Genomic DNA, 70,092 nt, shown 5'->3' with positions numbered 1-70,092 from the left:
TGCTGGCTTAGACTATTAAGGGATGCAGGAGTGGACGCAGCTGCAGCTGAGTTCGACTCCTGGATTTCTGATTGCTAGTGGGCCGCCAACTGATGCGCCGCTACTGCCGAGGATTGCATATTCTGTGGGCTCAGCATGGGCGGACTATGGGAGTGGGAATGGGTGCCCATTGGACTGCCATGCATATCGTGATGCGGATGATAGCCACCATGATGCATATGACCCGGCGGCATGCCGTCCATCATATCACCGCCCAACGTATTTGGCGGCGTCATTCGCTTCTCCTTTTGCCGCCGATTGCAGAACCAAACGCGCACCACTTCCTTCTCCAGTTGCAAGGAGTCGGCCAGCGAGGTGATCTCCTGGGCCGATGGCTTCGGCTGCTTGTGGAAATGCTGTTCCAGTGCCCCCTTAACGCTCACCTCGATGCTGGTGCGTTTCTTGCGCTTACGCCCCTGGGCGGCAATCTTGTCAATGGACGTCGGTGAGCCCGTTGTGGAATCCGCCTCCTCCAGCCATTTCTGCAACAGTGGCTTCAGCTTGCACATGTTCTTGAAGCTCAATTGCAGGGCCTCGAATCGGCAAATGGTTGTCTGAGAGAATACGTTGCCGTAGAGGGTGCCCAATGCCAGGCCCACATCGGCCTGGGTGAAGCCCAACTTGATCCTTCGCTGCTTAAACTGCTTGGCAAAGGCCTCCAGATCATCGGATGTGGGGGTGTCCTCCTCTCCGCCGCTGATAGCATCCCGATCGCCACCGCCCATATGATGGTGTATGTGCAACTGTGGCGACTCGCCGCGCAATGCATGATGCAGTGGAGCCACACTCTGATGATGGGCCGCTGCAGCCGCATGTGCCGGATGATGCAGCATCCCGTTCATGGCATGATGGTACTGCAACGGTGAACCGCCCGTTGACGCATAGTGTCCGGCGTGTGGAGCATGCCAGGCAGCATGGGGCGAGGCCATGCCCTGTTGGATGCGCGTTTGCTGGGAGAGATGTGACATCTCTTGCTTCACAGTATCCGCAGCAACGGCAGCGGCGGCGGGATGATGGTGAGTATGATGGCTTTGCAGTGACCATGGATCCGGATGTAGGGCACTCCATGAGCCCAATCCTGAACCGGGACCCAATCCGAGACCGGTGCCATTACCCTGACCATTTGGCGATGGCGACGAGGGCAACTGATGATGGGCAGCTGCTGCGGCGGCGGCATGATGATGATGATGATGTTGCATATACTTCATCTCACCGGCATCTGCGGCGGAACGCGGCGACGAGGTGTGATAGCCACCGCCACCGAGGGCCATGTCCAGATCACCGCTCGGCGGTGTCATGTACGAGGTCGCGGCCATCCCCACCGCTCTGGGGCTGTTCAGGCCCTCCACGCTGGCGGGGTAGGGCTCCAAGTTGGGGCTCAGTTTAACGACTTTGTACACCGATCGATCGAAAGGAAGACCAGGGTCCCTATGCTCATTCCACTCGAACCGTGAGGCAACCGTCTTGACGTCTTTTACGGGCAACGTGGCAGGCGCAAAAATATATTCTATATTGGGTTTGTTTTTTCCCTTTTTTTTTTTTGGTTTTTTAACTTATTTTATTTTGTTTTTTTTTGGGGGGGCGTGGCCCTCTATCGCGCTCAACAAGTTTTTTTTTTCAGCGTTTCAATAAGAAAATCCGACGGCAAATTTGCTTGGTTTGAGTTTCACGTTTATCTTGGCTTGACTAGCGTTTGGCTAATTATTTGTTTTATTTGGTTATGAAATTTCTCTTCTTTTTATTTTAAGAACTTCGTTTAGCACTCTTAACACTTGGCACTTGATTTTTTTTTTCTTCTTTTTTTTATGACGAATTTCGAGGGAAATTTCGCTTTAACTCTGATTGAGATTCAGATTCGGTTAGAGATGTGTTTGTTTTCTTCTATAACGTAGCTGACCGATTCGACCGAAGCGCCGATATGAGATTATGTTGTTTGAGTTTTGAGATTGAGAAGTCAAGACAGACAGCCGAGTGTAGAGCCCAGGAAAAATTCACGTGCAGACTCGTAGAGCTATCGAAGTGAACTAACGTCATGTCTCGCACGGCAGCTCTACGTTGAGCGCTCTCGACGCTCGTCGTTCTGTCACACGTATACGTTTACGCACACATCTAAGCCGTTTCGTTAGCACACACACCCCTGCGAGCGTAACCAGTTTGTATGCTGGCCTTCCAGCCTTCTATTGGTGTGAAGAGTACGGCCAGTTGGGTAGCCAAGAGCGAGATAGCCTGAACAACGAATAACTGGAAGTGAGACTTGCGCTCTATTGGGTTCGCTATATTCCAGCGTTACGCCCCCAAAAAGCAGAAGCAGAAGAAGCAACAAAAAAAAAAAAAAAAAAAAAAAAAGAAGAGTAGGAAAAAAAAAAAGAAGAGCCGGCACGACGAGGAGTAGTTTCCTCAATGCATTCCCATGCAGAGTGACATTTTTAATTGCCCTCCCAAACAGTGCGAGTGAGAAAGAGCGAGAGCTGAGGCAACGGCGCATCTCTCTGGGTTTTTTCGTCCCTTTTAATCGGGAATAAGGATGGATCCCTGTTTTCCTTTGGAGCTTTTGCCATCCAGGACTGCTCTCTCCCTCATTTTGGGGGGAGCTTTGTTTCAGTTCCTTGCTGCTCCTTGGCCAGACAACTTTTCCTTTCGTTTTTTGTGTTCTGTGAGTGCGTTTGGGGGGGAAAATTGAGGGAAATTTTCTGTTTCTTTTTTAGAAACATATTAGTAAGAACTCGTGACAAAGGCTAAGGAATTAAACAAATAAATAGAACAAATATTTAAGCTTTTACCGATGTGATTTTAACAAGAACAAGTCTGTGTTTAGATACAACTTTATGGCCAAGTTAACATTTGTTTAGCATTAAACGGTTATAACAAGTTATTAACATTTAATATGAGTTGAGAGAGTGGAAAGTGGTTTTTTAGTTAATTAATATTATATAATTAGTCTGGTTAGGCAGCTCTTTGGCAGCTCTTTTGAAGGAATTTGTTTATAAACTTAAAGAAAAATAAGTTTAAATGTTAAAAGATTAAAAAATACTAAGTAAATTAAGTTATAAACTTTAATATTCCGTATTAACATTTACAATTTCCTTAATTTTGTTAATAAACATAACTTTAACTTAACTCTTAAACCATAAAGCAGCCTTAGCAATCTCTTATATTTTTCCTTTTCTTATGCCTAACAGTTTTCTTTGTTTTCCTACCCAAAAAAGTGCCTTTCTTTTACACCTTAACATCTCTTTCTTTCTGGGCTTTGTGCTTTTTGACTTTGTTTTGACCAGTTTACTGTTAAATTATAACCCCCTGACAATAGCCTTTGATTTACTTTATCTGTCAACTTCATTGATTCTACGAACAGTTTTGCGAAATTGCCAGCCAATTTGCATGGCTAAAGAAATGGCCAGCTTTTATAGTTTTTAGCCACTTTTGTCTTTCAGTGTAAAGTTTTTTGAGTTTTTTGAGTTTTTTGATTTAGTGGAGCGTTGGGGGACAATGGCAAGAATCGAACGGAAAACATATAAAATCTAAGCTGAGACAATGAATGAATGAAAACAAAGATAAACAAAAGATTTTAAAGTATTTTTCGGTTTTTTAAGAAGTTTTTTTATTAATTTGTTATACAATTTTTGAAGTTTATTTAAGAGAAATTTCTACTTAAACTATTTACTACGTTACGTTAAAAGTTGCCCCTTTTAAGTACTTAATGTATATCTGCTTATCTGCTTTACCCTTCATATTTTCTCTTAATAAACCCTAAGTCTTTTCCCCTATTAATATATTTACGCCACCCTTCCACCCCCACTAGCATTCTTAACATAGTTTTAAACCTCTTCTTTGAGGCAGGTCAAGAGCTCAATCAAAAAATTATGCAAACTAAGGTCATCCAACCGAGCAGACGCAAGCCAGACAAGTTCAAACGTATTTGCATGAAATTTGTTTACGTTTTCTGTTTTTTTTTTTGTTTTTTTTTTTTTTGGTACCATGACCATATCCTTTGGCCACGCACTTGGGCATAATTAATAAGCCAACACAGAACGAGCGCTTCCAACCCGAGTGACAAAATAAAGTCACAGTCACTCTCCTGCGCTCATTGTCAGTCCTTAGACAAAAATTTACATGATAATTAGGTGGCGGCGCTAAATAACAATAACAACAACAGTAGAAAAAAAAGATGCTATTTAAATTTCAAATGTCGAAGGAGAAAATCCTGTTTCCTCTGCTGCTGCTGTTGCTGGCCATCCTCCCTCTGTGAGTCTGTTTTTTCCTTCCATATGCTAAATGCGCACGCGCCGCGTTTTTGGTTTTTGTGGCCAGGAAAGGACTTGTTGCATAATTAAGCGCCGCATGCGAGTGAAAATATAAAAAAAAAAATGGTAAAAAAAAGGGAAAAAAATATAACTAAACGCTGCGTTTATGAATGGAGGAGATCTCGTGGCGGACGCGAACGCGGCTGCGACCACGGCGCCGTTGATTTGGATGATAATGAGCCCGATTAGCATTTTGGCTGCATTTTTATATGGCCATCTACCTTAAGTTTATGCCAGGTTCCCCCCCCCTCTGATATCACACCTCGTTTCGGCACAGCACTTGTTGCTTATAATTATTAGCATAATTTTACTTCTTATTTTGCATTAATTTGTTGCCAATGTCTGGCTAGCAAAAAATAAAAATCTGCTTTGGTAATTAAAGTGCCATAATTTCCGAATCAAGACATATAAACTGGTCTGCTTTTGATCGCCTTGTTTATCGCGCAATACGGTTAATGTTTTTATATATAAACTCACTAAATATGCCAATCTATATATATGTATTAAGTAATTTGTGGCAAATGCAAAGCAATTTTATACGTTTAAGCTGTTTCTGATGCCTTTGGAGAGGATTTTTGGTAGGAGAAACATTACTTTATGGGCTTTGCCAGAAGCGGAATTAAGTCTGTCAGTGGGAGTGAGTTTATTTTAGTTTAAAGTTATAGTAACTTGGTTTTAACTTTAACAAATTAAGTTAATTTTACAACAATGAGTAGTTTTTAAAGAGAGTTTGTGGACTTTTCAACTTTAACTTTCTCTTTTAGCAAGACAAAAAGCTGCCTCATCTTCTAGATGCCAGCTTCCTTCTAACCATAAACATGATCTCCTTAGAGAAAACCCCCTTTGATTTCTTAGGTAACCCCGAGAAGAATCGATTAAGAACCTTTCGCATACAATTAATCCTTACTCTCTTTCCTACCTACATCATCTTCAAATTAAATTTCATGCAAATAATCCTTGCAACCTTCCACCCAACCCCTTCTTACACCCCAACCCCTTCTTACACCCCAACCCCTATCTCCCTGCTCATTTGCAAGCAAAGTTTTCAGTTTTCATTAGGAAGACACATCATGATCATCCTCAGCTGCATCATCCTCATAAGAAACCTCGGACAACTCCTTACCATATGCCCAAACTCTCGATGATTTTTTTTGCGCGCCAAAAGAAGGACGAAAAAAAAAGAACACTTAAGAAAACAACAGGATAGAAGGAAGTCCTGAGGACAACCCTTAAGCCAACCCTTCTTCTTTTTTGGCAAGGTCAACTATCTATCTATCTGTCTGTCTTTCTATCTATCCTTCCTTGTAGGCAAATTGCATATAGGCAAATGCCAATCTCTCCCCCTGTGGATGCAACCCGGTCATTTATCATCTTTTTTTTTTCTTTTTCCCTCCTGCAAATTTTCAATTTTTGCGATTTTGCATGCAGCGACCGTTAAAACCGTCTCTGGTATGCAATCAGGGCATTTATCCTTTTGCGAATCCTTTCACTTTCGCTACCTACCAAGCTCTGCCAGCTCAGCCCAGCAAAGAGTTTGCCAAAAATTCCTTCACAAACACACACACACACACACGCATAGGGAAACATCCTTGCATATCCTTGTCATATGCAAATTAGCCCAGCCAAAAATCGAAAATTTCTGCGTCCCGCCAAAAAATACAACAACAGAAGGTTAGGGAGAAAAAACTGAAAAACTGAAAATGGCAATTGTAGTCGCTTTAGAGAAGAGAAGAGAAGAGAGGAGAGAGAGGGGATAAAGGGTAGTAGAGCCACCCAGCGCCCCGTTTTCGGTTTAAATGCATTTTTAGTCCGCCTCATTGGCTTTTGGCATTGAGGCCGCGTATTCCGCGTAGCCCAACTGTCAATGAGCACCGCTCAAAGGGCAAATATGCAAATTAGTTGGCATTTTTGTTCCCTTTTTTTTATTTTTTATTTATTAACTAATTTATCTCTGCGGCGCTGTGACACGTCCCATAGGCAGAGCGAACCCGTCAGGGTCGTGAATTATTGGCGAACGCCATAGAGGTGGTACGAAAAAAAGCGTTGCAACACCTGGACACATATTTTTTTGTATGCCTCTCTCTGTGGTAAGCGTTGCTTTCAACGCGGGCTAAGTAGTTAAGTGGGTTAGGGCTAGGAGGATTATTAGAGGTTAATATGGGGATAATAATCGTGAAGATAGTTAGGATGGTAATGGGTATGGTAAAAAACTAAATCAGGACTAAAACTTGCTTAAGAACTTTGCGAATATCTTTTACTTTTATAGTAGGATCATGTTGTATCATTTAGGGTTCAGTTTAATCTCACTAATAACTTCCCTCTCCTAAAAAAGACATTAATGTAATTATCTTTAAAGTTTGCTCAGCCATAAAATAGACTTAAGATAGTCTTAAGATGACAGATACCCATAATTTCTGCACTTTTTCACGCAAGAAAACTCACATTTTACCCATACCCTCTCACTTATACTACAAAATATTTATTTTCTAACCACCTAAACGCTTTCTTAACTACAAAAACCTTACTTTTACCTTCCCAAAAACTAGTTCCATAAAAAAATTAAAAGTTATAAACAATATAACCCCTCATAAATGCACTATAAAATCAGCCATCATCTGCATTTAAGCTTACAAAACATGCATTTGCTTAACTCACTTTCCTGATCTGAGTTTAATCGTTTTTGATTTTGGTTTCATTTTGGTTTTCTTTGGGGGGGGGGGTAACTTCCAGGCCCACAAAGAGAAAAACTAGAAAAATAAATAATTCATTAAGGCATGAAATCTCCATAAACTTCACTTTTGTGTAGTGGCCTGCTGGCCTCTCACTTTCAATCGCCTCGAAATGCAATCAAAAGCACTCTGACTCTGTCACAAGGAAAAATGAAGTACAAAAAATGTAAAAAGAAAAGAAGGAAAACCAACCCAACCCAACCCAAGAAGTGCTTGTTCGGGAAAATGTATGAAAATTAAAACTCTGTTCACACCCACCGAAGTGGCGACAGGAAATTCAACGAAAATACATAGCAGGCCAGCCAGCCAGCCAGCAAAGGGAAAAACATATGTCAATAAAAATCTCTTTTCAAGGGACATTTGCATAATGCAGTCAAAAGGGCAACAACGCGTTCTCCGACTCCGACTCCGACTCTCTTCCTGTGCCCAGGTGACTCTGCGACTTCAAACAGAAAACCCAAACTTGCAAACACAAACTATGGCCTAACTACGGCACGCATATTCCTTTCCTTCGAAAAAAAAAACAAAAAGAAAACAGAAACTGAGTAAAAAAAAAAAAACGATTGCGTCAAACGATATCCATCGCATTTCAGGGGTCGCGGCCTTTGTAGGACCCTGGGGTGCATATCATTAGCGGCCAAAAACAGTGGCACACATTTTCCGACTGACACTTTTTTCCTGGCCTCACCAATATGCATATGCCTCCTGGCACATCAAAGGCCAATCAACTCTTCCAATTGTTTTTATTCGTCGGGTTCTTAGTGTTTTAGTCGAGTCTTATAGGAAGCGGAAGTGAACCCTTCTAACCCTTGAGTTAGCCTGTTCACGAACCATCTGCCTGTATCAGGGGGGGTGAGTATTTCTGAGAAGCGTGGTGAGTTTCCCTTGACCTTGCCATAAAATTTGCAAATTGGAAAGTTTTATTCGAGAAAAATCAAAAATGCTAAGAAGTTTCTTTATGGTTAAATATTTTAAAATATTTATTAAATTTATTAAACTATTTCTATTAAATTTTAAAGGATATTTTGTAAAAATTAAATAATTTGATTAATTATTATTTTAAAATTGTTGTTAAGGCAGCAATCTAAAAATGTAATTTAAATATAAAGTGTATGTAAGCAAGGAAAATAAAGTATAAACCTTAAAAAAAAACCATTTGTTGTTACAGAAATTTACCCATAAAACCCCTCAAAACCCTCTCCTTTCTTACATAATTTCTGTATTTACCTAAAATGTTGGCTAAATGAATTTTAATTGAAACATAAAAGCCATTTTTATTGCATAAATCGCACGCGCCAAGCGAGAGAGACTAAAAACTTGATGGCGCAAATTGCGCAGAAATTGCAAATCGGCCATAAGGCATAAATGAAATTTTTATAATCGAAAACGATTGCCGAAAAAATGGCCCGAAAAGTTGGGCATGCCTCGAATACTGGCTGCCTCTGTCGCTGAAATTGCTTATATACTGTTACTGTTATTGTTATTAACTTTTGCTGGCTGTTGTTGTGACAGTGACAGGATGGCAAAACCAAAAAAAAAAGAAGCAAAACTTTGTGCCGACAAAGACTGGAAAGCTGGACGCCCTGACGTGACATGGTCAAGTTTTATACTTTTTTTTTTGAGTTTTTTGAGTCAAGAGTTGCTAAAAGAAGATCTTTGATCTGCGGGCGGCTGACAACGGGGGTGTATATAGCACGTGCAGAAAAATCTGATGATATCAGCACAGACCCACTATCCTCCAGAGATGTGGCTCAAATCAAAAGACTTCGGACACAAACGCGTTTTCATTGAAACCGCTTTGAGCGCGATGCTTTACACCTGATAACCATACCAAAAAACAAAAGAAGAAGACGTAGTAGAAGCATCCATTGAGGCCGCCACAGGACTGTGATGTAATCAGAGTCTGAAATTCCCGCTGCCCCGGCGATCTGCCGTACGTGATATTGTTAAAAGCTTTTAATTGAAGTCATCTTCTTGCTCAAAACAGGTAGCTGCCCCCAAAGTGCTGTTGTGTCTTGGTGGTTGTCTGCTGCCTTTCGATGTCGAGCATTTTTATGATTAAACTAATTTTTCCTTTACCCATAGCAGGTGATGGTACCCCGTTCTGGCTTCTCCCTACCAATGATCCTCTCACCATTCCTGTGCGTCCCTCTAGCCAAGTTATTTTAATAAACTGCGCGACGTGCCGAGCATTCTGAAATGCGATCAGTTTCAATTTTATTATTGCTCTTTGCGCTTTGGTTGCTTCTGCTTTTTCTGTGCTTTTTCTCTCTGTTTTTAGATTATGTAGCAGGCACTTGTAAGTGTTGTTAGAAGGCAGCCCCAAAGGGGAGTGCCCCGGACACACGGCTGACCAGGCCCAACGTGCTTATTTAACAGTAGCCAGCTAACGTTCATATTTCCCTGTTGTTTGTACCTCTTTGTATAATAATTTAAAGCGGCGTAAAAATATTTTAATGATAAGATATAATGACCGCTTGGGCTGGCGGCAGGCGCTACATCGCTTTTCCAACGGCTCAAGGCAAACAAAGCGTTTAGATGAGGCTTTTGGAAGTTGAAGACTGAAGCGGGCTAGGAATTTTTAAGTTCCATTTGGGTAATAACATAATAATAAGTCAAGAAATATGATAACTAGGCGGTTTATTAGGATTTTAGTTAAGATTTCTAAGCAAGGGTTTTGGTTACTCAAATTGCTTGCATACTTCAAGGCGCAGGAATGTTTGGGAAATTAAAAGGAAAAGTTTTAAGATCTTTTAATGGTTAATTTTATGCTAAAATAGTTTTAAATTTTAATAAATATATATCTAAGAGACATCTGCAAACCATTTTAAAGCTAGAAAAGGTATCTTTTCTGCTTTTCTCTACTCCCAAATCTCCTCTCCCCCTTGAAAAACACCCATCTATTATCCCCACTTTTTCATAAGTCTCCACTTTGTTTGAGGGCAACCTGTACATCGTTTATTTATTTACCAAACCTTACCCCTTGCTATAATTTATGCGCTGCAATGACACTTGCTCATGACCTTATCGACGTCGTCATCGTCGTCGTCATTGCAGCAGTTCGGGGCCCCGGACTTTGGCAACAACTTTGGCCAGAGGCACACTTACTTCGGTTTTTTGTTTTGGCCAGACCTAAACGAAAAACCAATAACAACAATTAAGCACCTATACACGACCAGGGACAACAACAATGAGCCACAGAGAGTTTGCCATGAATTGTATTGTTGCCATTTTTCTTTATGGTTTTATGCGTTTTGGCATAGAGTTCCAGCCAGAGGTGAGTCCAAGGAGAGTTCGATATTGAGCAAATAAATCAATTTATTTCAATTATAATTATAGGCTCGAGTGCAGCAGGCCCAAGCAGAGACTCCACTCTACTCGCTGCATCCTTCTGCCTTGGCCTAAGGGTAATGTTTTCTTTTTTTCTCCCCTCTTTTGAGCGCGCGTGGCCAACTGCTCATTACTTTTGTGGCAGCACACGCCCCGTTTTGGTTATTGAGGCGTAGTTTTGGCCAATTGTTGAAAAATGAAATGGCCTGGCACATAGTTATGGCCCCGCTATCGCATCGGCATCTCCCTCGCTTCTGGCTAGGCTTCATATGTTACATGGAGATGTATAAATTTCTTAACTTTTTGTTGCTTTTCTTTTGATTTTAATCAATAGAATCCTGCCTGTTATTTATAAGCCAGCGCTACTTCACAACTTTATTTGACTGCCTCAAGGTTTGTGCTCTTTGAGCCTTAAGTTTGCTGGGTTTCTTTCTTTGGTTTTTTGTCTTGATTCAGTAAGGCCTGCAAATTATATGCATTACGCATACGCAGCAAGGGAAGACCTCCTTTGGCTTCCAACTTTTGTAAATTAACTTATAAGTGGAGGCCAGCAGAAGTGGCTGCAGCGATGAGTGAGCGATAAGTAAGAGGAATTACAGAGGATTTTAGTTTACATTTTAGTGAAGTTGTGGTGGGTTTTTAATGTTAACTTGAAGGGTAAGTTTAGGAAATCTACAAAAAGTTTGAGGCAAAGAAACTGAAGTTTTAAAATCTAAAAAAATAGCAAAAATAAAGCAATATTTAAAAATTACATCAAAAACTAATCAGCAATACAGGCTAGTCATCTCAATAGTCCTCTGTTAAGTCGTACAACTTACACCCTTTACCCCCACTTGCAGCCTCTAACCTTTAGAAAGAAACTCAAAGTAAATCTTAAATCTTAATCTCGAAACTGTACTGCACCTGCTATCCCCCAGTTGTCAACGCCAGTAGCTGGGGACGGGTAGCCACTCTTCAGAAATAGATGTGTCCGTTCCAAGCCTAAATATACATACCCATACCCAGTGATACCGGCTGCGATGCCTTTGCCAACCTGTCTCACATTTCAAAATACATAATTAAGTATGCACAGCGAGTTTGTTAGATAAAAATCTTAAAAACCCTTAAAAAGCTTTAAGCGCCTAAGACACACAGACACACACACACACTCATATATACACCTGTGTATGAGAGGCAATACTTGATGGATAACTTGATGGGTATCAGAAGAGTTTTTCTCTTCTGTTGGTGACTTTTTTTTTCCAGCTAGAAATACAACAACTATCACGTATTCGATGTATGATACGAAAACACTTTGGCGACAATCATGGGAACGATTTTAGTTTTTTGTTTTTTTGAGATTTGTATGTGTGCGTGGCTAGCTGAGACCATTAAAATGACCAAACCCAAAAGAAGAGGTCAGACCGATAACGAGCGAAAGCTAAAAAGGCAGTTAAGAGGGTCTGGCACCTGATGGTCGGTTTTTAGCCGATTTGTAACAGAAAGCTTTCACATATATATATGTGTCTCCAAAAAAACAAAAACCAAAGCGGTCTTCGGCTGACCAATCAACGACTGAAATCGATAAAGTTTCCCAATGCCACAGAAAGAGAAGAAACTTAATTAAAAGGTCTCTGTTAATGTTGTTAATTTGAAAATATTGTCGAAGGAAACGACCTGACATACCAGGCGAGGCTCTCGAAATCAGACAAAAGAGGCTGCGTTATAAAATCGTAGAAGAAACGCCATAAAAAACGGCAGCCAACAGCATCAACTAATTTTATGGCCCCCGCATTTTGCGTCTGGCGTTGACAGACATCTCGGCGGGATCGTATCGGATCCCCTCCAGTTTACCGCCACCTGGCTAATCAGGCCGCTGTTAATGCAAGTTGATCAACAATTTTTAGCCTGCTGATACAACAAGTTCGTTGCCCAACAACATTTGCTCTAAATATTCCTCAAAGCAAAGCTTGGACAAGCCACAAAACAACATCAAAAACCTTTTAATATCAATAACAAGTTCGTTGCCTAAGTCTTTTGTTTTTGAATTTAAATGAATTACTGGAAATGTGAGAGAATAGTTTAGAAGTAGGTTGGGGGGTTTTATTTTGGTTTAGTATATGTATTAATATAACGGAAAATGCAATGGTATATGGTAAAGATATAGTTCAGGTAGTTCTTAGAGTAAATTCTTAGACATTTTTCACATTTTTTCTAAGATTTTTGTTACCTCAGCTACCTGTCCAACCTAACCCTAACCCTAGTCTTGCCCTCTTACCACCTCAATTAAGGCTTAAATATATGATATCTATGCACTCCCTGCATACAAATCACGCCCATTTGGCCTTAACCAAAATGAAAATTTCACTGAATTTTCAATGCGACAACCGATTTCCTCAATCAAAACGAAGGCATTGAAAATCAAGTCCACCCCGCCCACTCTCAGCTCACCTGTATTCACCTCTAATAATGTTAATAATCAGGCAATATAGACGAAGTTGCAACAGCAACAACAACAACAACAACAACAAAAATAATAATAATAACAAAGCCTGATGCAGTTGGCTTTTTGGGGTGGGTGAACGGATGGGTGGATGGGGCCAATTGCCGCGATTGCTGCGTGGCCTCCGTTTCAAAAAAAAAAAAATATATATATATCTTTAGTTGGGTATATAATTGAAGTTTGTTGGTACGCCCGAATGGCGTTGCACGCACACATGGACAGATGGTTACACACGCACTGGCAATGTAACTTCAACCTTCAATTGTTGTTGGCGATTGTCACGAAACGTTATTCGTGCGGCGGCCATGCGAGTTCACTGCCTCCCTCCGCGTGTGTGTGTGTGTGTGTAGAGTAGCTTTTGGTGCTTTTTCACATACAGTGGGGACTCGAAATGATGGTCTAGGTAGGGGTATAAGATATATATGGTAAGGTGATGAAGAAAATGGTACTTGAAGTAGCTTTTAAACCTTTTCTAAACCTTTTCTAACTAGCAACTCTTATTGATCCCTTAACACTCTTCCACTCTAAAATTAACCCTCTGCTGCCAAAAACAATTTGACAAATAAACAAAACTATAACAAATTCCTTCTCGTCCCGCTTTGACTGTACGACGGCTGTCAATTGGCGTTCGCTTTGTTTTTATTGCTCTTCGCGGCATTTCGTGGCTATAACAAATAACAACAGTGGGCTCCTAGCCATGGCGGCCATATTAACATGGCTTAGAGTACAGTTTGCACCTGCAGCTAAGGAGGGGAGAAAACAACACACAAAATATCGTTAACTGCTCACAAGTTTAACGACAGAGAGAATCTATTGCACGTGATTGAATCGAATTGGAGGAGGAAAACCACCACCACAGAAAAATTGCGTTGGCTTTTCGGTAGGGGAGGAGGCAGGGGGGGGGCGGCAAATTAGAAAACCCGCTCACGATCAAAGCCAACTACAAGAACACATAGCAAACATCAAAACAGCTGGGCAATGCGGAGAATTGTAGTAAAAATTTCCAAGCTTCGAGCCTGCTAATTGGCCAAGTCAATAATAACAATATCTTTTTTTTCTTTTTTTTTTGGCAATTTGTCGGCTGTCAACACTCAATCATAACGCCAAATATTTATCGATCGGCTCTTTTTGTATTTTTTTCATCTTTTTTTTCCTTTTTTCTTTTTGATTAATAAATATTTTGCATTCCCTTTAATTTGTTCAACTTCTTGTAATGCCCGCTATGTTTAAATATAGTAATCAGCCAGTAGGAAAAACTGAAAAGAAGAGGAGCTGCTGTGTTTAATTGCCAAGGCACATGCAAGTGTAGGAGTTAGGGGGGCGGAGGAGGAAAACCAGCGTGGTGAGAAAACCCATCAGCTCAGCTCAGCTCTCTGGCTGACATGCTATATAGTATATATATATATAGCAGTTAGTATGTGCTTGGATTAAGCCAAAACAATGCTTGGCTCACACAATAAATTCATTAGTTATTGTCTAATTGGCGCATATAACGAAGGCAATTTCGAATGCTCAATGGGCATGAGGGGTATAGCATTTGGGCAGATATATATATAAGTCTGGCAGAGAGCAAGTTGAAGGAACTTTCAATCATTTTCTTCCTTTACTTTAATAGTCTTTCCTTGATTTCTGTGACTGTTAGCCACTTAATTGATTCATTACTTCCTTTTGATTAACCCGTTTTTCTTTTTTTGTTGATTTTATGCTGACTCCATGACAATAACCCACACATGGCAATTAATTTGGTCAGAGCTTGTTGTTGCTGCCATTTTACGATCGACATTAAAACTAGGGTTGCTTCCTCTATAAGGTGCTGTCTTCCCCAACTCTATTCCAGCAAGAGAGACACAAATTTAACGACCGCCATCAAGCTCACAACATTTGACGCTGATTTGCTGATTAGGCTCAAGATCGAGAAATTAAACTGGCTGATAAGTCAGTTGAAAAACTTATCCCCCAAAGATTTCTCTTAGATAAACTTTTTACTGCCTTACCTTGCCTAGGCATTTTCCCTTCCCTTCCTCTCGACGTGCTAATCTCCTGGCTAATGTGCGAAAAGTGTGCGAAATGAGTTTTATTTTTAATTCTAGCTTAGTTTTAAGTTTAAGTTTTAATGTTTGCCCTCCCCATGATTAATATTCATGAACATGGGCATGGCTCTCATCTGGATCAGGGTCTTGAGCTGAAATCGTGATTGGTTGAAACATCTTCGTGGCCCCCCCTGTGGCGTTGCTAATGGGCGTCCCTCGCTTAGAAGTCAATTAAAAAGCGGAAGTTTTTTTTCAGTTGAGATAGCGATTGTCCACGCCCTTGACAGACATTCCAGCTGCATAAATCAGAGCTCAGAGCGAGCTTCACTTCGCTGCGCTGCAAGCTGGCTAATAACAGCAATTGTTGTCAATTTGCCACAAAAGCAGGCGCGAAAAATGCAGACATAATTCTCTCTTGTTTTGCTGTCGTTGAGCTTCGAACACACCCTGGCAATTGCCTGAATTTAAATTGTTTATAAAAATAGAATATAACCCAAAACACGCGTCACACTCGCACACAAACACTCACACACACACAGCCGAAAAATGCAGCTCACCCTGGCTGGCTGGCAAGTTCGTGCCTTAAGTCTTTCGTTTTTGGCCAAGCGCGACAATGAATGCCTAGGATAGCCCGCCTGCATTTTCAGTTCCGTCGCCGAGCATGCAAAATGCCATTAACAATTTGCGCACATAATGCCAAGGCAGCCGCAAAATCTGTTCCACGCACAGCAACTCAAAAGACCAACAAAAAGAAAGAAAGAAAAACCCAAAACTGTCTACAAGAGTTTTGAATTTATTTATGTCAGCAATTATTTTATTTATATTGTCATTGCACACACACACACACCGACTGTCTCTTTGCATTGTCCGCCTTGTCATTCTGATTTCGTAGTCAAAATATGTTTGCAGCTTATGATTTGCTACCCGTTTTCAGCGTTTCAGCCGCTTCTGCTGCGGTTGGGCTTGTGGAGCTACTGGTCTTGTGGTGGCAACCAGAGAGGGAAAGGCTATCGGAGAGATGGAGAGATACACCATTAAGGCATGTAGATTACAGGGAAAACGAGGAGGTGGATAGTAGGTCTTAGAAGCCACTGAAGTTCCTTAGAAAGGTTTTTCAAAGTTCGTCGTTTGGATAAGCATTCTAAGTAAGCGCCTTAAGATCTTAATAAGTATGTTAAAAAGCTTATAATTTCTGGTTCTTAACCCTCTATAAAATACCTCTCAGACGCCTGCACAGAACTCCCCAACTCAGCAGAACCCAACCAAGACCCATCTCAGCAAAGGCAACGCGACACCAACCGCAGCTCCAGCGCCTCCTCCTTGGGCAGCCTCTATACCTGAGACCAAAGCCACCTCAGTAGCCGCCCAGTACATGGCAGTCCGTCAATTGTCAGCGACAAATATATTTTTAAAGCAAAACACCAAAAAATAAAAATAAAAAATAAATAAAAAACAAATACAAAAACACAAAACTAAAACGCAAACCACAAAAATCGCATTTCAAATTCAAAACGCGATTTTTGCCGAGGTTAAACTATTTTATCATTGTCACAAACGGAATTTTTCACCAGCGATCGGATCGTTTCGAACGCCTGTTCCTCGCCCTTGCTGCCACGCCCATCGACCCTCTTTCACCGTAGCCCCCAGTGCGTGCGAAAACGCAGCAAGAAAAAAAAAAATCCCCACTGATTGTACGTTTTAGGGCGTTTTCTGGCCACGGTTTTTATTCTTTTTCTTTGGCCGCCTTTTTGGCCCTGCTCGCTGTATGAGTTTTGCGTATGCAGTAGGGCAAAAACGAGGAGGGGGAGGGGGGTGTGCTCTGGACTTGGTTTATATCTCTTCATTTGAGCGGACCGGCCAGTTATTTATTGTATTTTATGCGCCTGCTGTTGTTGCTGTTTAATTGAAGGCCAAGAGCTGCCGCATTGCTGCATGCATGGCAAACATGTCCTGGTTGCTGCTGCTTGCTGTTGCTGTTGCTACTGCAGTTGCTGCTGCAGCTGATGGCCACTGGCCAGACATGCCCTTATTTGCGCTGCCAGCCAAAACGTCCAGTGCATAAATTATACACGCCAACAGCACAAATTTTTCGCTAAATACCCTTGATATTTGGTTAAGGCCGAGAAGAGAGGTCTTTCGAGATGAATTTTCAAGCTTTTATAATAGTTTTTCAACTTTTTAATATTTTTTTAAATATTTTTAAAACCGTTTTAAGCTCCAAAAACAAGCTATACTTTTACGGAAGTTGATAAATCAAAGTTTTTACATTTTGCCCTCTAAAACTGAAATCAATTCGTAAACTACCTGCAGATGGCTTCATGTTTATTAAACTCCGATCTTTATTCAGTCGGTTTTTTCAATCTCAATTCAATCTCAGTAGATGCTAAATCGAAGACCATGACAAGGGCATTCCTGCTTCGGTACCTCGATGTAAGCCCTCTCCCACCGCCTTAGCAACTTGATTTTCATTTTGGCATTGGCTGGTTTTTTTGATTTGGGCCTGACTGACTGTCCGTTTTTTCTCCTCTGTTATATATTAACAACAATTTTGTTTCTACATATTTGATATATACAGAGAAGGACTTGCGCAACTTGGTTCGTATCACTTAGAATACTGTAGCAATCGGATTTGACATCCATAAAACATGCGATCGATTGGCCTCTTTAGGCGGCGGGTAGCTCGCAGATCATGCAAATCGCTTAGCCCGAGATCAATTATAAATGCAGCAGCGGCCGTTGATAAACATAACTCTCGGACCCAAGCGGTGCCAAATACAGTAGAGATCCCCAAAGACAGACAAGGGAATGGGGGTATATAGCTACAATAACAGATACTTGGATAAGAATCTTGGGACTGGCTGGCTGGCTGACTGGCCCAGGCAGTTTATATAAGCAGCCAGCAGACAGCATCCGTAGAACGCGATCGAAGTGACAGACATCGATCAACGAGGCGACCAGCGACATTAACGCTGCATAAATTGTCATAAATTACATCAAACTGAGAGTTCGAGATAGAAACAGAAACAGAAACTGAAACCAAAACCCAAAACTCAAACTCAAACCCAAACCCAAACCCAAATCCCAGACACCCGAAACTCCACGCATTGTGTGGGTATGATCGTTATAGAGATATGCACTCTGACTGGTTTTGTAATGCGATAAAGCACCGAAAAAGTCAGCATTTAAAGCAAAAAGAGTTTCCTTTTTGTTTTCCTTCAATGCCAATCTTTCTGATGGAACACCCCAACAGACAGATCCAACATTCATCGGGCACATCCCAGTGGGCTAACCAGATACGCATCAACGTTTGGCTAAATGCTTACCCAGTTTGGTCTTATCCTTAGCCCCTGCAAAATCTCACAAAAAAAACGTAGATCGATATGTTAAAAACTGCGATTAAATGCGTCGAGCCAAGACATTGTGACAAAAAACTTTGATTGACACGGCCTTTGTGTTGGAATTGGATTGTAGATGAGATTTTGGTGGGTGATGAAGGGATGCTGGGTGGGAGTTCTCAAATGGCCATGGTAAAGGGAAGCGATCCTTAAGGATGATGGAATGTCATGGTAGAGGGTCTTTGGAGGTCAACGAACTGCTGTTCTAGAGGGGGAGATTCGTATCAGTTTGTGGGATTAAACTAGAAACTTTTACGTTTAGTCGAAGTTATGAAAAAAAAAGAAAATATTTTTAAAATGAATAGTTTTTTGTGCTAAAAATACACTTTAAATTTTTTTGATAATTTTATAATTTGAAGATCTTAAATAGCTTATTATCTAGCATTTTAATTATATTTTTTATTGTATATTTAAAATTTTTCTTATGTACTTTACACCCCCATATGAAATGTTTACATTTGGTTAAAATTATGGAAAAAAGGGGGAAATATTTTTTAAAATCTTATTTTTTGTACTAAAAATCCACTTTAAATTTTTTTAATAATTTTATAATTTGATGATCTTAAATAGCTTATTATCTAGCATTTTTATTATATTTTTCTTTACATATTTAAAATTATTTTTATGTACTTTACACCCCCATATTTACCTTATTTCCCTTCCAAAAACCAGAATTTATAAGATTTGCTTTTAAATATATTTTTTTTGTAAATAAACAAAGCTCATATACATCTGCTGTTAAGTAATAAAAACAATTAGACTGATCGTAAAGTTGTATAAAAATAATATTATTGTATTTATACAACGAATTAAACAAAAAGTAATAACCATAAAAAACATGACGAAATATTTTAAAACAAAAATGCAATGTGCTTTAGGTTCAGGTTTAAGTTAGGCTTAGGTTTAACTTTCTTTTATATTTTACATCATTTTTCTTTTCTCAGATCATATCCATTTTAGGCTATATATATATAACGAGTACTGTAAAAAATCCCAGATTTTCCTTGACCATTGGAATCAACTTTTGTATAACCAAATCTAAGCAATGCCCGAAAATGGAATAATCGCATCATAAACGCTTCATAAACATGTGCAGATATTTGAATTGTAATGCAAATGACGCAAAAGTCCAAAAACTGGCAGCGAGCAAAATCAAAATCAAACTCCGCAGGAGAAACAAAACAAAAGCGGAGTTGGCAGGCAACAGGCATAAAAGTCGTGATACTAACAAATTTCATTAATGTACAACAGCGGCAACAAGTTGCAGGCAGGCAAACTCGCTCGATGATCCTCAACACAGACTCCAGCCTCATCCTTATACTCCTCCTCCTGCTCCTTCTCCTCTGCTGGCTAAGCCATTCCATTCATAAAACGAAGCGCACTCAGGTCCATGGCAGACAGACAACAAACACTAAGCGCATTGCATGATTTTGCATAATTTTATGCAAATTTACGCTGCGAGACGTTCGGCGGCGGTGCGCAGGCGCAGTCGTTTTGGGGCGTGGCAATCGCCATGTCTACGACAACATGATATATGCCACATGATGTGGCCCACGATGCGGCAAACAGTAGCAATTGCTTTTGTTGTACAAGGACACGATTATGGTTTCTCCAGGATCCGAATATATATATATATATATATATATTTCTTAAATTTATGCAAAGTACAAAACGTGGCAGCCAAAAGTAGATTTCTGCATTTCAGCTTTTGTCTTTTCTTTTCTTTATAAATAATTTTTTTGGCCAAAAGGCGAGGTAGAAATCACTGACCGTTTCAAGGCAAATGCGAAACATAGACTTCACAATGAACTTCAATTTATGGCTCAAAAAATATTGCTCAAAGCATAACCACTAAAGGAAGTGTACTTCTGCAGGGGAACAGCAGAGTTTAAGTTCTCGGTAAAGGAGACAGCCAACCCCCACACGAAAGTTTTAGCAGAAAGAACAGTGGGGCCAAAGGACGATATTTCGTATTTTGGATCAAAACATTGTCATTACGAAGCCAATAATGGTCGTAATATGGACTTTAATACCTCGTTGAGCTTGTTTTTTAATCTATATTTAACTTTTATTAAAATCTAAAAAAATTTTTTTTTTTAATTTTTTTTCAAAAATTTTTTATTTTTAGAAATTGAAAATTTGGCTCATTTTAATTTTCCTTCCCAAAAAACAGTATTCCGCTCATAACTATGCCAAAAATGGTCTGAATATGGAATGCCCTACCTCGTTGAGTTTGTTTTGTAATTCCTAGTCGATCTGAGTTCACAGTTTAAAATGTCAATTTTTTGCCAATTTTTCCAAAATTAGATAAGGTGACCCCTTATTAAAAATGCTAATATTGGTTTTCCACAACTTTCCCCTCGAAACTAAAGAATTATGCCCTTTACTTAGCCAATAATGGTTCGAATGTAAAAGGTGATATTTCGTTGAGTTTGTAATTATATTCCCCGTCGAACTGTATACCAGGCTAAAAAAGAATTTTTGTTGAGATTTTTTGCAAAAAATGCTGATGTTACCCCTTATCGAAAATGGGAATTTTGGGTATTTCAGATTTTCTCCTCAAAATGTCTGTATTATGTCCATAACTTGGCCAAAGGTGGTCGTAATATGGAATGCCATACCTCGGTTAGCTGGTTTTTTAAGCTAAATCAAACTAGTACTTTAATCTAAAAATATTTTTCTTTTCAACATTTTGACCCCTTTCAGAAACAAAGTTTGGTTAGTCCCGATTCGCCCCCCGAAAAACAGTATTTTGTCCATAACAAGGCCAAAAATGGTCAAAAAAATGGAGAGTAATACCTCGTTGAACTTGTTTTTCAATGCTTATTACTTTGACATTCAATTGTAAAAATATTTTTAATTTAATTTTTTTTTTCAAAAATTTTCCTGTCAAGAAATCCAAAATTTGGTTTAAACCAAATTTTTCTCCGCAAAAACCAGAACTTTCTCCATAACGAAGGCAAAAATAATTGGAATTTGGACTTTAATGCCTCGTTGAGTTCGCATTTTGATAACCTATTAAACTGCATTCAAACTTGGAAAATTAAATTTTTAAAAAGTTTTCCCAAAAAAGTTACCCTAAGAAAAAGAGGGATTGGTCAGTCCGGATTCTTCTTACAAAAAATCACAAAAATTTTAAAATCTAAAATATAACCCTTCGTTGAATTATAAACTAAATCAATTTATAGGTAACTATTAACATCGCAACCCACTGTACATAATGGAGGATCCCTCGATGTCTGTTCCTGCGAATTGTGTTTGCTGTGGTGGTTCAGTCAGTGGTGCTGTGGTGATGCTGGTGGTGGTGGTGCTGCAGTGGTTATGTGGAGGCTGCCCGTCAGCCAACGTCAAGTTGCAGCGTAGTAGGAAGAAAACGAAGACGAAGACGAAGACGAGCTGCCTTGTGGCTCTAATCAGATTCAGATGTCGTCGAAAAATGCGCGACGCGCTGGCCATTTTAGCCAGCATCGCGTAACACGGTAGTTGGGCCAACTTAGGGCTCTCTCTTCTTGGGCTGCCCTCTGTTTCAGTTTCAGATTCTGATTCCAGTGGCATGCAGCTGTAGCTGAACCTCAAGCTGAAACTGAAGAAGAATGACGAAGTCATAGCCGAGATGCGTCAATTTTAGATTCAACAAAAATGATTGCAATGCATGTTGGGGTCCCGGATTCCGTCCTGGATGGATTGTAGATTGAGGACTGAGGAGACGAAGTCGAAGACGAGACGAGCAGTTAACCAGTTTTGTGTGGCACAGACCGACCGTCTGTCAGGGGCAACTTGTGAAATGCCAATTTATTCGTTAGCAAATATTGCATCTGATAGAAAACCTGAGACCCGGGCCCTGAACCCAACTCCCAAACTCCGGGGTCTTCTGATTTCGATTTCGAGTGGCAGTGCAACATATGCAGACATGACTGCCAGGATCTTGGCCAGACGACGACGACGACTCACGGGTCTTCTTGGCTACTGAATCATGTGTAAAAATCTTAAGTGCAAACAATTGTACGCGTTTATCGTGTCTCTGGGGCGACGACCACCATTGAAGCTTCCATTCTTATGGCGAACACAGAATGGAACAGAAAGGGCAGTGGCAGGAGTGACTTTGGCCAGCAGACAGCTTTGAAGATCGGAAGAGCTGGCTGGCTGGGGCCCCCAGGAAGAGATTCCGTTTAATTAAGCTCGCTGATTCTTTGTCTTTTTTTCTTGATTTCTTTTTTTTTTTTTTAGTAAAAATTGGTTTAAGTATTTTTTGGAAAGCCCTTAAGGTGGTACATCGATCCGATCGATCGATCGATCGATCGATCCACCAGGCAGACTTTTGCCAAAAATATCCATCAAATTGATCAATGCTCATAAATCAAATGCGGATGCCATGGCTGTGAGTTAAACTTTGGCTTTTACTGGAAATTGCCCGCAAGAGGGGCCTGGCTGGCTGAAATTAGTTTTGCCCTTGCCTTTTCTTTCGCTTTGCCTGATGCGTCCGTTATGACGACGCACGCTGACCCAATAATTATGCCTCCCCCCCTGCCCTCTCTTCTACAACACCTTAGCAACGATCCATCCATGGTTCCATCCTCTCAAGAAATTGAGAGTGAAACCAAGGGGCAGACATTCTATCCGATACATTTATTTTGTTATTTTCGGAGTGCCAGCGGCGGGTTAAACATTTTTGCTTATCAGTTAGGCGGGAGCCTCGGGTTTTCCATGCTCTTACTTTTTGAGGAGGTTTTCGGTTATGTGAGGAGATTTGTTTTTTAAATATTTAAGAAATTTATAAAATTAAGTAGAAGAAAAGTCACAAAGTTTAAGGTGCAATTTTATGACCATAAAAAGACTTTTACTCGTTTTAAAAAATCTTAAAAATTCTGTTTCTTAAGTTTGAAGTTCAAATCTCAAAAGTTAATATAACAAATAAGTTAAATTAAGTTATAATGCCTAAAATATCAACATTTATTAGTTAAACTAATAAAAAATATATTCAAAAGTTGCCTTTTCTTATAAATTTTTAAATATTTTTTAAATCATAAATCCTTTTCTCAATCCTAAAACCTCTTTCTTAGAGCATCACCTTTCCTACTTTCCAAACCCAAAACCCCCTCAAATAATCCCCTTTAAACTAATGTTCCAAATGATTGGCTAAAATATAATTTTGTGATTGCTGGCTATATAGCACGCGTCACACACGCATCTTCGATTATAAAGTTTGGGTAATATACCCAGAGAGAGAGAGAGGAAGAGAGAGCCGCGGGCGAATGTCACACCACGCGATAAGCAGGGGGGCTTTCAGTTTGTCTAGACATCTTCTAGAGACTTGGATTAGGGCTTTGTTTTTAAGGAATTTGTGAAGTTAGAGATTTCGAATGTTAGTTTTGAAATGTTAGTTTTGTGATTTTCGGTTTCTGGTTGACCGGGCTAATCAATTTTAAATGTGTTTTTGCGTGTCAATCGCTTGTTTGCGTGTGCGACTTTTATTGATATGCTTTTTGGTCTGTTGGTGTTTTGGTCTTTTGATTGTTGCCAAGGCATAATAATCATTGCCTTGAGAAGTCACTCCTCCTGCTCTCTGTTTCTCAGAGTGAAATTCATTTGATTTATTGCACAAATTATGGAGACAGCCCGAGTGGCTGTCGTTTCGGCCAGGCTGTCTCTATTGGCCATTATGCAAGACAACAAACCTGAAGCGGTGGCAAGCGACAACTATAACTATATATATATATACTCGTATATATATATAACCACGATGAGAGGAGCCAAGCTAGCCAGCTTTACACTTGTCTCTTTGGCGCATTTTTACAAATTTGGCACGCCTGGCCATAAAAATTGGTTCGAATAAAAAAGTGTGAAACTGCAAATGGCGTCGCCTTGGTTAGACGAGTTCTTGACTCGATTTGGTGGCATACCAACGATTAGCATAGTTGCCAGCTATATCTATATATATATATAAACACTATCTAACGATAGATATATCAACTGGTAGGGCGGCTTGAAAGTTTTGGGCGTGGCACTGCCGCACGCGTGTTGCAACGGAAGTCCAGCTCATTTGGCCAGCGAAGAAGAAATCGAAAAATGCGGCGCGAACGGAAGGGATTTCTTTTTTAAACGCATCCTGGACACACGTTCGAGGACAACTTCATTGATATATGGTTTGTTTTTCCTCCTTACTTTTCTATTATTATTATTATTTTTTTTTTTAGAACCCATCCAAACTTCCTGTGTGCGCCAGCCAACCAGTCAGCCTTTTGTTTGCCAGCAAACGTCCAACGAAAAAAGTGTAATAAATATTCTCGATTTTTTGGGGGTTCGTTTTATGAACTTGTCTAACCATTTTCGACATTGCCCAGCTACCAGCCATAAAAAAAATATATACATAAGAAGTATATTTTCAATAATTAAAAACGAGTTGTTTTCATCGATTTGATGGCCCCTAACAAATAATAAATAAGACCCAATAAAACCCTATAAGGAAAGTCAAAAGGTTGTAAAATATTATATCAACCAGGTTGGGGACTCGTTGAGAGCCCCACGCAGCGCCACCCTAAGGTCTGTAAAATTCCATTGATTGGTTAATTTCTTTCATAGTTTTCTCGGATTTTTATGAGCCCACGAAATGTCTTTTGTTGGGCATTGAGGGGTATAGAGTGCTCCTTCAATGGCGAATCGAATTTGTTGACAATAAACAAAAGATTGCGAGTGAAGTGGCTGTGGCTGGTGGCTGTTGGCTGACTGTTGAAAGTTTGATGAAGTGAGATCGTATCGCCAAATATCCGTATGGTATTGCTCATAAGGCGATGGCCATTAAATACCAATTTGTAGGCAATCGTTAAGAGGATAAGTTGGAGTCGAAACGCTGGCGAATCGCATGAAATTGTTCTATGAATATGTGATTTGATGATGATTTGTTTAGAAACTTCCGTTGATGGGTTGTAAAGATTGAAGATTACAAAGAAAGGAGAAAGATCTGAAAATGTTTTTGATTTTTTAAAGGTTTTTTATTGGATTTTTATAAGGTTTTTATAGGTGAAAGAATAAAGCCAAGAGGTGAGGTAAAGGTAAGGTAAGTTTTTGGTGTAAAATTCAAATCTAAGGCAAAGTTTTTGGAGAGAAAGAAATATTAAGAAAATATTATACATATCTTTAGGTTATTTATTACCTTATTTATTACATTAATTATAATTATAAAATAACTTCATTAAATAGTTTAAGATTTAATACTGATTTAAGATAAAGACACTAATAATCACCCTTCCTAAAGCCTAAAAATCCCAAACCTTTTCCTTAACCTCTAACTGTACAAATACCTCATCACGTCTTTAACCCCTATATAGAAATCTTAACCCGCTACTGCTACGTGACTCAATTTCCAAGTCCGGATCACGCACATCCTTAACACTTGTTCTTGATAAACTCCCCACAGGAAGAGCATTTTCCACACCTTTCTCGGCGTTTCTAGAGAAAACGGAAGTCATTTTCCAAAATTTTTCTTGTACTTTGGCCACAGCCCATAATCCTGGGCTAATAAAGATCTTGACTTCTTAACACCACACGTAGTCCTTGGAAATTTTCTGGCTAATTGAGTTATGAGCCAAAACAAGGCAGCACCCAAGGACAGATCGATAACGATTACGATAACGATCATTGGTAGTTTTCTAGGTAAACTCTAGGAGAGTTTTGCACGTGTAAGATGGGTAAATTCCAGGGAAATCTGTCTGGAAAAAAGAGAGGGAGAGAGAGAGTGAAAGTGTGCCCAGCGGGAAGATCTTTATCCTGGGACATTATCTTTATCCTTGAAACGGGACGAGGCTGCTACAGGTGGCGCCTAACGGTGCTGCGAGTCATAACATCCCTTCTTTGTTTTTGTGGGTGTGTGAAAATTTCGAGGGGCTGGGAGTTTGGGATTTCTTTTACAACCTTTTGATAAGATTAAGAAAGGTGAAATGATATGTTAGGAGTGGAATTGCCAAAGAGAAGAAAGTGAAAAATACTTCTTATTTCATTCCAAATTTTGGTTTAATAAATAAATGATAAATTAAGAATGCAAAAATCTTAAAAAATCCGACAACTTTTTCTCTGATCTCTGTATAATCCATAGCTTTAGACTTTAAATCCTTAAAACCTTAATAAATATCTTAAAAAAGGTCTTAAGGTTTTCACCAGTCTTCCAGACTCCCATAATCTGCATATCCAACCAACCCAAAGTGTAATCCCACCATTGGCCGAGCAACTTTTCAGTATGTAATTGAAAAATTGCGGCTTTTCCAACTGCATTTCATTTTCCAACAGCCAGACAAAAAAAATCTCAGCTGCAGTCTAGTTTTATAAACTCTTTTTCTGTTAGAAGAAGAAACTATTTCTCGTTTGAGAGGGCGACTCAATTATGAGGAATGGTTTTTGGTTTTGGGTTCTCGTTTCTGGGTTCTGGGTTCAGGATTCCTAAGCCCCAGCACTGCCGCAAACATTCGCATCAATTATGCATACGCCAACGCACACAAAGGACTCGAGGGCCAGCTCCTGAAATCCTGGCCGCTTTGCCGAATCCAAACTGGCAACAGCACAGAACAGTTTACCGCATGGCAAATTCGACGAATTTCCTGCGGTTTTCAAGCATTTCTCTGGCCCTGAAAGGAGGTTTGGCCCCTCCCTACTACCAACCGCAACAGCATTGGTCAAATTCAATTTATTGTAAATGTGCAAAAGGATTTGTTGAGGGCAACAGAGAATCAGAGAAGGCTTAAAATGCAGCTGTACTCGAGAGGGAAGGGAAAACTGTTGTCTTCTCGTTAACATGGCACATCCGCATGTCAAAAATGTCGCACAAAAATCAATCGGACCTCGCGACTCCAACGGGGGTCCACTGGGGGTCCAAAAGGGAGGGTCAAACGTACCAGGAACCCTGAAAAAAAAGGTAAAAAACAACGTACTATATATATATATATATAAAAAAAAACAAAAAGCCAAAGGCAAACCCAAGACTGAAACTGAAAAGCAAATTAGCAATTCCGATGCGACCATTTTATATTGTTCATTCTCATTGTTGTTGACGATCAGACGATCGCGTTTTTATTTTTATTTCATTTTCTATTTCCCTGAAAGTGTGTATGTGTGAGTAGTTTTTCTGTTTTTTTTTTGTAAAGTAACAAAAAGCTTGGTCGTCGTTTTTTAAGTTATTCCGCCGTGTAGTTTGGAAGCGATCGGCAAACGGATTTTGCTGTTAACAATTCCCGAACCCAAAATGCAAATTCAAAACGCACAAAAGTCAAGCCGCAGGGGCAGCAAATGTCTAATGTCTGACTAACTTACTCACTCTAACTAACTAAACGACATTTTCACTTACCTAGCACATTTGTCAGGGCGCAGTTAAAGAGCCATTTATGCCCCAAATGTCGGCAATCAATAATACTTGGAAATATTTCAGTCATGCAAGCTCGTATCCCCCCCCGAAAAGCCACTAAAATGTTTGCGTGTTTAGCATTTCTTATACTAAATATATATATATATATATATATATGGGGCTTGTCATTAGGAGAAAAATTGTTATATTTATTTTAATTTGCATGAGTTTGTTTATCGGTTGGAGCTTGGAGTGGGGTCAGAATGTGGCTTCTTTGTTAATAAATTATATCCGAGTTTAGTTTCATTTTGAGGTTGATTTTGTTTATTGAGTTACTGGAAAAAGTATTAACAATTAATCAATTCGAATTGACATTTCTGAAAGAGTTTAAGAAACTAAAAGGAAGCAACGAGTTTTTACAAAAATAACCAAAAATATTTTATAAGCCTTTTATTTCATTTTTGTGTAACTTTTGAGAGATTCTAAAAATGTTACTAAAAATCGAAAATATTTTTATTTTAATTACCTTCAAATAAAAATGTAATATATTTAACATAATTTTAATAAATTCCCTTTAAAATGAGAGTAAAATATATGAAACATAAATCAGTATTCGATCTTTGATTTATTTATCAATTTCATTACCCAAAATCCAGTTTTCTCACCTTTAAATTTGAAAGCCTTACAAAGTCTTATGAATAAAATGAATATGAAAAATATTTTAAATAAATCAATAAGTCATTTAAAAATCTATAATTAATTCGTTTTTTTGTAAGAGGTATTTATAAAATGTTAACAAAATTAAAAAACTAATTGGCTTAGTAAATCTTATTAACCTTTATCTTTGACATGGCTTCATAGCCTAGTCTTCTGTCCACTTTATTCAAGTTTTCTCTTCTTATTTGCGAATTTTCCTACAAACCATTGCCAGAGTTACACATAATTATTTTATTTCCCTGTTGGCGCCACTGCCGCACATAAATAACTCATAAAAAACAACCCACAAGAGCAGCCCGCAGATAGTTTAACAATTGTCTAACGAAACGTTTTTTTACGATGACCCACCGTTAGGTACCCGGCGATGGCGATCACTTTCCCTTCGACAAGAGGTAATAAATTAATCAAATCTCGGAGTGGACTTCTTTACCAAGAAAAACTGCAGCTCACACCTACACAGAGATTTTCCAAAAGGTACCAGGATCGGTGGTAAATGATTTGTTTGACAACTCAAACACACTCTCTCAGTGGGACACATTTTCCGGCTGACTTCGCAGAATCCGGGCATAGGAATCACTTCGTATCTGTGCCAATGATCGGAGTATGGCTGGACAAGATCTCAAACGCCTGTGTGGCCATCATTAACCTTTGAACTGACTAAATGATTGAAGGCAAATGCTCAAAGTCATGGCCACTTATCAAAATCGAATGTTGTCCCATTGCCCCTGTGATCTTATTAGGCATTTTCCGGGGGTTCCAACGCAATTATCACCCCCGCATAAAGCGAAATGTCATCGTTGACAGGCAAGTCATTGTGTCGAAGTCGTAGAATCTAATTCCCCCTCGGAAAACTGTTTCTTAATGAATAAGCAAAGCATTACGAAGGATTCCTCGTTAGTTGGGCAGAAACAGAAGGAGAAGAGATTTGGTTATCGGAAAGCTAATTAAATGACACGTTCCAGGGAAATTCGATTCAGGCGGGGCTAAGTCTGAATGGTTTAACTGATTTATATCAGGTTTAAGGATTATACTTTTTGCTTTGATAAATTGATCAAGAATTTTCATAGTCAGCTTTCTGATTTCAAGGAATTAAAGGGGATTTTTATTGGTAATTTTCCTCTTTTGATGGTTTTTTTTGGGTAATTTTTGCAATGCATACTTACTTACCATGCATAGTTACTTAAATATCCTAAGGTGTCTTCTACCCTATCCATACTTTCTTCTTTGATTTCTTTCTAGAACTCATTTTTCGGGAAAAAGTAAAATTAGGTTATATAATATTTATTCAATTTTGTGGACCTTTAAGATTTAAACAAATTTTAAAACACTTTTATATGGGCAATATTTGTATATATATTAACTTATAGTAAGTTAAGCAACAAGTTAAAAAAAAAAGGAAATGAAATTTTTAATAAATTTCAAGGAGAAACCACTGCTTGCCATCCCAGTTTTGTGTTTACTGCTTGCCATGAAGTTCGATTAGTATTTTACATGTCAAATGTAGGAAACCACTGCCTTACCTAAACACTGCTTATAAAGAGGTTGCCACTTAGCTTGGCAGTTAAGATTTGAAAATGAAGCGAATTCAAAAGATTAAAAGCGAATTCAAACAAAACAGTTTTTTTGAAAGAATTTTAAATATTTTTGACTAAAAATTTAATGTTTAAGCTATTTAACGCTTTCTTAATTTTCCTAATATCTCACCTAGAGAATAAAGCAAAAAATATTATACAAATTCTCTTATTTTCTTCCTATTTTTTTATAAAAATTTCTCTTGTTTTAATATTTACACACAAATACCTTTTTGTTCTTCATAAATAATAAACTCGCAACTTCTTACTCCCAGCTTAAAGCTATAAAAGCTCCTTAAAGAAACTTAATGCCACTTTAGCTCCGCTTTGATTAAGATATATAAAAATAGATCCCTCAAACTAAAAGGCAGTCAGTCGTGAATAATATATAGAGAAGTTGAGTGACCGGATAGTGGACAGTAAAAAGGGGATACCTATTTTCGATAGATTTCCTTTCAAAAAAGGTATACAACATATCGAGTTACAAAACTAAACCGCATTGCCACAGAATCGCGCCTCTTTCTAGGCATTTTCCCTGGCAAAAACATAAACCCATCCCACTCAGCAACAGTTTAACAAAGCCGACATTGAATTCCCATGGCAACCGAGGAAATTCCGCCGTTGTTGTTTATTTTGGATACAAATTCTAGCCAATGTCAGCTTAGAACAACAAATAACCAAATTAAATTTTAATAAAAGTTTAAAAAAAAAAAGTGTAAAAATGTAAAAAAAAAGTGGAACGAACAAGGAAAACCTGTGAAAATGTGTCACTCTAATAAATCACTTTTTTACACAGAATTTCGGCAAGCAATTCCAACTCGATAAATATTGTAATTTTGTAAAAACCTTGAAAACGTAACGCCTAGCCATGCCGACGATCCCAAAGAGGGAACACAAGCCAAATGGCGGGGGCAAAGGTTCGGGCATGGATTTCCTTAGTACGGGGATCAAGGGAACCGAGGTCACCGAGATGCAGCTAAAATGGCACGAGAATCCTTGTCCAGCTCCGCCATGCAAACAGGCATTCTGGTGGGCCAGCCAGCCCAAGCCAATCAAAATCAAAGGTTGTCCCAAGTGAGTATTATGAAGGGAAAACACCCAAAGAATTTTCTTTAAGTTCCCTGTAATTGGGGTGTCCAAACTAGGGTATATTAGGCAGATAGCTCTAAAAATGATTACACTGTAACATAAGTTTAAGTTTCTTAATGTAAATCTAAGATAATAATAAGATATTTTTAATCATAATCCAATCTCATGAAGAGTAGCCTTAACTTCCTTAACTCCTCACCAATCAAAGTAACTAACTTAATGCCTTGGGCAGGGGATTTCCTATGCCTCCTTTGGGGTCAATGAAATCCAAGACCAAAAACGAAAGTCATAAATTGCGTAAATAAATTATTAAACGCTGGCCGTGTTCGGCTGATGGTCAATACAAAAGGCCCAAAGCCAAAGGACACGCAAACTGGGTGGCATTCTGAATGGAAATATTCGTGTCCCGAACGGGAACAATGGTTGAGGGGTGATGTGAGGGGAAATTATGAAGAGTGTGCAAGTCGTTGAGTGCTTAAAACTAGATATTGACGCACTATCATAAAAATTATATATATATATATATATATATTGGAGTAAAGATAATGACAGGGGCTGGACTTGGGTCGGATTAAGGTCAAATGGGGAATAAGGATGATCCCTAAATATGATAAAAAGTTAGTAAAATTTGTATCAGTATATCAGTATGTATCAGTTTCGAGGTTTAGGAAAGTTCTCTTTTTCATGACTGAAGGTTAAAGGGGAAGTAATTATTGGGCAAAATCGTTTTTAATTAGAGATACTTTTTAAACAGATTTTACTTAAGCAGACTAAACTCTTTAATCAATATTTTTCGAAGGAGTTTCAAAGTTAGATTTGCAGTTCCATCTTAAGAACTTACTTATTTGGCACCTTTCATGTTTATTTTTGTATAACTGGAAAGTAACTTAACCTAATTTTAAAATAATAACAAACCTTCTAGAGCTTTTCCACCAAGGTCTAAGGTCAATAAAGGAATTCAGTCATATAGAAAAGATTAATGAGTAAATGAAAACTACCGAATGAGTAACCTGACTTTTATGTTCTTCAGTTATATAGAAGAACTATAAGACTGCTGATATATTCCACCCAAACCCAGTAACTTTAATCATTCATCTACTCACTGACCTTTCCTTTTGGCCACTCCCACTTTCATATAGCACCTCCTTCGAGTGCCAAGAAATCCACTTAATTATGCTCACTTTGCCGTTGAATTCCGCTTATCAAGCAGCAGGTCCCAACCACTTGACCTTGGCCATTGACATTAGCCAGGGAGTTAGTCGGTTCCAAGTAATAGAACCACCCACCTCCGAATTCAATGTCAGCCAGCGAAATGCGTGAAGTCATCTCCAACAATGTGACAGGAAATGTGGACACTATCGTATGAAATTCAAGGTCCTCCAACAGGGCAAGACCTTTAATTGGAGTCACAACGACTTGGGTGGGAAAAAGGGGAAAAAGAAATGTTCTTATGCAAAGTAGAATTCCTGGGAACTTGGATTTGGCCATAGCGACGCGACCGACTGTTAACAGTTTGCATTATTATTGCAACACCTGGCCATCAGGTGTGCCTTAAACTACGACTCTAGCTAGAAGATGCACTGGGAGAAAGTGGGCTTAAGTTACTGTGAATGCGAATTGCACTTTAAAATATTGCAAAGGATATTTTTTTTTAACCAAATCGTTCCTCTATCCATCAAATCTCCGTTCTCTAGATTTTAACGGTATATCAAAGCATACTTTTAGGCACAATGTAATTTTATTTTCAGACCTCTTGATGAATTCCTTACTAATTTTACTAAAATCAAGCAGAATCTCAAGTATTTTCTGATCAGGAATGGTAAAAATAATTTTAAATGGTCTCTTCCAAGAGATCCTTTAAATGAACTACTAGTTAAGTTACGATTTACGAGAAAAATATCAACAAAATAAAGTCAGGGTCAAAATAAAATTTCTCAGAAGTAATTTCTAACATTTCTCCGACTGCACGACCGAGGGCTGACCACGGGCCGAATAAAAAGTCGAAGCCGGGTCCGATTGCAGGTCCTGCGAGTCCTTTGGTCATTTGGCGTTTGCCATTCAAACCGTGCGGTACGTGTTCCGCGGCAAACCAAAACAAAAGCAACACCTGAGCGGGCGGCCATAGAACGACCACGACGAAAAAAACAAAATAAAGGGAAAAAATATTGATTAACTTTTTCGGTTCGGTGGGTGAGAGAACCGTGTTGTGGCTATTTATAATGAACGAAGTGGTGACCGGTGGCCGGGAGCAGGGATAACCGAGGAGGTGGAAGCGGAGACCATGCCAGAGACGAAGCAACAGCAACAACAGCAGCACCCAGCACTCACAACACTACATCCTGAATCCAAGACAGAACCAGATCCAGAACACTTCCCCGACAATAGACCGAAGAACTTCTCCTTCGCCAGCAGCTATCCTTACGCACCAGGACGAGTCTCCTCCAACTCGAACTCTATCGCGAACTCCAACTATAACTCAAACTATAACTATAACAACACCTCCAGTTTCAACGTCCAGCGATATCAGAGTCCCTACAATTTCCAGCACGTGGTGACCAACGCATTTTCTGTACTGCGTCATCAGCCCTCGGAGGAGCAGGATCTTGATTCTTATCCAACGCGACCCCAACAGGCCATCGTGCGTCCAATAAGGCGGGAGGAAGGGATTACAGATCAACAGGAGCAACATGTAGAGGAGCCTGCTGTTAATCCTACACAGAGATCCTTCTTCTCACGCAGCACTCAGGAGGTCCGCAGCTTTGCCGATGAGCTGAGTCAGAAATTGCGCTTCCTGGCGCCGGAGGAGCAGAACTACGGTGGTCGTCAGAGTGCCAATTCCGGCGCCTGGATGGATCCAGCGATGGCGCAACGACCTCGCTTCGAGACCACAGTGCCGCAGGGCATCTTCCTGCCGCCGCCCCATGAAGTCCAAATGATACCGGCCACCATGCTAAGGAGACATGTCTATGCCTACTCCTCCTATCCCATGATCCTGCAGGGCTACTACACCAAGGAGCCTTCAAGTGAGAACAAGGAGCAGAAGGTGACCGCCACTCGGCTGAACGGAGTGCGTGCCACGGCGGCAGTGGCAGCGGCCACAGCTGCGGCCTCCAAGTCCTCCCATAACGATTCGCAATCCCTAGCCGGTGGTCTCCACATCACCAAGGCTCAGTTCCAACAGCAATTGCAGCAGCGTCGCTCCAACAACACCAACAACAACAACACCGACAAGAGGTAATAAAAAGTCCAACCCCCAAATGGGGTAGGGGAGGGGAAGGTCCAACAACTGACCAAGGCAAAGTGGGCCAAAATATATTACCATAAATTCAAATGAGTAATATACAGCCGAGCTGAAATGGAAATGGAACCAGAACTAAGCTCCCCGTTTTAGCCCCAACAACTTGGCTTACTACCTTTATCGATTGACACCTTAACAATTCAATTACAAATGTGTTTTTTGGCTTTAAAGAGAAGGGAAGTTGTAGTTAATAGGATTTCATTATGATTATAAGGTCTGCAGTGGAAAAATTGTAGGCGTCTTAATTCACTGTTGCCTTTATTTCTTTTTCTTATTACATCTTACGCTAATTTCTACATGTGTTGGTGACATTTACTGATCGTGCAAACAGGACACACATAGTGTTCGTTAGCATGATCTTTATGCAACAGTAAGGGAGAGGAATACATTGTGCTTACAACTGTGTATAGATAAGTTAGTGTGACTGCTTGTTACACATGCTAGTGTGACCGCTACATTACTACAGATGTATGTTCGTATGTTTAAGTTTGCCTCAGAAAATGGCCAAGATTTTCCGCTTGTTTCCCATAACATTTTCAAATAATATATATTAGATTTTATTACTAACATTTTGACATAATCAAATATTAAGCTAAAGGAATAGGTAAATAAGACGAAAAGAGAAGAGACTTACCTAACTCAGTTCCTTCAAATGCCTTACATTTTCCCCCACTTCTTTAACCCACTATTGACTCTTCAAGAATTCAATTAGAAATGCTTTTCCAATAACATTCGGACATTGTAAATTCCCTGAACGGTTTGATTAATTTATTTAGCGCATTCTCGAATGTGAAACTCGTTTGCCTTGCATAGAAGAACATGCGAGCGAAAAAAGGGACAAAGGACCCTCGAATGTGTCGTGCCAGTGGAGAATATCCTATATTCCCAGCTCAGGGCTTAAATAATTTAAATCAAGATATTTCGTAAACAACAACAATAGCAGGGGGAAAAACAGCGTAAAATAGTGCCACAAATGGAGGGAAATTAAGTTCAATTACCACACCAAAAGGAGCCAGAAGGACACCTATGGTGAGGCAAAATGGATCCCTTAAATGGATGTTATTCTGGCAAATGGGTTTTTTGCGCTTTTTTGGGTTAGAAATTTATTATGATAGGAGGGCAGTAGTGACTAAAGAGTTGACTAAATGGAAGTCATTTGGCTTTAAGGGGTTACTCACACAGATTTAATGATTACATTTTACATTTTTCTATTAGTTTTTTCTCAAAATTTAAAACCTATTCAAGCTTAGTATGAATAGAAGTTTATTAGTACTGAAAATCCCAAACTATAAGAACTTTTTCACTATTTTATCGTATTAAGAACGTATGTATATTTGATATCTGATACTAATATATCTGCTTATCCCAAATGCTATATCTTATCGATTTAGTTTGTTAGAAATTATGTATACCCACTAAAGAGGCATAAAAGGAAACCGGACCATAGGCTCCTCCATACCATTAGCTGATTGCTTTGGTCTTCAGACCCAGACCCAGAGAAATGTTGTTAGACATTCGCCAGCAACTTCAATGTGACTTCCTGTTTGTGGGCCAAAAGTAGCTAAAAATTTGCATAGGTCACGAGTTCAGGTGCCAAGTTCTTCTAGTGCAATGTCTGACAATGTTATATACACTAGCCATATGCATATACGTACATATATATGCGGTAAAAAATGTTTGTTTCTTCGTTCCAACGTTAACTTGCCGGGCCCATACATATAAATTAGCAAGTCATAAATTACTCAGGAACTGCGGAGTGGACTCGGAGCGTAACTTTAAAGCTTTAAAAACAAAATCGTTGCCCTCCTCCACATCTGACCCAAAAGTGTACTGAACTTTGGCTTAAATTGATTCGAATCGGAGATGTCTTGACAAGCGGCCTGTGAGGGCGTTGAGAAATGCACAAATTTGATGTTTATCGCCTTGGTAGTGAGTGCAACAGATTTGGGTCTAGGAAAAAGGACTAAGCTGCACTGGAAATGCAAGGATTAAACTTAAGAAAATATATGTTAGTTTAGTATTCGATTATTTTAAAATTTAAATAATGTCCTTTACCGTAGTTAGTATCTTAAAACTGATTTAGCTCAGCAAGTTTAAGATACTCCTTCATTTAAGAACCTTCTTAAAAAGATTTAAAAATTTTTTCTGCCTGAAGAGTTTGTTGAACTGGGTCGAGGTTTACTAATTGATGGCTTTCACCTGCCACGCCCACTTGCTTTCCTTCTTACCCCTTTTGCAGACCCATCGTACCGCCGCCGGAGCCCTACAAGAACGTCATGTACGACCGTCGCGTCATAAAGGGCAGCAACTTCGGCAACTCCTCATTGGTGGTAAGTTGTATGGCAAATAGCTCAGTTCTCTGCCAGCCCTGACCCGGGCGACTAATCCACTTTATTTTCCACTCCAGACGGATGTGGATCCCTTCGACAAGGCCGCCGAATTGAGGCGTCGCAATCAGTTGCGCAAACGGACGATGCAGTGCCGCAATCAGAGAAATGTTCTGGGAACTCCGCCGCCGGTTAAGGGCCGCAAGCATGAGACCATACAGACGGAGAAGTATCTAGAGAAGTTGGTGCAACGCCCACCGGAATTCTCTATTGACACACAAACGGATCTGTTCCTGGAGAAACCACCAACGCCTCCATTCATACCGGCCAAGGTGGGCATTGATGTGGGCACTGAAATCGGAGAGGGAGAACTCTTCCACTTCGATGCCGAGGCTCAGCCAATCATTGATGTGCTGGTGGACGCTTGCATTGAACAGAGCATGCTAGAGGTGGCCCACGAGATGGAACTGGCCAGTCTGCGGCGCAAGCAGGAAGAGTAAGTGGTTCAGGGATTTGTAGAATTTTCATGAGTATAACCATCTTCTTCAGATTCCTCGCGCAGAGGGAGGCTGAACTTGCTGAACTGCGACGTCTGGAGGCGGAGGAGATGCGGTTGCAGGCGGAGAAGGAGCGTCGCTTGCGCCAAGATGCGATTGCCAAGGAGCTGGATGCTGAGATGCAGAAGAGCGTGACGGCGGCCAAGTTGCTCCAAGGACACATTGCCAGTCTGGTGCCAGAGGTCCTGGAGAACATTGAGCCCGCCAGCGATGCCGTAAAGAAGGAGCAGCTGATGAAGAGCATCTGTCCCTGGTTGTCCGCCGAGGTGGCCGAGGAAGTGGGTCACATTGTGGACTCGCGTGAGATCCTCACCGCCATCATTCAGGAGATTATCAAGCAGCGTGCCGAATTATATGCCGGCTATAGGGAACCTGAATCGGAACCATCTGGCCCAGATGCTGGCATTTGTGAGGAGGAGGGCTGCGCCATCGATGAAATGGAGGCGTGTCCCTGCGAAACGGAAACGGAAGAGGAGTGCCCTGAACCTCGGCCACCGCCTCCCCATCTCTAAATGATTTCGTTAGAGTTTAGTTAATATTTCGAGTCCTTAAAAATGGCGTTTTCTGACCCCATACACATACATACCACTCACACACACACCTGCGAATGTACTGCTATGAAATCAAGGATGGCTGCTACTTTGTTTTTGTGTCTGGCGAAGGACTCAATTCGCGCTAAAAGAATTCGCAATCCGGCGCCAAACACAATTGCACAGCGGCGGCGGCGAAATGGAATCGAATGGCAAATTGTAACTGGATAATTGTTAAAGGTTTTTGTGTTACCGAAAATTCAACGAATAAAGCTCGACAAAGTAAACTCAATTATGTAAATGTAATTCTCTTTAATTTCAATGGGGTTAGAGTTAAACCGTTAGACCTATTTGAAAGAAATATTGTACGCTAATCAAGTAGAAAGCCAACTTATTTAAATAGGTTTATTATTATTTAAGGTGATTTTAATTAGTATAAAACAATTGTTTTATTTTTTTTGGGAGCTTCTCATTATTATAATTTAATAATTGCCTTTTTAAAAATTGAAAATAACCGTTTGAAAATTGTTGGTATATTTTAGTATATTTACAATAATTGCAACATAAATTTAAAGGATCCAAGCTATGTTCACACTAAATATTCAAAAATATCGGTACTATCCTCTATATATGAATATGATATATACATAAATATAAAATAAACAAAAAAATGAAATACATTTTCATAAATTTTATTTTTGATTGACTGTTGGACAAGCAAGTTATATTTTTACGCTATTGCCTTACGGCCACACTGTCTGTGACGTCACATTGTTTTTTCCCAATTGAGTCAATGAATCACCACTAAAAACAAAGTTCTTTTAATTCATTAATAAATCGCCTTCCTTTGGTGAAGTTAAGATGTTTTCCAGCGGTCCCAACTACAACAAGCTGAAGACCAATCTCCGATTGGCTCTGAACCGGCTCAAGTTGCTTGAGAAGAAGAAGGCGGAGCTGACACAAAAATCCAGGAAGGAAATAGCCGACTATTTGGCCACAGGAAAAACGGAGAGGGCACGAATTCGCGTGGAGCACATTATAAGGTGGGTGTAGGAATATAACATCTATAAAAAACCACCATATAAATAAAACAAAAATTTTTAACAGAGAGGACTACCTTGTGGAAGCTATGGAAATGGTGGAAATGTACTGTGACCTGTTGCTCGCAAGATTTGGCCTGATCACACAGATGAAAGAACTGGACAGTGGAATCGCAGAACCGGTGGCCAGTTTAGTTTGGGTTTGTCCTCGACTCCAGAGTGATATAGCTGAGCTGAAGATCATATCTGATATATTTGTCACCAAATACGGCCCCCAATTCGCCGAGCAATCAAGAACGGCCACCGGAGAGCACTATGTGTCAGAGAAACTGATGCACAAGCTTACGCTGCAAGCACCGCCCAAGCTTCTGGTGGAAAATTACCTCATTGCCATTGCCAAGAACTACAATATCGAATACGAGCCGGATCCACAAGTTATGCAGGAAGAACAGCCTCAGCAGCCGCATCTAATTGACCTATCCGATCGGAACAACTTGAGTGGAGGTGGTGGTGGTGCTCCACCGCCGCAAATGGGCTTCATTGGTTATCCGGCAGTGCCGCCGCTACCGCATATGCCGGAGCCACCGAGTGTCAAGCCCTTCAATTACCCACCCTTCGGTGGAGGTGGCGGTGGAGGCGGAGGTGGTGCCCCTGCCGGCGCTTATGCTGTACCCCATCACCCACAGCCACCGCCACCATTTGCCTACAATATACCGCCCACTCAGCCGGCGCCGCCTGCAGTTCTGCCACCCAAGTGTGCCGAGGAGAAGGACCTAAACACCAACTTCATCAATGTAAATATACTTAATAGTTATTAATTTTTGATAATACCATAGAAAAAGGAAATGCTACGGTTTATGCAGTTGCAATCAGAATTGTTAAAAGTAGTTCTCAGCTTTAGCCTAAAAGGTATACGGTAGTTAATATAAATCTTTAGATCCTGTAGAACTGGTCCAGACTATTGTTAAATAGTTCTGGCGTGTTCAAAAATGATTAAAAACTAGGTGTTATAGCTTAAAAAGTACATTAATATTCTGACTTCAACTGCAACGAGAGTAAAGCTCCTTGGATTATAGTTAATTGATAAGCTTTGGCATGTTACTGCATGATTTTTGGGCTGTTGCAGCGTGAATCGAACAATACGGATGGCTCGGGCAGCCCGGATGAGAATATTTTGGTAGGTTATCTCTATGTAGAATGCTGTTAAATCAACAACTAACTCGCTTATCGTTCTGCTATATCACTTAACAAACGAATATAACGCTTCCATGGGTTCTCTTCCTCTACTCTTGTATATCTGTGTGACGTCTTTTGGCCCACTTTTCGTGTAAGTCCAGTCATCCAAATGATTCATAGTTCGCTGCCCACTGTCTGCCGCCCGCCTGTTATCATTTCGCTTGTCTCGATGTGTCCTATTGATTTATTTTGCCAGTGTTTTCATTTTTTATTTGCCTTATGTTTTCTTTAATTTTGCTTGACAGCGCCCTAAACCCGAAAATGATCCGCCGCCGCGGTACACATCTATTAATCCCGTAAACCTCCAGGTCAGGACATTGGCTTTGACCCACTTAAATTCTATGAAGTTGCACAGAAGCAAACCTATTATTCTGAAAATATCCACAAAATCGGAATATGTTTTTAAATTTTATCAAAATTTATTTTAAGTTAACCAAATTAACACATTGGAATGATAATTTTATTTAATTTTAAAATTTGTACAGCTTTTTAAACATCAGAAAAATATGGTTTCTTATATATAGCGGCTTGTGTGGTTTCCATAATTTGAGATATTAACAAGTTTTTATTTCTTCCCCTTCTTAGAATGCCAATAAACCCAAACCCCAACCCCGATCCAAGCTGCCACCGGGCAATCCCACGCAACCAAGTGCTCCTCCACCGTTGGATTTCCCCTCGCTTCCCAACGTACCCAATGATCTGCCAGATATCCCGGGTGCAGGCCCCGAGAAAAAGGACGACGAAGAAGAGATCGATTTTGATGACCTTTCACGCCGGTTTGAGAACCTCAAGAAACGAAAGTGAAGCAGAAGGCAGAAAATCCACTTTTTAATACTACAGTATATTTGTTATAATCTCTGTCCTGTTCTATAAATAATCCCATATATATATATAAAACTCTTGTTCACTTTTTAATTACATTGTAGAGCTATAAAGATAATTTTGCAATATATATAAAAACTCCAAGAAAAGCTTAGAATTGAAACAACTTTTAAGCGAGATCTTCAGTTCAATTTGAACAGTTAACTCATCACATTATTTATGTTTGTGAAATCTGATAGGAAAAATTGTTTACACATTGCTTCTCCTTCCACAATCTTATTCATTTTCAATAACGAATAGATTCCCATGAAAGCTGTTTTGAATACACTGAAAGTTGTGCTTTCATTTTGGTGGGCAAGCTAAGAAATAAAAATAAAATATGGTTCAAAAATTTGGGATTGTTATAATTTTCTCATATTCACAATTTCACACAAATATTAACAAATCTACAAGGAACAACAGAAGATTTTTAGGGAAGTTCCCTTTTCTAGAAGACTTCCTCGCTCTCCACAACTTCCTTAAGTTCGAGCAGCTCCAGAAGTCCCTTTCCCTTTGTTTCGTTTCTTACCAGCTCATCAATGACACGATATTGGCCAGGATCTATGAGCAATGTAAGATGCAAAGTGGCCTCGTCCCATTCTTCGTGCTCCACCTTGTTGGCCAACTTGACAACAGACTCCTTAAGCTTGCCACCGCCTTCCTTTCCTGCAAAGCTAACCCGCAGCTTCATGCGGGATCTCTCGATGGGCAGATGCTCTCTAAGCATTTTGATAGCCTCCAAAGTATTTTGCTTGGTGTTTCTGTTCATCTTAACAGAGAAGTGGGCATCCTTTAGAGACTTCTCAATGATTGAGGCAGGGTATGGACGACGGGTCTCAGGATTTACACACAACGCAGCCACGGAGTTAACAATACTATTTAGCTGAGTGTCCAAGCAACTTTGGCGCTCTTTTTCAGAGACCTGGAGTTCGCCTTTACTTAAGATCTCCTTGCAAATCTCCGTTTCATCTGTTTTATTGAAGGCCTTCTGCAACTCATCCTTTTTGGCTGCCTGTCCTTTGGACACATTGGTGAACACTGTGTGGGTTTGCAGGACTTCATCGATGTCCTTTTCACTACATGAAAAGAAAAAAATAGTGATCAAATTTAAGTAAAACATATTTCACCATAAGCACGTGTTGCTTTTAGCGAATTATACCTGTTGCTCCTCCATGAAAGGACTTTGTTTTTATAGCAGGCTATCTCGAAACGTTTGCCGCCTTTTTTAAGCCTCACAATCGCAACATTTGTGAGGCGGATTTGATTTGTAGGCGTAAATATTTTGGACATTGTTGTTAAACTAAAAGCTGCGGAATTAGGGATGAGCAAATAAACAAAAACCCTTTCGATTGAAAAACTGCAGGTGGTTTAGAAGAACTTTGTTATTAAATAATTAAACATATAATATGAAATCAAATGAGATGAGATTTAATTAAATTATACAATGACGGAGCTTTTTTTGTAATTTAAACATTAACATAAATTGTTAAGCAATGAAAACTTGATTATTAAGACTTTACTTGTAATCCCCATTGTACCTTAAAAAGTCTCACCAAAAAATAATACTAATTTATAGTCATGCTTTTAGATTTTATAATTTATATTAAAGAGGGCATATACTAAATTTCCCAAATCTAATAATAATATTTCTCCCTTCAACCTCTATAGTTATCGTTTCCCGTCTATCGTAATTCTGCCATCTCTTCCACCCGCTGTTGTTGTTGCATCTCTTCTTCTTCACCCAATTCGCCAGAGCGCGCAGCAAACAACAAAACACACAGTGCTTAAAAACCGCGATTTCAATTGCCGTTAAAAACGTTACTACTCGAAATTCGATAAATAACTCCATCATGTGTCTGAAATTAAAGCAAATCACCATTAAACGACGTTCATGGCGAAAATCTGGAGATTTTAAACCAACTCCAGTGGCCCGACCGTTTAGTGGTCCCTTTAAACGGGCTACATGCCAAACAGAGGGACCACTAAACATTAGGCGAAGAGGACGGCACAAGGCAGACATCGATAAATCAGCGGCCCAAAGCAACACTGCAAAATGTTTGTAAACAGCTGACGAAGCCGCTAGATGGCGTTATTACACAGGCATTGCCAGATAGGAAAAATTCTGCAAATGCTGCCCTGCATTGGGAACGCCATTTTTATTGCAAGAAAGAAAGCCAAATTTTTCAAGTAAAAACACGAGTAATTAAAGTCTAATAATTGTGAAAAGACACCGCGAATATGATTTAATCGAAGACAAATTAATTCGGGTTGCGAGCACAACGAGCGGCGCTAAAACGTTGCCATTTTTGGAAAGTCCAAGGAGGTGTGTGTGTGTGGGGGAATGGCCAACAAAAAATGAGGCACAAGAAATGCCCAGTAATTGTATAATAAATTTGCCTAAAAAATGGTTAAATATGCTAAATGAATTGCCAACGAATTTGTTTATTCATAGGGCAACAGTTTATATTTCTATTTTCTGCCCTGCAACTGCTACATTTACAACTCTCTAACTATGCGTTTTATATGTGTTTTCGAAGTCTGCGTAAATGTATCAAAAATGAGACGCCTGTAAAAAGAGCAACGAATTGCATGTTGAATTTGTTTAAAAAGATATCAAAAGTGTTAAAACGTGTCTCTATATTTTTAGATATTTTCTAAAATTATTAAGCAATCAATTCTTTTATCTTTAAATAACAATTTTTATGTTAAGGAATCTCTTAGGACGCAGAGATAGAGACGCAAGAAATAACCTGTATATGTAGCTATAAGTTTTTTAAAAGTGTTTAAAATGTTTTGTTAATATCAGTTAAGATTTGAACAGGTATTTGATTTATTTATATCTTTGATATAATTTTATAATTTTGACTATTCAGCTTATCAATACTAGTTGCTAGGGAATGTATTAGATTAAAATAAAAAATTAAGGTCACTTACTTTTGTTTAGTTCTTCGATTAATATTCAAATTATTTATAGGTGTTAAAAAATGGAACAATATATAGTGCCCCTAGAGGAGCCCGTCTACTCGGATCTGCAGGTAGTGCAAGTGCCCCAAGATGAGGTTGGGGTGAGTAGTATCATAGGACTTTAGTAATTACAAAACTAATTTACTTTGTCTTTCAGTCTTTGGTCCTTCAAGATGACCAGCAGTTGGTGTTCAACGATCAGCAGCAAGTTGTCTATCAAACGGCGGCTCCTGCGCAATACCAACAGCCTCAGCAGTCGGCTGCACCCACATACCACATAATTGGAGGCGATGATCTCGCTCAGCAGCAGCAGCAGCAACACCAGCAACAACAGCAGCAGCAGCAACAACAACAACAGCAGCAGCAACAGGTTGTGATGCATCATCAGCAGCATCAAGTGCAGCAGGTACATTATCAGCAACAGCAACAGGATGCCCAGCAGCAGCAATTGCATTTGGAGCAACAGCAGCAGCAGCAACAGCAACAATATGTTCAGCACCAACAACAGCAACCCGCCATTCAGCATACGCAACAGATTTACTATACTTCCGAGCAAGTCTTGCAACCAAATGCCATTGTACAACATATGCAGCAACAGAAAAAACAGCAGCAAGTGCTGCAGCAACAGCAACAGCAGCAACAACAACAGTATCAGCAACATGCACCCACCTATCAGGTACAAGCCTCACCCCAAGGGCAACCGCAATTGCTGCAGAGCACCCAGCAGCAGCACCAGCAAACGCAGCAGCCACAAACGTTGCAGTTGCAGACATCACCACCCCAACAGCAGCCGCAGCAGCACCAGCAGATTGTCTACCGTATGACTACCACCCCCCAGCAACAAAGGCCCTTGGGGGTAAGTTAAGGATCTATACGCCTTACACTTTTACATCAATTTTAAACATAATTAAATATTCCCCTTCTCACTATTAGATGCTAAACAATACACACGTGATTGTCCAGCAGCAACCCGTGCTGATCCAAGCTCCGCAGCACCAGGAGCTAATTATGCGCCAGACGGCCATTCATCCGTACAATAATCGCGTCGTTTATGCCACATCACCGCAACAACAACAACAACAGCAGCAGCACGTCATCCAGCAACACGTACAACAGCAGCAAGTGCAACAGCAACAAGTCCAGCAGCAACAGCAGATGCAGCTGCAGGCTACGGCCCAAACAGCCCATTTGGTTCAGGCGCGTGTTGTGCCCCAGCAAACCCAAAACGTTGTCTACCAACAGTTGCAAGTGCAGAAGGTTCAGCCGCAGCAACAGCAACAGCAACCAGTGCAACAGCAGCAACAACCACAGTTGGTGGCTCAGCAGCAGCCGCAACTAGTGACCACCACTGCTACTGGAGGTGCTCAGCTCGTAAGGGCTGCCTTTAGAAAAGCGACTCGAGGTGGAGCTGTTTTGGCTAGACCAGCAACCCTAATCACCACAAGGCCCACGCTCACACCAGCAGCAATTGTACGTCAGGTTCGTCCACGAGGCGGAGCAGTAGGTTCAGTGCCCGGTGGACTGGTTAGGAATATGCGCCCTGCCGGAGTGCGACCCACTCGAGCTCAATTAGTGGTGCAGACCAGCGGCGCCGAGGGGCAGACAATGCAAATTGTAACTCCAGCCCAAATGAAACATATTACCATCAGCACGAATCTCGGCCAGCCGCAACAACAACAGCAGCAACCCCAGCAACAACAGCAGTTACAGCAGCAACCGCGTCACATCTATCGCACGCACATGGTCACCGATGGGAATCCTCAGCAGCAGCCGCAACAGCAGCAACCTCAGCAGCACCAGCATATGCTGATGATGCGGCATACTCCGATTCGATATAGGGCTCCTGTAACCTTGACCTCAGCTGTGGCGGCACCAGTTCCAGCACCGGCCCCGGCTCCTGCAGGTGGAGTGGTTCAGCAAAGTAATATTGGCATGGACCTGGAAGAGAGGATTCAGGCGGCAGTGCTGAAGAAAGAGCAACAAAAACCTCCGCCACCAACGCAGCCAGTGACTCCCAATCAACTGCAGCCTATGCAACTAGGAACGGGTACTACACTGACCACTTACTATCCTGGGGGAGCAGCTCCGCAGGAAGAGGAGCAACAACAACAACAACAACAGCAGCAGCAGCAAGTGGTCCAGAATCAGGCACAGGGAATACGTCCGCCCAGTGGAGCCAGCATGACATTAGCGGAGTACAAAAAGCGTCAAACTCTCTCAGCCTCGCCAGCTCCTGTTCCTGCACCAAATCCCGGCCTCGCACCCATGAGGGCAACTGCACCCGCAGCCATGGTTCGTCCAACGGCTAAAATTACACCCTCACAACCTACTGGTGCTTTGCCTCCGGGAACAAGGATTATGCAACCGCAAAGGCCAGTCCCAGCTGCAGTGGTGGCACCGCTTCCGGCTCCAGCAGCTGTTACTCAAGGATCATCCGTGATGAAGACTTCGCACAACAACTATGAGATCCACTCGCAACATGTACTGAACAACCGAGCCGGTCAAGAAATAGCAGAGCGCGATAAGAATAGTGCCAAAATGTTAGTGATCCTGGCCAGCGGTGAGCAACGTTTAATCACCTTTACGCTGCCACGAGAATCCTGTACGGTCCAGGATCTTCTTGAGCAGGTTGGAGTTCCTTTCGATCACAACACCACCATCCAGTGTGTTGAACATCGTGGTGCTAATGTCGATTTTGTGGTCACCGTTGGATTCACGGTTCATGAATCAGCCAGCGAATTGATTTCACGAGCGGAGGAGAGCCTTCAGATGAACCGCTCGCAGGAGAATCAAGCAGCAGTAGCCGGAGCAGCAGCTAATTCTAATTCTGCCGCCCCGAGTGCCGCACCCGCCTATGCCCAAGCAAATGCCGCAGCCGAGCAGGCAAAACGAGAAGCTGCCAGTTCGGCTAGTGGAAATACCTCAGTCGGAACCGTGTCATCTGCTGGATCTACTCCGTCGGAGGGCAGGAAACTGATCGATGGCTTCCTGGCCGTCTGCCAGCTATGTGGCTTTACAGGAGTTGATCACGCTCGTTGCGAGCGGTGTAAACGAGTCTTCCCAGAGCCACCAAAGCGCAAGTCTTATATGCCCAAAAACAGTGCTGCATCCTCGCCAGCATCGTCGTCTTCCAGCGAACTAGTGACCGCAGCATCATCAGCGGCGGACAAGAAACGAGAATTGGCAGCAGCTCGATTTAGCAAACAATTGGCCGGAGTGACCTATGCATCCACGGGAGTGGGAGTTGGAGCACGCGGTCGCGGATCCATGGCCATGAGAGGTGGAAGGGCCAGAGGAGGCAGACGGGTGGCCGAAGCGGATCCCGTGGTGCTGCTGAGCAGCGAAGACGAAGCTGATGAGGGTGAAGGAAACACGGACTCAGGAAATGTAAGTCTTTGGTTTAACAACTTTAATTGGTATTAATCTTAAATATTATAATTTTTCAGCAACCCTCCAACAATTCCAAGTTAATCTCCAATGGAAATCTTCATGAACTTTCCGCCGCCTTTGCCTGCGAGCCCAATTTGCCAGAGATCGATGAGGAACCTTTGTACAAAGGTAAGACCTAAATATAGCCCTGAGATTATAGTATCAGATTCTTGTTCGATTTTGTCATTTGTATATATACCGCGAACGAGAAGTTAGTTTTCTGCTTAAGAATTCTTGCAGCTATTTATACATAGTCTTGGGGTAACTTATTAATAGCTAGCCATCATTTTTATTTAAACTCGCTTAAAATTATGATTATTTTATATTTATTGAAAATCATTCTCGCTAAAAATTTGTAAATTAAAATATGTCTCTTTTATAAATAATGGGTATACATCGAATTAGGAAATAATTTTAGCAAATTGCTTCGCCAAAAATTCGAATTTAGCTATTTTACCCAACCTGTTTATTTTCGCTCTAAATATAGCTACTTTATAGCTATCAACAACACTAATGTATAGCAATGTTGTGTGTGCAGTAATTTAGTGTTGGCAATACCGGTGCCCTAGAGCAACAACGTTAATCCGCAAGAGGGCGCCACAGCCAGACAGAGCACGCCATTTTTACGGCTGTCATGAAGAAGAAGCAGAAGCGCAAAGCGAATGCGTGAAAACACATCGTTTTCGACATTCTTTTGCAATTTTCCCAGTCTTTCAAGTTTTAAGTAGTTTTTAATAAGCAGTTTTAGGTAAACTGACTATATTGTGAAATATCACAATGAACGATGAAGGTAAGCGGACGGGGAAAATCGATAAATCGAGATTGAATAAAAAAATGTGACTTGCAGCCACGAGGAAAACTACTGGCATTATTAAATAACTACAATGAAATGTTGTACCTTTGCAGATTTTACCCGTGGGGATGTTACCGATCTGTCAGATATCGCCGAGCCGGAACAGTTTTCAACATCCTTGAAATGCAGTTGCGTGCGCTTGGCTCCATACAGATTCGAGATTACAGAGCCGGTAAGGCGTCACCCCATGCATTTCCTTCCCCTGCCCCTAAAATGTGTATAATACATTTTTCTAATCATTAATTGGAAATTCCTCAGGTATGCTTCACTTCGAAAGGAGTTCGCATTGCTGGTAAACTGCAGGAAAAGGATGAGAAGTTCGAACTGCACATTCACAAGCAGGAAGTCATTAAGGTGATAGCCCACTTCGGAAATGTAGAGCCCGCTCAACCGCTGGTCACGCTATATCTTCTCAAGACCTGCGCCGAATATGTCAAGAACCAGCTTAAGTTGCCTGATGATCAGCATCACGAACGTAAGTATATCTGTTAAGAATTAGATCGACATTAATTACGTTGTAAAATAGATTGGAAAAAGAAAGCCGAATGTCTCAGAACAGTCCTCAGATTCCTAATAAATTTGTATTGATATCTTAAATTCCAGAAACAGGCTTTAAGACGCATAGTTATCACACTCGTCGCCTGATCCTGCTTTTCGATAGCGTATCCATGTCAGCCCGAGGTATTATCAAGACTATGTTCAGCTGTGTGGACGAGATATCCTCCACCGATGCCGCTGAGATTATCGAGAGGATCGCTGACTCTGATCGCAAGACGCAGGACAAGACCTCGCAGCCACCACCGCGCCAATTGAGAGCAGACGAACAGGTTAGCCTGCTGATGTATCCGCCTAAGGGAACCGGAAGCCTTTGCATCCGCATGGAGGACTATGTGTGCCTCACCAAGGAGTCTTACCTCAACGACATCATTATTGATTTTTACCTATTGTGGCTAAGGAACACATTGATTCCAGAACCGCAACGCGAGAGGACGCACATCTTCAGCACATTTTTTTACAAGAGATTAACAACGCTGACGCGGCCAGCTGACATGAAGCAAACGGCAGCCCAGAAGCGTCACGCTAGGGTACAGAAATGGACCAAGGTGGTGGACATATTTGATAAGGATTTTATTATTGTACCGATCAACGAACAGTCCCATTGGTTCCTGGCTATTATCTGTTTTCCCAATTTGAAAGGTCCTGTGACGTTCGACACGAATCAGCCTGTAGAACCGCAACATTTAAAGAGGGCCAGGGGCAAGAAGGTAGCCCTGCAGATTGGCAACACCACCATTACCCCGTTGTCAAAAAGGGGAGAGGGTGGACAACTTCCGGCCGCTCTTACAGCAGACAATGTTTGTCGAATAGCAGACGATGAAAGCGAAAGGGATGAGGCTGAGGGCGATGACAGTGACATGGCCTCGGAGGACAGTGAAAACTCGAATTCGGCCAAGGACCCACCACCCACTCCAACATCCACTACTACCAGTGCCCCCAGTCAATCGAACTCAAATCCCAGCGGAGCAGCGAGGAACATTTCTTCCGATGAGGTGCCAGCTGTTAAGCAACCTCTGATCCTTATCTTCGATTCCCTGGCGGGAGCTTCGCGGAGTCGCGTGGTAGCCACATTGCGAGATTATCTCACATGCGAGTACCGGGTGAAGAAGCCGGATGCGCAGGCGCACGTCTTCAACAAGGACAACATGCCGGGCCACTGCGTCAAGGTGCCTCAGCAGAACAACTTTACAGATTGCGGCCTGTATCTGCTGCAGTATGTGGAGCAGTTCTTTAGCGAGCCAATCAGAGACTACAGGCTGCCTATCAAGCAGCTGACCAACTGGTTCGACTTCCTGACAGTGACGAAAAAGCGCGAGGACATTGCCAATCTCATCCAGAAGTTGATGGATGAGGGCAATCAGCAACAAAGGCTTATCCTGCCAGTGATTGAGTTCCCCACTCTAAACGGTCAGTTGATGGAGTATCCCGAAGATACAGAGAGTGCTGAGTTTGAGGAAGAGGAAGGCCATGATGATGAGGATCACGGAAGTGAATTGGTAAGTTTTAGCAAGAGAATTATATTATTTTTTGTGGTTACTAACTTGCGTTATTTCTTGCAGCACGATGAAAACAATGCCGGCACCGACATGGAAGTGGATCCCGTTAACGAGGAGCCAACTCCGGGAGTGAAAACTGCCACGGTGGCCAGTGTGACCACAACGACAACTACGGCTACAACTGGTAAAAGATTCGTGCTGAAGCGACGTCTGCACAATGGTTCCATATCATCGAGTCCCAGCAATGGAAATGGAGAAGCTAGCAGCAATGGAGGTTCTCTGATGCCCCAGTTGGTGAGCACGGCGACTGGATCGGCCGGCATTCCACCTGGAGTCGCCCACCTAGCTCCACGTGGATCCAGTGGAAGTCTGAAGATCCGGAAAATTGAGCCGTAGCACCAACAGATTCTCGCCCTGCGAGCTCGCGATCCGGATGCGCAAATGCCCCACCTGCCTGCGCTGCTCCAGCTGCCACAGCTGCGGCACCATCTGTAAATAAGCCATTACATTACATCGGTTATTAATTCTATGTATCTAAACGTTTGCCCTTAAATCTTAACGTAACTAAAGTAAACTAAATCTTAAAATAAAGACTACTACTATGTATGAAATACAAAAAACTGCTAGCGTTTTTAAATCATATTATAGAGGTGAAATGGAGAAAGTTTTTGATTTTAGAAAAGTTTCCGTATAAATTTGCATTGCAAATTGTTACCGTTTTAAGTTTGTTAATATATAATTTATATTTACAACTATTTAAATGACCTTGAACTTTCCCTTAATAAAATTGAATTATAATCAGTTAATTAATCATTTAACAAAAATATTCATAATACGAAATGACAAATGAAAGCGAAATTAGTGTGGTTTAAAATGGGTTATTGGTGTGTTCTTGGGGAGGCTTTTCCGGCAACAATTCATACCACAGCCACAGTCCGCCCTTGCCCAAACCAGTTTCGCATGTCTCGCCATGTAGGCTAGAATCGTCATGTAAATGCAAACTACATGGTGGGACTCCCCGGGCAAATAGTTTGATGTAGAGTAATTTCGGCTTAAATAAGCAATCATTCATTTGGAGAAACACGTGTATATTTCGTAAGAACAAAATATCAGTTATTCGCTTTTGGTAGTTTTGCATTATATTGGTTAATCTTTAATTGATAGCCCCTCCACCCGCGATTTATGCCATGTAGTTACTTTAGAATATACATGGCGAGCTACATGGTGACTTGCACGCACACAAACGCACACGTGCATGCGAAGCAACAACACACACCAGCACGCCGCCATGTAGTTAACGGGCCAGAAAGTTAGGTTAGACTCACAGCTGGTCGCGCGTTGGTTGGGGAAGGAAGGGAAGAAAAAAAGAGAATTAAGTAAGGGGTGAAGTGGTGGGGGAGAGGCGAATGGCAAGAGAAAAGCAAACCGCGGAAAGCTATCGATCTATCGATTATGGGCATATGGTTAAGATATAGGGAAAATATTAATGGAATTAGATATAATAATTTTTATAAATTGTGGAAATTCATTATATTTTATACATTGGAAAGGAAATATTATTCATGAGAATTTTTACCGAACGTTCAGTAACGCCTATTAGGAAATAAATAAATTGCATTTAACATTAACAATAAATAATTTGTGTGCATTAGTTGAATAGTTTTTATAAACGAGCAAACGAAAATATACTTTGATAAAATTAGGTTTATATTAATAATCGTTCGTAACATAGTGATACCATCTCTAGCGAGCTATCGATTCCATGCATGTTGACGAATTACAAGCCATCACTAGTTTATCGAAAATTTTACAGCACTTCGCCGCGTTTGCTGCTCGCTGAAGAAAAATAAAATTAACCAGGAGCGCAAAAAACGCGAATCGCAAATTATCTGCGCAGCTATTTAAACCAACGGGATCGAAAAGGTTCAGCAGATTGTTTAATTAATCATTCAAAATGATTTGTTTACTGCATAGTGTTGTTGTTGTGAAATAATTAATAATATTTTAAGGCAGATGGAGCCCCTCTCCGTGTAATTGTGTGCGTGCCTTTGCATTTGTGTGTTCAAATGTGTGTGTGTGAAAAAAGAAATTAGGGGGGAAAGCAGAAAGAAAGGAAGAAACGCTGGGAAATGGGCGTCTCTAAAGTTAAATGACATTTTTGCACGTAACTGAAAAATATATATACGTGTATTAATAAAAATAAATACACACTGGCCAGCAGGCAAAAAACAGAGGCGGAGAAAAGCCGTCGGTCGTCAGCCGCCGCGCGCATGCTCCAAAATTGGGAGTTAAATTATCGTTGTAGTGGTTATAATTCCGAACAGAATTCAGATTAATACCCCACAATAGCTAGTGTTTGCTGGTTAAAAGTAAAAACCAACTGCCCAAGAGCTGTGCAAATTGCACATTATAATTGCAAAATAATCGAGTGCAGTGTAGTCAAAATAGTAGTGGCTATTGTTAGAGCGAGATGGCAGGCAAACGTGAAAAAGTGAACGGTTCGGCTATTGGTTTAGTGCACTACTTCTGTCTCTTTTTGGTGCATGCCTTTACCGTTTGTCGGCTGTCTGTTTTGATTTTCTCTTCGTGAAAATAAGCGCGCGAAAGGGGTGCTCGTGTACTTTCTTTTGACCTACCGTCCACCCACTGGTCTCGACCCACCAACCCCATCCCCCCGCAGCCCAGTCCCTCGTGTGCATCGCAATGTTTGATAAGTGATAAAGCCAGATGTTTGTGTATATATCGCCGCCAAATGTCCCGACACTCACACACACACATGTTGCACACATTTTATACTTTTTGCCGCCTTCCGACTTTCGGTCGTGTAACTTGAGCCTAATTCGTTAACGCCTGACAACATTCGTTATATATATTATATTATATATAGAGCCCGACCTCCACATTGAGAGCTACCAAAGAGGCCCAGGAATTGTTTTAGTCACATCTCTAAAATCCCGCAGAGGAGCAACGTTTCTAATAAGCAAGCATACATAAATGGTTTCTACTTTCATTGGTCTATTAGGTGAGTTTCAAAATTGGAAATACAATTAAACTTATTGTTCAAAGTATTAACACAATAGTTTGATCGGAAGCTAAAGTTAATTTGCTTAAGGCATATAAATAAAATAAAATTCCTCTCGGTTTTACAGACATTCAATCATGGTGGGAGATACCGTGTATTTCGCATTTCTGTTCATTGTTTAGTTCCGCCTTTGATCTGCCCGACATCGACATCGAGGTAAGAGTTTTTTTAATAATCATTTAAGAACTATCTAATTAATAAAGCCCATCCAATCTGCAGGACCTCGAATCGGCGCTGCTTTCCGATGGTACCAGCGATGAAGATCAGGTCGCCTTAGTGCCCGAGTTAATTGTGCGCCTGCTAAAGGGCTGCGATGCGCTACAGTCGGTAGCCAAGGAAATCACACACAGCAACTATCAGATGTTCTTGCGTCGCTTCCTGCGCCAACAGTGTCGCCTGCACCAGACCGAGAACCATTTCGACACGGACATTGACTTCCAGTCGCTGCCCGTGCGCAAACGCCTGCACATCCTGCACGATCTGTGCCACTTCCGCCTGGACTCGACCGATGTGCAGGTTATCCTCAGCAATCTAGAGGCGGACAGTCTGCGCGTGGAGCCCCTCGGCTACGACGCCAAGAACTCCGGCTATTGGTATTTCTACGGCACGCGGCTATATCGTGAGGATAAGGCCACCAGCGGTGCGGCAGCCTCCAGTTCGGCTTCGGGATCAGGGAGCGCAGGTGCATCAACTGGCGGAGCGTCGAGCAGCAAGGGCATCGGCAGCAACGGCACCGTCTGGCAGGTCATCTGCTTCACCGAGGAGGACTGGCAGAATTTGGCTGCCAAGTTTAAGACCTCGACGAACGCCAAGGAGCGCGAACTCTTTCACATACTCGATGACAACTTCCTGCCTAAGTTGCCGCAGCTTTTCCGCGAGCGCGAGCGTTTGAGGCGCAGAAAGTGAGTGAAATTGCATTTGGATTTAAACTTCGGAGTATTTGGAACATGTTTTCGAATTCGATTCCCCCTGATTAAGCAAAATTTCTAACATATTTATGTCTTTCACATTTAGACTTCTGCAAGTACGCAATTCCAGCCGCATCCGGAACATTGCTGAGTTGAAAGCGCGTCAAGAGGAAGAGCGCCAGCGTCGGGAGCGGGAAAATATTTACCAGGAACGGCAAAACGCGCCCTGGCTGGCACCGCCCCAGCAGCAGCAGCAGCAACAACAACAGCAGCAACAGCAACAGCAGCAGCAATCCCAGCAGCGCACACGCAGACGGTTAGCACGCCAATGTTCCTAAGAAGGCTGGCGGAAGCGACGGCCACATCTCACGCATACAACAGGAACCAAATTCGAAACAGATACATCCAACACACACTTGCATACCAAAAGCATCTTTGATTTATGTTTTCAATTGATCTTTTGAGTTGCTGTACTTTTATGATTTGTTGAGCCAAAACACTTTTTGCTTACAACTTGTGTTGCTGCAGTAAATGAAACCAAATCTAATCACCGTCATCAACATCTACGATAAAACCGGGATCAGGACGAGCGGAACGATGATCAGCACTTAATTTGAGTTTTGCCCATCATTTAATTTTGTATATGGAAGAATTGGTTGGATTTCGTTTTCAAAAAAACTCTGTAAGCATGCTTTTTGATCTATTGATATTTGATATATATCTTAACTTATGATTTAAGTTTATTTAAGCTCAAGTTCTCAGTTTCATCCCATTCACGAGTCACAGACAAAGACAATCATATCAAATATCCGTTTATCATCAGATTACCATAACTTAAAAAGATGATTAAATAAAAATTTAAATTAATTTGATCTTGATCAAATTTTTCTTACTCCTTAATATCAAAACAAAATTTAGATAAATTTTTTCTTTTGCTAATTACCAACTTTGTGTTTTTCTCTTAATTATCTTTTAGATCTCAATCAACATCAACTGCTAGTGGTATTTCAACCTACGCAAGCTCCCTCAGACGAACAACCACAACTAATTCGAGCGAATTTCTGTGCCACAGGGAAACCTTCTGCCTCTCGCCAGAAAACGAAGAAGACGACGACAACAACGACGACGAGGAGGAGGCTATCGACGCGGATCAGCAGTCAGATCAGCCAGAACACCAGCAAGCAGACGAGCAGCCTCCAGAGGAGGAGCAGCGGCAGGAACCAGAGGAATTATTAGCTGTCTCAGCAACTGGAGACGATTTTCGCTCTCCAGAAGCACCGAAATCGCAAACGCCGGCGGAATTGAAGAGTAAGGGTAGTCACCACCACCATCATCATCATCACCACAAAAAGAAAAAGTCGGGCAAAAAGCAAAAGAAACGCCATCATCGAGATAGAGATCGTGAGCGGGATCGCGAACACCATCATCATCATCGGCGGCGACACAAGCATGCCTCAGAGGCAGACGAAGGCGAGGACGACAACAATAACCACAACAGTAACAGCAATAGCAACAGCAACACCAATAGTACCAGCAGCAACAATAGTGCCCAGCCCAAGCGAAGACGCAGTGGCCAGCAGCAACATCATCATCAGCAGGTACATACAGCCGAGCCTTCTACTTCTTTAAGTCCTGAGGACAAGGAGAACTTTTGTAGGCAGCTACAACTTCTGGACACCAATTCGGCGGCTATTGCTGTAGCCACGAGTATAGCTGATCTCAGTCTGCCATCGCCGGTGGCACATGAGAGCGAATCGGACCAGGAAGAGCAGGTTGATCAAGCCGCAGCAGTAGAACCAGTTCCGCCACCGCCACCACCAGTTGCTTCTTCAATGGCGCCAGCGGCAAATGTGAAATTGCCCGGCAGGCAAACAAACAATTCGCTGAGTTCGCTGACTGGAAATATATTCATACCGGGAGGAAGTGCACAGCAACAGCAACAAACACAGCAGCAGCAATCTCAGGAGCCGCAGAGCAGTAGCAGTAGCAGTCACAGTGGCACCACGACAACCGCCAGCACTGTACGTTCCAAGAAACAGAAGGCGGTGCTGAACAGCAGCGGGAGCAGCAGTACCAGCAAAGTGGCGGACAAGGCGGATCGGAACTTGAGCAAGGCGGAGGCTAGCAAGTCCAAAAAGTCGGCGGCAGGCTCTTCGGCGTCTTCATCTTCCAGCAAGGCGGAACGGAACAGCGGTGCCTACTCGGACAAGAGTGGCGATGAGTAAGTGAGGGTGGAGAGTTTCGATCCCCAGACACAACACAATCGTACTGTCCGTTTACTCTCGACATATTCTTTAATCATTCCTTATGCTTCTGCTTGCTGTTGGAGTTGTGGGCATCATGTTATAGATATACGTACATCTTGATTAAGAACAGACTAACTTCGTAAAGAATCACATTCATAACATTCTAAACTAAGTAAAGATTTGTATAGAAGAGCTTGCAAATCTGATTAAATAACTTCAGTATTCGTAAAAGTATTAAAATCATAAATTTGACCAATAAAACATTCCAGAGAGATTAAAACAATTTCGAAACGACTTAATCAAGGTATAATTTTATCAAGCATTCATGATGCTCAACTCTTGTATTGTTGTTGATTTTGTTTATTGAGTTTTGGGCCCTATGCAGTGGTCTTGGTTTAATTTATATCCTTAATCCCTAAGCTAAAATTGTTCATAATTCGTTCTCACTTTATTGAGTGATCTTATAAGCCTTTGCATGTTGTCGCCTTCTTTCAAACATTCACCCATCAAATTGTATATAATATGATCAATTGATTAACATATTTATCATTGTTATTGTAAACTTTTGTACCCACCCGCAAAACAAAAACATTCCGACTGTTGATCATCAAAAACAAAAAAAAAAAAAAAAACCCGACCAAATGTAGCCATGTAAATAGTAGCAACCGTAGCACCACCAACAACAACAGCAGCCTTAACAACAACAACAACAACCATAAGCACGCGTCGCACCACAGTCACAACAACAACAACCACTCGACGACGGCATCGGCTACAACAACAACAACAGCAACAACGACAACGTCGCAGGGATATCATAATAACTCGAATCATAATCAGAATAATCACAACCACCAAACCTCCCACTCACATCATACCACCCACCACCACCACCATCATCATCATACAACTAATAATCACAGTAACAAACATAAATCCAAGACGCACCACTCCCTAACCCACAACAACAACAACAATAATCACACAACAAATGCAACAAGCACATCACAACACCACCCAGTAAACACAAACAACAACAATTCAACGTACAACTCCTCCAATCATGCGAATATTCTTAGCTTTACCGAAACGGAGGAAGTCCTGCAAATCGGGATGCACAAGGTGCTCGTCTACGTGAAGAACCATCGGGATGCCTGGCCATTTGTGGATCCAGTGGAAGAGGATATAGCGCCGCGCTATTACTCGATCATCAGGAGGTAAGTAGTAAATATGGGAGAAGATTACAAATTACTTAAAAATGAAATCTTATTTTTCCAGACCCATGGACCTGCTGAAGATGGAGGACAAACTGGACAGTGGGGAATATCACAAATTCAGCGAATTTCGGAACGACTTTCGCTTGATTGTCAATAACTGTAGATTGTACAATGGGCACAATAATGGTAAAAGTTCACATTTAATACAAAAATCAAATTAAAAATCAATATTAATTGGTTTCACAGAATACACGGAGATGGTTAACAATCTTCAGGATGCTTTCGAGAAGGCCACCAAAAAGTACTTTGATAATCTCTCCGACGACGAGGACGATGATCCCAATCTGAGCTATCCCGCCGCCGACTCAAAGATGAACGTATTTCGCGAGAAGTACTTTAGCAAGAAGGCAAAGGAAGAGACAGAAAAGGATGAAGCAGATCGCCCTGGGAGCAGTGCCGAGGATGATCTCAGCGAGATCGAAGCGGAGGCTCCTCAAAAAGCACAGAAGCGCAAGCGTAAGGAAAAAGACAAAAGACGGAAAAAGAAAACGAAGAGTAAGGTGGATGTGGAAACGGATGACGAGGGTTTGGAGTCCGAGAGGGAACCAACGCCACCGCCTCCACCTCCTCCGCCAACCAGTAAGAAAAGCAAAACAGGCAAGGTAGCCAAGGAAAAGGAGAAAGATAAGGAAAAGGAAAGAGATAAGGAGAAGGAAAGGGATAAGGAGAAGGATAGGGACAAGGAGAAGGAAAAGGAGACCAGTTCCTCTAAAAAGGGACGTAAGAGTAAGGGCGAAAAATCCACTACTAAGCCCAGCAAACAGCAACAAAAGACCAAAAAAGGGGCCAAGAAGTCAGCGCCCGAATCAGACCTAGAGTCGGATCTCAGCGATAGTCGCGGGAGTGAGGACTACAGCGATGATGACCACATAACGTTGGCCAAAACCAAGTCACTGGTTAAACCGACAGCTCGAACGATAGCGGCCCAGAAAAAGAAATCGGTGCCAGCTGAGTCCAAAGTTAAGATGCCCACTCCAGTGAAACGCCAAGTTAAAGGCAAGGGTAAGGGAGGACGTAAGGCTAAGGACGACTCACTGGACAGCGAGCAATCCGATATGGATGTAAAGAAACAACTTCCACCAACGGCAGCTGCTGCTTTAGCCGAATCAGCCGCCGAGCTGGAGGAAGATGGTGACGATCAGGCCGCCGATGAAGATGATGATGAGGACAGCTCGCGGTCACGCAGCATGTCACCCTTCAAGGTTGATCTCCACAAGAAATACTCAAAAAGTGCCCTTAACGATGATCTCTCCGAGCTGCTGACCACCGTGAAAAAAGTTCCAACTGCGGAAACTACCAAACTGAGTGCCCGGCACCAGGATGAAGCGAATGAGGAAAGATCCTTCCGAGAGTCTGATGGGGACTTTAAATCCCTGAGCAGCAGTCGGGCCAGCTCTGAGGAGCGACCGCCGGTCGCAAAGAAAGGAAAGAAGGGGGAAAATTCCAAAAAAGAGAAGGAAAAGAAGAGCAAAGACAAAGATAAAGATAGGGACAAGGATAAAGACAAGGACAAGTCCCGCAGCACTAAGCACAAGAAGACTAAAGATGAATCCCCCCAACTTTCAGCAGCCGCCGCTGCAGCCGCAGCCGAGCAGGCTGAACTGGAGATGCTGCTGCCCTTCATGGACAAGTACGATGTGATCAAGTACCGACGTAGTCGTGCTGCCCTAAGTGGTTCAAGTGCCTCTAACTCGATAGCTCCCTCCGAGGACTCCAAACCAGCAAGCACCAAGAGCAGTCGGGAGAGCAAAAAAGCTGCATCGAAGCGGGAAAAGTCCCCTGATCCTGTGGAGCACAAGCGGGGGCGTAAGAGCAAAGACCAAAAACGAACAAAGGAGTTAGACAAACCGGAGAAATCTGAAAAGGCTTCCAAAATTGACTCCGATAAACAATCAGAAAAATCAAAGAAAAAGGAGGAGCATCCCAAAGTGGTGGAAAAACCTCCAAGAGAAAAATCACCTGCAACGGTAGCTCCTTTGGAAACGATAAAAGAACCTCCAGCTCCAACTCCCGCGCCTACACCAGCGCCCAGTAAGGCGAAAGAACCTTCTGGTAAAACGGCAGCTAAGAAAAAAACCGACAAGCAAATGCCGCCTCCTCCAAAACCTGCCGATAAAACAAGTGAAAAGGGATCTGGTAAGAAGGCTTCCAGCAAAAAGGCCGCCCAGAAGGCGGGTCAACCGCAGACCAACAACAACACAAATCTGGAAGCATTGGATGTGGAGACAGAGCAGACCCTCAAAGACATCAATCGCTGGCTGGAGCACACCCCCCGGTTCACGGAGTTTAGTTCGGCTAGTAATTCACCTTCCCGATATAATCTCTTGGATGATTTTGACTCGGGAATTGGTAGTAAACTGGATGCGGCCGATTTTCGACGACCAGTGGCATTGGCTGCTCCAAAGGCTGAATTGGTACCAACTAAATTGGCAGAGGCACTCAACGAACTAGTGAGCGAACCAAAGGAGGCAGTTAGCAAATCTGAATCCGAGTCAGTAGCTCCAACGCCGAGCAGTGTTAGCAGCAGCTGTGGAACTCCACCGCATTCGATGCACTCTGGAAACTCCATTGGCAGCACATCCGCTACAGCGGCTTCCAGTTCGAATTGCTCCAATAATTCGATGCCCACTCCTTTACCCGCCGTAGTTACTCCAACCCCAGCACCTGCTCCTCCACCACTTCTTCCGGTTCCCAAACCAAAGGAACCAAGTACCACTCAACTTATTCTTAATCCACCACCTCCGCCACACATTAAACAGCAGCTGGCCAAGGAGGCCAAGCGTAAGTCCTTGAAAGAAAAGCAGGCGGCTCAGGCTGCACAAGCTCAGCAGGTGAAAGCCAAGACGAATGTAATGAGAACCATCGATCGGCTTCAACCAGGCAAAACCAAGGGAAATCTGTTGCAAAATGTGGCAGCTGGAAAGACAGCGGAGGAGGGAGCAGACTCTCACGCTAGTACAAATCCAGTAGCCACTAAGGTGAAGGAGCTGAAGAATGCTCTCATCACGGAAACATGCGAGGGAGCACCGAAACTAAGTTTGGGTACGGTTCTTAAAACCCAGGACTTTTCATTGGGCAAAAGTCTTGAGGAAATGTCAGGAAAGAAAGCTGGAGATGAAGATGAAACTCCAAATGAAGAATCAAAATCGGAGAATACTTCGACACCAACAACCCCTAACAAGGAGCCACCAAAACCTTTTGAAGCCCTTCTCGAACTGAGCAAAATCGGCAAGTCCTCAGAAGCATCGAAAACGGAAGCGAGTCAGAAGGAGAAGCCCAATCTGAGTGCTTGGCTTAAAGCTTTTGGTGGTCCAAAGGTTAGCAAAAAATCTGAGGACGACGACAAGCAGCAGACACCTTCCCTGGATATTCAAGGGGATGCAAAGGTGGCACCACCAGCTCATTCGCCTGCTGGGGATAACTTTTCCCTGCCAACGGTGATGCGTCAAAGGAAACCAAGCACCGGCAGCACGAATTCTGAGAGAAGTTCCTTTAGCCAGGATCCGGATTCGCCAAGAATCGCGATCGATGAGCGTTATGGTTCCTATGCTGCTGGTTCTTATACCTCCCCTATTGGTGCCTCGCCCATTGGAGCATCTCCCATTATGGTTTCTCCCAAGCCCAATGATGACATGGGTAAACCAGCCTCTCCTTATCCCCTGAATGGAGCTATTAAAGTTGGCTTCTACCAGGACACCACGACCAAAAGCAGTCCGGACAAGAGCTGCAGTCCTAGGGAGATGAACTCTCCTTATCCCCAATACTCCCAGCATATCTACTCCTCCGCCTCGTCGCCTAATGTTTCCACTCCGGATATGAGTGGAACATCTCCGTACGGTGGTGGAAACAGCTACAATCCTTCGGGCTCTGAGGCATCTAAGACTCCGGCCTATTCTTCCACATCCCCGCTTCCAATTTACGACCAATACAAGCAACCGCGCTCCCAGGAATCGGATTACAACTCTTCGATGAGTCCGAGCACTCCAAATCCACATTCGCCTTACCAACAACCTCAAAGCTCGCCTTACACCACCCCGCAGCAATCGCAATCGACGCACCCGTCGCCATATCATGGCCAGTCGCCTTACCACCAGCAGCAGCATTCACCATATCATCCTCCCGCTGCTCAGCAGCAACAGCAATCCACACAGCCATCACATAGTCCGGCATCCCATCAGCAGGCTCTTAGTCCGATGCATAGTGTGGAATCGCCTGCATCCTCGGCAGCTACACAGCCACCTACACCGTTGGCCCAATCGCCGGCGGAGCAGCAGCACTCGCCGTACCAGCAGCCCGTATTGTCACCTTATCAGCAACCACAGCAACAGGTGCAGCCGCCCGTTGTTCCGCCAATACAGCCTGCAACAGGTGCTGTGACTTCAACAGGTAAGTGTTTATTGCTTTATCAGTTCATGCCGGTTTTTAATCCATTTCTTGTATTTTAGCCTTGAGCAACAATGGTTATGCAGCTACTCACGATAGCTACCAGCAACTCCAGCAGCAACAGCGTTCTTTGTATAACCCAGCCACTTTAATAAATCCTCTGCCGACTTCTGCGTCTTCAACTGCTTCCATAACCAAGCCGAACAATGATTGGAGTCTAAATCGCAGTCTTTTGCCGCCTACCATCACCAACACTGTAAATCAGGCGACACAGCAGCAGCAACAAGCTGGGCAGCTACAACAGCAGCCACAAATGCAGACAACGCAGCAGCAGTTGCAAGCAACAAGCCAACAGCAGCAGCAATTACAAGCAACATCCCAACAGCAGCAGCAGTTACAAACTCCACAGCAGCAGCAGCAATTACAGACACCTCAGGCACAGCAGCAACAATTACAGGCACCTCAACAGCAGCAGCAACAGTTGCAGACTCCACAGCAACAGCAGCAACAGGTGCTGGGCCATCAGCAGCAACTGAAACCGAAATATCCAACCTATGCGCAATATCAGTCAACAAATGCCGCAGCTAATGCAGCAGCGGCAGCAGATGCAGTTGATAGTTTGCAACAGCAGCAGCAGAAGATTGTGCCGCCAACTTATGGCAGTGATATGGCCACATTTATGCAGCATCAAATGCAACAGCCACCCAAAACTGATACGCTAATAAATCCACTGAAACGACCTGGAGAGGAAATTGGTATGGATTACAGTGGAAATGCGGGGAATAAAATGCAAAAAATGGACGAGACTCCTGCGCAGCAGCCGCAGTTACAGCAACCGCAACAACAGCAGCAGCAGCAACCAACCCAGAACCAAACTCAATCTCTGCTCAACAAGCAACAGCAAATGTTTAACAGTTTCTTGGGATCCATGGCTTTTGGCAAACCTATAGCTAATATTGCACCTGACAAGGCATTTGAGATGTATAACCGAGCTGCAGCTATGGGTTTCCCTAAGGACTTTGCAAAGGACAACAGTTGTCAACTGCAGCAGCAACAACAGCAGCAGCAGTCGCCACAAGTGGCTACAAATAAGCAGCAAACAAACCAACAAACGCAGCAGCAACCGCAGCAGACAAACCAACAATCGCAGCCGCACCTCACTCAACTTCAAACGGCACTTACTCAGAACTACCAGCAACAGCAGCAGCAAGCGCAGACACAAAAGTTACCACAACAACAGCAGCAGCAACAACAGCCGCAACAACTTAACTACCAGCAGCAGCAGACACAACATAATCACAACTATACCCCGCAGCAACAGCAAACTTCAGTGCCGGACAAGACTCCGGCAACGCAGTCCGCAGTTTCTGCTGCGGTTGGCGATACAACCAGCAACATGATGAACTTACCCTCGACCGCGCACCAGCATCATCTCAGTCAGACGCATCACCTTGCTGCCTACAATAAACCAACACCGCCTCCTCCACAAACGTACAGTAATCCTTTGATGCAATCGATGCTGGGCTATGCCGGAAACTATTTTGACAAGGCTATGCCTCCGGCTGCCCATATGTACAGTGCCTCGAGTTCAGCAGCCACGGCCTATGGAAATCCTGCGCAACAGTTGCCAGGTAATTACGTTCCCGGCAATAATAATCCTGCACACCAGCAACAGCAACAGCCACAACAGCAGCAAGCTCCTGTAGTTGCCCCAGCGGAAGTGAAAGCTCCTGCGAAAAGGGGAAGGAAGAAGAAGGCAGCTACCATTGCTGCAGAAGCAGCGGCAGCAGCAGCCAAGCAACAGCAGCAGCAGCAACAACAACAACAACAGCAGCAGCAGCAGCAACAACAACAGGCGCAACAACAGCAACAGGTGACCGCCCAGCTACAGCATCAGCAGCAACAAGTGGCAGCCCAGCAGCAGCAGCAGCAACAACAAGTGGCCGCACAACAGCAGCAACATCAAGCCATGCCACAATACAATATGCCGCAGTCAGTGGCCTCCGCCGCCGCTGCTACCAACAATCAGCTGCAGGCGCACGCGCAGGCGCTGCACCAAGGCTTCCAATTATATGCGGGCTTAAAGTCCGGTGGAGTATCCTCGCCAGTGGGCGGCACAGCTGCGACGCCGGCAGCTGGTGGAACGACCAGTAATCAGACGGCAGCCGATGCGGCAGCCATTTCACTGAAGACATCTACGGGTGGAATGGTTCCAGGGAGTGCCTTCAACTTTGCGCCCACACCAGGAGCTCTGGGCTTGTACGGCGACCAAGCTGCGGCAGCTAGCAGCTATTTAGATCAATTCAGAGATGCCCCGAATCCGTACTATATGCCACCAGCGCCGGCACACAGCGGAGCGGCTGCAAACCCAAGTGGAAATGCAGCGGATAAGAGTCAAAACCCACTGAACACGGCAGCCGGATCATATCCCTTCCTGGCGGCGGCACATCCATCTACCCGGGCAGCAGCAGCTGCAGCTGCTTATCCCTTTGGCGATCCCAATTCGCAGCTGTATCAGCAGTACCTAAGACGCGATGACTTTCACACGCGGATGATATTCAATCAGAGTCTGTTGAGCGGGCCGGCAGCGGCGGCGGCAGCAGCCGGATATGGTCAACCGCCGCCGCCGCCATCTGCCTATCAACGGGCTGCACTGGGCATGCCCAAGCCGTATGACATTAACCGGCAATCATGGTTTTAGCAGTACGCCAGTGCCGCCAACGTGGATCTCCAAGGGGACGACCTGACGGGGGCGGCAACTGGAACAGCATCGGGATCAGCAGCAGCTTCAGCTTCGACTGCAGCTACACAGCGATGAGATCGAAGGAGTCTACAGGGCTAGAAAGGTTTCAAATCCACATGCAAATTGGTTCCAAAGAGGTTAACAAACACCACAGTTTTCGTTTCCATTTTCGAGTTTACCCGGCAAAGTTGTTTTAGATTTATTTATTTTTTTAAAATCTCTAAAATGTATTGATATTTCTATTTAAGCTTAAAGGTTTATCTAGTTTGTTTTCCAATTATTTAATTAATTTTTATGGTAAAAGATTTCTAAACTGGAATTCCTGTGTGTAAAAGTAAACTTCTTGTTTTGTACTGATATTTGATATTCATTTGCAAGACTCGAACTCCACTGCCCGCCCAACTTTCCCGCGATTTTCATTTTTTTTCTGTATTCTATGACCATTTTCTTTTTGTGCAATGTTTCCTTTTGACTGCAGTTGCGCCCTGGACTTTGGCCACGCCTAATTAGCAAGTTTGTTGGTCTTTAGTTTGTAGTTACTTTTAGTGGTCTTTAGGTTATAAGCCTTTTGTTAATGACAATTACTTTTAATAGCTGTAGCTGCTAATTAGGCCTCTAATCTAATTTAATTAAACTTAATTTGTTTTAAATGCTTAACAAAAGAAACTAAGCAGAATAAGCGAAAGAGAGGAATAATGCAAAAAATTCAAAGAATTACTCTAAAAGCGCTACCCCTGACTATAATTAGACTTTAGTTATTTTTCCAGAATTTAACTCGTAACTATAGAAACTCGTGTAAATGAACTACGATTATTAATTTTATTACTACTATTGATTATGTACTATGACTATTGTAACTATTATCGATTCGTGCTGCGGGCGACTTGTTAATATTTATTAATCCAACTAAACAAAGAGAGATTCGCAACACACACACACACACACACACACACAAAAACCAACACTAAAGCTAATTACGAGATCTAAGTTAGGGAAAAACTTTTAGTTTGTAGAACGCCAAGAAATTGTATAAATTTTTGTTAAATATGCTAAGTAAATAAGTACGGTTTAAGCCCCTCCACTTTACCATCCTCATAAACTAAAATAAACCAATGTGTAAACCCACAGACAGAGCTCTCACATATGTGCAACATTCCGCCTGAGTCGTCCCTCTCATCCATCCCCTTCCATAATCCCCCATAAAACACCATTTTGCTGTACATACAAAAAACCAGACAAGTGAAAACTTATCTCGTTTTTACACATCTCAAATTGTAGCTTTAAACGATGTAAAAATCGGATATAGATTCGACGAAAAGCAAAACAATTGAAATTTATGAATTATGAATATGAAAAAGTGTCTTAGTCGCTATAAAAAAGCGAACAGAGCAGATGAAATGAGAATGAAACGCATTAACCGAGCGCCCATAATAATATTAATAAATATATATATATATTATATATTATATATTATATAGTGAAAACAATAAACAAGAGAACCCGTATTCAGTTAAGTTGTTAAAGCTTTCGTTTTGCAAACGTAAATTTTAAATTTCATTACGATAAAATATAGTTGATAAAACCACAAATGGATCGGAGTTAGAGATGAAGATGCGATAAGAAATTGCGAATAGACGGTACCTAGAGCATAAAAGAGCAGCAACAAACATATTTAAAGAACCACAAGCTAAATATTATATTAATAATGAACATATATATACATAAATTATATATACAAACATATATATTATATGCAGTAAGTGCAGCGAGTGCACATTATACATAAATCTGTATGTATAGGCCACAGCAGCAACAAGAGTAAATTACAATAAAGAATTCTATTGCATATTGTACGAAAAAATAAAAAGAATGAAAACCAAAAATTCAAAAAAAGAAACCATGTTTGAAATCAAGGTGATAATTTCACCAAAAACTATTATTATGCAATTTGTTGGGGCTCTCGACACGGCACGCGTTCATTTGCATACAATTGCAGTCCGGAGATTGCGATTACTATGTTACTACTGCCCTTCACCAGCTGCTTGGTGTTCCCAGTTTCCAATTCCCAGACGGCAATTGCAGACAGCTGTGCTTGATTACTACTATATATGGCCTGGCTATATAGCTCCATCGATCATCTATATGCAGGTCTTCTAGAACGGCACGAAGTCGGGAAGCGTGTTGTGCTAATGCACTGTGCCATTTACCAGCCTCTGAACTTACACGGCTTTCGAATCGAAATTGAAATTGCTTAAAGCAATTGATCAGTTTTAATTATCGAAAGACAAAGTTATTATAACATTTTCTTGGATTGAAAGTGACATGTGTGCTTGGGAGGGGGGTTATCCCAGGAATCTTGACTTTTGCGAGAGGGCACAAAACTTTCCGCACCGGGGTGAAAGTTCAAGACTCCGGCGATGACGTGTTGCAAAGCAGGTTAAGGAAAAACACCCAATTAACCCAAACATGCCGCTAATTAAATATATATACATATACACAAAACTTAACCCAAAACACAGTGCGTGACTAATGCAACCTGTAGCCCCTGTTCTGGTTCTGATCCAATGCCCTCTTCTTGGCCGGGGTTTATCCGGCAATTAGCGGACCCATTACATTGCTTTTCAACACCCATTAATACGTCGTAATCTATATCAAAGATTGCCTTTGAGTCATGCTTCTATATCTATCCTTCTATATAAGTTCTTGTGATTAATGATCTTAACAACTTTGTTGGCCCGGGTGGTAAGCGAAATTTTCATCCGGTTAGAACCAGTCGATTTGATTTTAATACCTATAATAATTATTGTGCATGTTAATTGGTTTATTCACCAGCGATCGAAACGGTTTTTCGAAAATGTATGGAAATTAAAGCAAACACAGCACCAGCTTCAGCAACAGCACCAAAATAAGACTAATAATATTCAAGTCAAAACCGGCAAGAGAAACACATTTAAATTTTGTTTTTATAATGAAATGCAGGCGTGCATAATAAATTCGAGAATATTTAAATTGCAATTTGTTAATTAAATGCCGGCAGTTGCGTAACGATTGTTATAATATTCGTTTTTTTACGAAATTCTTGCGATGTTATTGACACGCAATCGTATTTGGCTTTGTCGATTAACCTGAGAATTTCAAATATTTAAATTATCGAGATATTGTAATATTCTAATTGGCCGAAAATAGGCGTGGCCGTCATTGTGTTTAGTCACGCTGCGATTTTCACCTGCCGGCAAATGGAGGCATTCTAATCTAGCCTCCGGCTCGAGATTTATGTGCTGCATTATTGCATAATTTACGAGCTCATTGCTGAGCTTAAAACTAAACAAATAATACATAATAATCATGTTGAAAGAGCGAACAAAAAACAAAAAACAAAAGCAAAAAATTACAACATTAAAACAATATTGTGCGTCGTCGTTACGTTGCTGACCAAAAAGGTCATTCAATTTATGCACTCGTAATTGTTGCTATGGGATTGTATTCCATTCTATAAGCAAGCTATATATATATATATTCTCCATCGAAGAGAAGGTGCTATTTAATTGGGTATATCAGCTGGTCGAAGGTGGTTGAGATTGGTTCATGTTAATGGACTAGAAATTGAGTTAACATAGTTCTAGGAAGTCCTAGGAAGAAATTTATCAAGCAAAAACTTTAAATTCTATAAAAAGAATAATTTTTCTTGATTTATTAGCTAATTAAAGATAATAGTTGGATTTCTTTAAATGTTTATCATTACTAGTTACAGCATAGAAATATTTTAATTCGTAAAACCCTTTCTATGTGCTTGGCCATTATTAGTTCCTATAGTTCCTAGACTATACTACCAATCAAACTGCAATTAAAGTAACATTTCATGATCGGCTCTTTAGGGCATTGGATAATCACCGTCACAAATGGTACTTGGCTATATGTAATTATTACATTACATCTCTGTAATGGCCACGTTTAAATTGACTTTTATTGATTTCGTGTGTAGTCGTCAGTGGCGATGGCGGTGTAAATCAAGGAAAATGTGCAAATAACATGCAATCAGTCTGCCAAGTGGCTTACTCAGTCTCACTGTTCTCGGCATTTGTTTATCACACATAATGCGCCTTTTACTTTCTAAATTTAAATTACAAGCCATGCTTCTCTGAACTGCCCTCCCTCTTTCCATTACAATTTGCAAGAATCTCCTTAGTCGGTGGCTTAGTCAGTGAGTTAACTTGGACTTCCGTTTGTGAATCAACTTTTTGTGGCGGGGGGGAGAAAGATATCCGCGCAATTAATACAAACAAATCAAATTAAATCGAACTTAAAAATAGCGTTCCCTTGGCCGCCGTTCATTGAACTCCTGTATCTCCGGATTTTTTGGTTTTTGGTTTTAACTCTTTGGAGCTGGCCGGCCTTAGTTGTCAATATGTTTGTGGTTAGCCATTAAGACAATGTTTTATAGAGGGTGCGGTTTGAACTTGGCCTTTGAATGAGATTGATTATACATACAAATGGTTTGCTGTGCATTTGTCTAATACTTAGTTGCTAATGTAATACAGATCTAGCCCTGTCATCTCTCTCTCTCTCATATTAGATAATCGTCACTGATCACAACATTGTTTGGCCACACGTTCATGATTAATGGATGATTACAAGAGGATTATGTAGTTGTTGTCGTTGTTATGATTGTGCTCCGATCACGTAGTCGCTAAGAATTTACATTGCCGTTTACAAGATAATGCCAAAGTCGCACATTAACTCATATTTAAGCGTTTCCGACATAATCAAAAGACTTAAGCGGCGAACTTCGACTTCCTGCACAGGTGGAAAAACCAAAAATCAAAACGAAATCCAAAAAAAAAAAAAAAACCAACCTGCCCAGCATTCAAGTTCAATGGAATTTTCGTGCACGCGCCGCACAGCAAAGTAAAGCGAGAGATTTAAATTTAAATTTAGAATGCAACTGCCAGTTGATTAAATATTGCATTACATAAAATGCAAAAGGCAAAAAAGTTAAAGTAAAGCAAACAAATAAATGAGCTCACCCCACTGTCAGCGACCAGCGACCAGCGACTCATGACACTTCAAGCTAATTAGTCGCCACTTTTCACCCTCGTTTAAGCATTGAAAGTATCTTAGTATCTTAGTATCTTGGTGTAACTGTCGCTAAAACATCATCGCAGCTGGTCTAATGAAATTGTTACTGGTTTTTAATATCGGCAGCTGTTCGATTGAATCGTAATTTATGTTAATATACAGAAGCCCACTAACTAACACCTCCGATACGTCTAACACGAAACTCAGCTAATAAAAA

At 41.7% G+C, this 70,092-nt stretch overlaps 6 protein-coding genes across 14 annotated transcripts in view; 4 read left to right on the top strand and 2 right to left on the bottom strand.

The window, feature by feature from the left end:
- LOC108114511 (POU domain protein CF1A) overlaps positions 1–1,835 on the bottom strand; it is a 3,272-nt gene extending 1,437 nt beyond the window's left edge. The window contains exon 1 of the mRNA XM_017225531.2: positions 1–1,835. This exon is cut by the window's left edge and continues 1,437 nt beyond it. Coding sequence (XP_017081020.2) covers positions 75–1,355 — 1,281 coding nt within the window. The 5' untranslated portion in view covers positions 1,356–1,835 and the 3' untranslated portion in view covers positions 1–74.
- Positions 1,836–30,711: 28,876 nt separating this feature from the next.
- LOC108114730 (radial spoke head protein 3 homolog B) lies at positions 30,712–38,024 on the top strand. Of its 2 annotated transcripts, none has more exons than XM_017225840.2 (4): positions 30,712–30,996; positions 36,549–36,639; positions 36,717–37,132; positions 37,186–38,024. In XM_017225840.2, exons 1-4 carry the CDS (start codon positions 30,791–30,793, stop codon positions 37,703–37,705), a joined length of 1,233 nt encoding a protein of 410 aa, XP_017081329.2. In that variant the 5' UTR covers positions 30,712–30,790; the 3' UTR covers positions 37,706–38,024. The 2 variants fall into 2 exon arrangements, with proteins under 2 accessions (XP_017081329.2, XP_017081328.2); XM_017225839.2 differs by lacking the exon at positions 30,712–30,996 and adding an exon at positions 33,102–34,245.
- A 454-nt stretch (positions 38,025–38,478) lies between these two features.
- On the top strand, positions 38,479–40,891 carry LOC108114386 (IST1 homolog). Of its 6 annotated transcripts, XM_017225344.2 has the most exons (5): positions 38,479–38,766; positions 38,831–39,557; positions 39,890–39,940; positions 40,245–40,307; positions 40,585–40,891. In XM_017225344.2, exons 1-5 carry the CDS (start codon positions 38,585–38,587, stop codon positions 40,801–40,803), a joined length of 1,242 nt encoding a protein of 413 aa, XP_017080833.2. In that variant the 5' UTR covers positions 38,479–38,584; the 3' UTR covers positions 40,804–40,891. The 6 variants fall into 6 exon arrangements, with proteins under 6 accessions (XP_017080833.2, XP_017080834.2, XP_017080837.2 ...); XM_017225345.2 differs by lacking the exon at positions 39,890–39,940; XM_017225348.2 differs by lacking the exon at positions 40,245–40,307 and having other exon boundaries at positions 40,621–40,891.
- A 308-nt stretch (positions 40,892–41,199) lies between these two features.
- LOC108114387 (ribosome maturation protein SBDS) lies at positions 41,200–42,190 on the bottom strand. Its single transcript, XM_017225351.2, has 2 exons — positions 42,020–42,190; positions 41,200–41,936 (listed from the first exon to the last, which is right to left on the bottom strand). Exons 1-2 carry the CDS (start codon positions 42,148–42,150, stop codon positions 41,309–41,311), a joined length of 759 nt encoding a protein of 252 aa, XP_017080840.1. The 5' UTR covers positions 42,151–42,190; the 3' UTR covers positions 41,200–41,308.
- A 367-nt stretch (positions 42,191–42,557) lies between these two features.
- Positions 42,558–50,774, top strand: LOC108114385. 2 transcript variants are annotated; one of them, XM_017225342.2, is made up of 9 exons: positions 42,558–43,183; positions 43,835–43,925; positions 43,982–44,680; positions 44,758–47,211; positions 47,271–47,382; positions 48,160–48,278; positions 48,365–48,581; positions 48,710–50,160; positions 50,224–50,774. In XM_017225342.2, the coding sequence occupies exons 2-9, from the start codon at positions 43,845–43,847 to the stop codon at positions 50,554–50,556; spliced, it is 5,466 nt and encodes a 1,821-aa protein (XP_017080831.2). In that variant the 5' UTR covers positions 42,558–43,183; positions 43,835–43,844; the 3' UTR covers positions 50,557–50,774. The 2 variants fall into 2 exon arrangements, with proteins under 2 accessions (XP_017080831.2, XP_017080832.2); XM_017225343.2 differs by lacking the exons at positions 42,558–43,183; positions 43,835–43,925; positions 43,982–44,680; positions 44,758–47,211; positions 47,271–47,382 and adding an exon at positions 47,881–48,043.
- Positions 50,775–51,980: 1,206 nt separating this feature from the next.
- On the top strand, positions 51,981–65,739 carry LOC108114345 (cat eye syndrome critical region protein 2 homolog). 2 transcript variants are annotated; one of them, XM_017225282.2, is made up of 10 exons: positions 51,981–52,083; positions 53,048–53,182; positions 53,310–53,398; positions 53,462–54,144; positions 54,257–54,466; positions 55,127–56,371; positions 57,044–57,613; positions 57,675–57,799; positions 57,860–62,059; positions 62,119–65,739. In XM_017225282.2, exons 2-10 carry the CDS (start codon positions 53,155–53,157, stop codon positions 64,755–64,757), a joined length of 9,789 nt encoding a protein of 3,262 aa, XP_017080771.2. In that variant the 5' UTR covers positions 51,981–52,083; positions 53,048–53,154; the 3' UTR covers positions 64,758–65,739. The 2 variants fall into 2 exon arrangements, with proteins under 2 accessions (XP_017080771.2, XP_017080770.2); XM_017225281.2 differs by lacking the exons at positions 51,981–52,083; positions 55,127–56,371; positions 57,044–57,613; ... (1 more) ...; positions 57,860–62,059; positions 62,119–65,739 and adding an exon at positions 52,114–52,198 and having other exon boundaries at positions 54,257–54,815.
- The last annotated feature ends 4,353 nt before the right edge of the window (positions 65,740–70,092 follow it).

This window comes from Drosophila eugracilis, unplaced genomic scaffold (genome assembly GCF_018153835.1).
Source record: "Drosophila eugracilis isolate 14026-0451.02 unplaced genomic scaffold, ASM1815383v1 contig_2154, whole genome shotgun sequence".
NCBI lineage: Eukaryota > Metazoa > Arthropoda > Insecta > Diptera > Drosophilidae > Drosophila > Drosophila eugracilis.
Note: the sequence above shows the minus strand (reverse complement) of the source record. Positions and strands in the feature narration are given on the sequence as shown.

Coding starts and splice junctions, on each gene's coding strand:
- LOC108114730 (XM_017225839.2), top strand. CDS start 33,293: ATGCCAGAGACGAAGCAACAGCAACAACAGCAGCACCCAGCACTCACA. Junction 36,640..36,716: donor TCGGCAACTCCTCATTGGTG/GTAAGTTGTATG, acceptor TTTCCACTCCAG/ACGGATGTGGATCCCTTCGA. Junction 37,133..37,185: donor CTGCGGCGCAAGCAGGAAGA/GTAAGTGGTTCA, acceptor CATCTTCTTCAG/ATTCCTCGCGCAGAGGGAGG.
- LOC108114386 (XM_017225344.2), top strand. CDS start 38,585: ATGTTTTCCAGCGGTCCCAACTACAACAAGCTGAAGACCAATCTCCGA. Junction 39,941..40,244: donor GCCCGGATGAGAATATTTTG/GTAGGTTATCTC, acceptor TTTGCTTGACAG/CGCCCTAAACCCGAAAATGA. Junction 40,308..40,584: donor TTAATCCCGTAAACCTCCAG/GTCAGGACATTG, acceptor TCCCCTTCTTAG/AATGCCAATAAACCCAAACC.
- LOC108114387 (XM_017225351.2), bottom strand. CDS start 42,150: ATGTCCAAAATATTTACGCCTACAAATCAAATCCGCCTCACAAATGTT. Junction 41,937..42,019: donor CTTTCATGGAGGAGCAACAG/GTATAATTCGCT, acceptor CTTTTCATGTAG/TGAAAAGGACATCGATGAAG.
- LOC108114385 (XM_017225342.2), top strand. CDS start 43,845: ATGGAACAATATATAGTGCCCCTAGAGGAGCCCGTCTACTCGGATCTG. Junction 47,212..47,270: donor GAAACACGGACTCAGGAAAT/GTAAGTCTTTGG, acceptor ATAATTTTTCAG/CAACCCTCCAACAATTCCAA. Junction 48,279..48,364: donor GATTCGAGATTACAGAGCCG/GTAAGGCGTCAC, acceptor GAAATTCCTCAG/GTATGCTTCACTTCGAAAGG.
- LOC108114345 (XM_017225282.2), top strand. CDS start 53,155: ATGGTTTCTACTTTCATTGGTCTATTAG. Junction 54,467..55,126: donor CAGCAGCGCACACGCAGACG/GTTAGCACGCCA, acceptor ATTATCTTTTAG/ATCTCAATCAACATCAACTG. Junction 62,060..62,118: donor AGGTGCTGTGACTTCAACAG/GTAAGTGTTTAT, acceptor CTTGTATTTTAG/CCTTGAGCAACAATGGTTAT.